Here is a 72,089-nt window from a genome sequence, read left to right as displayed (position 1 = left end):
CAAAACGTTAAACGTTAATAGTTTACATCCTAAATTATTGCGGTATGAGATTTGACCTTTTGAGCAAGTTTGGTTGTTCCAAAAAAAAAGTGCACCATGATTGTTTCGCTTTTACCGTGCATGGATTGCTTGTATTCGGAGCTCAGTCAATTTTGTTTGGTGAAATAATGAAGGGTCCCCAAATTGAACGAAAATAAACGGATCATTAAGAATTATTTATGTTAAAAATATAATTATTAATGTTTTTTTATAAGTTTAAACTTTTAGAACGTGTGATTTTATGATTTGGTATTAGATTTGTATGTCTGAAAAATTAATTTATGGTAAACTCTAAAAATAAAAAATAGCATAAGATAAATAAATAAAAAAAGAATATCAATGCAAAAATTAAATAAACCTAAAATAGACTCATATTTAAAGAAAAGTATTAGAGATATAATTATTAATGTTACTTTTTTTTATTAATTTAAATTTTTAAAATAAATAATTTTATGACCATTCATGCTAAATAACCACCATTATATATTTGTATGCTGGTTAAGATGTTTTTATTTTTATAATGCTTGGCTAACTTAGCTTCTTCTATGTTCATTATTGGTTTAAGAGTACATTAGTTTTCATCAACTTTTATTTGTGGCTCTTGAGTATAATTTATTTTAGGTGAATATATATTTAGATGCAGTTAATTTTATGTAAAGTTAATAATGGAAAGTTATTAAATAATAATTTAATTAAATTTGTTAAATTATTTAATATTTTTTAACTATTAACTTCACATAAAGTTAACTGTACATAAATTTTTACTTTAATTCTCAACGTTTTAAAATAAGTAGTAGTTTATTATTCAAAAGTTGTATTTGACTTATTTTTTTATATTGGAATAAATTGTGTGATGTGTCCTAATATTTTAGTGCATGTGAATTTTACTCTTGTATGGAATAAATTTTTATATTTTAAAAGATACAAAATATCACCGACATTTTGTATATAAAATAATTTTTAAATTTGTTAAATACAAAACGACAATTTTCATTTAAAAAATAAAAATATATATTTTTCACAAAATGGCAAAACTGCTTTGCTTGGGGTAACTTTTTTAAAATTGAAAATAGAAAAACGTCATTAATGTTTTGATGTTTTTTATTTTTTTAATTAAAAAAAGTTAAAAATGGCAGTAACATCTTGTATATTCTCATAATAAGGTTAAATACAATTTTTTAAACATTTTAATGAATTATGTTACTTGACATATGAGATGAGAGAATTAGTTAGCTAGTGAAAATATTTATCACAAAGTAGTTAGAGTAGAGCACTATCAGCTGCTATACGTGTGTACGATAATGTATCTATGCTTGTATATAAGACTTGTCATGCCTCACAGTTAGTTGAGTTTTGCCATTTTCTAATTCAAGTCACATTTCCATCTTTCTCTTCTCTGTTTTTCTTTGAATCTGTACATTCTCTTGCTACTCTCACTACACCTTCAACATGGTGCGGTGAGCGTGGACCCAAGGAGGATAGCATGTGCAAGAAGCAAAGAATTGAGGAAGAAAAAACTTGATCTCTGTGCCTCAATCATCAATTCAAAGAGCACAGAACTCCAATTTCACAAATAAGTGAAATTAGGAAAGAAATGGCAGAACTATTCACTGCAAATTCGGGTTCATCACATTCTGTGGTAGAGTTACAAAGAATTACTGAAGTTCTGAATCAACTCGCGTCAATTCAAGCTCAACTGATTCGGAACAGCGCCAATTCGAGTCAAGATCCAACAAACCCTTACTTTCTTCATCCTTCTGAGAGCGCTGGTACTTCTCTTATCCCTGTTATTTTGGATGGCAAAAATTATGGCTCTTGGAGTAGATCGATGTTATTAGCGTTGAGATCTAAGAATAAATTAAAATTCATAGATGATAGTTTACCAAAGCCTGATGAAAATGATAGTGTGTTCGAATCTTGGCAAGTCGACAGTAGAACAATATGTTAAAATCTGTTCTATTAGAGAGTGGGTATAGCCAATCGAAGCCTGATCACATCTTGTTTACTAAACACCAAAGAAGTGGCTTCACTGTACTACTGGTCTACGTAGATGATGTGGTGTTGGCAGGGAATGACATGAGTGAAATCAATTCCATTAAAACATTGTTGCATGAGAAGTTTCGTATCAAGGACATGGGTGATTTAAAGTTCTTCCTAGGGATGGAAGTTGCTCGAAGCAGGAAAAGCATTGCCTTATACCAACGGAAATATGTCTTGGATTTATTACGAGACTCTTGAATGGAGGAGTGCAAACCAGCTTCGATCCCAATGGATTATGGCACTAAGTTGACAAAAGATGAGGGAGAATTTCTACCTGACAACATCGCATATAGGAAGTTAATTGGCAAACTCCTTTATCTGGCTAACACAAGGCCAGAAATCAGTTTCGCAATTGACAAGCTCAACCAATTTCTTGAAAAACCAACCACTTCGCACCTTAAGGTAGCATATAGAATTTTGAGATACATCAAGATGGCACCTGCAACCGGGTTGTTCTTCCCGTCCAAGTCTGACCTGCTAGTGTCAGGATTTAATGATTTTGATTGAGCGGCATGCCCTGATTCACGAAGATCCATATCTGCCTACTGTTTTTACATTGAAAATTCGATTGTTTCACGGAAAAGCAAGAAACAAACGACTGTGGCATCATCCTCTGCTGAAGCAGAATATCGAGCGTTGGCCTCAGCCACTAGAGAAGCAATTTGGCTAAAGAAAGTCCTAAGTGACTTAGGTTTTGAGCTGAAGAAACCAATAAGTCTATACTGTGATAGCCAAGCAGCTATCCACATTGCTCACAATCCAGTTTTTCACGAACGAACGAAGCATATTGAGGTTGATTGCCATGTGTTAAGGGACAAGGTGATGGAAAAACTCATCCACCTACTTCCTATCTCGACTCATGAACAAATAGCAGACCTATTGACAAAGCCACTTGCACCGAAAACCTTCTCCACTCTCTACGGCAAGTTAGGACTACTAGACATTTGTACTCCTAACTTGAGGGAAGGTGTTACCTGACATATGAGATGAGAGACTAACAAACTAACCGTTTAGTTACTAAATAGCTGAATTAGTTAGTTAGTGAAGATATTTATCAGAAAGTAGTTAGAGTAGAGCACTATCAGCTGCTATGCGTGTGTATGATAATGTATCTATACTTGTATATAAGGTTTGTCATGCTTTACAGATAGTTAAATTTTACCATTTTCTGATTCAAGTCATATTTTCATCTTTCTCTTCTCTATTTTTTTCTGAACCTACATATTTTCTTGCTACTCTCACTACACCTTCAACAGATTACACTAATACAGATCCAATATTAAAAAAAAGTTCGTACTATTCTCTTGTTATTTTAGTTTTTTACCTTTAATTTATAAATATATTAGTGTCTCGTGTTAAGTGATAATTGAAAGTGTTATGTTATGGGTGTTAAAAATAATGCATGCATGATTATCATGACGTGTTATTAATTATTGTGATATATTAATTATAATGATAAAATCAAAATAAATTTTTATTCCGTTTGAGCAACTCTCCTTTATGAATTTATTTCTGAATTGATATTTATAGTTATTTTAAGGATAACTATATATTATAAAGTAGTCAAAGAAGAAAAGTACCTATGCAAAAGTTTAAAAGTTCAGTTAATTTGTATTTGTATTTTTTTTATAAAATTTTAAAAATAAAATAAAAACACAAATTAATTTTTATTATCTTAAAATTACGTAAAAAAATTATTTTTATTTGATAAATATTTACATACAACTGTTTTTATATAAAATTAATAATTAAAAATTATTAAATAATTTAATATATTTGATTAAATTAGCATCTAATAATATTCAACTATTAATTTCATAATATGACAATTATTGCATTACGCCTTCACCTCCTTATGTATTCCCTCCCACTCATGCATAGTTTTCATCCATCAGACCATCACTTAGATTTTACAGTTTGCAGCAAGCATGACTATCTCTCGTTGTAGGCCATGTTGATCATGGAAAATGAAAAGGAAATTGTATAGGGATTTTGGCCTCTTTCTTCTTGCTTACTTTTTAATTATTGTTCTTGATGTGCGTAAATGTTGGCTTTATTTCCTTGCTCTACACTTTTTTTTATGACGCTGAAGTTGATTGATTTACATACAATTATACTAATTTTTCATGGATATGTACTATATCAGTAAAAGTTTTACATAGACTTGTAACAAAATGTTATTATATAGTTATTTCAGTAAAAATATTTGATTGAATTATTGATTGTTTCATTCTATTATCCGAAATAATTCATTTATAATTGTCGGATTAATATTTAATCTACCGACGGCTAACATTTTATGAAAATTAAAATTCAACGATAATATTATTTTTACTATGAAAATTTTTGGGGGTAAATTTGACAAAAAATTTGGTCATTTTTCACAGTCTTACTATAGAAAATAATAAAAAAAATGTAACATAATTACTTTAAAAAAATCTCTTGCGGTGTAAAATATAAGGATTATGCTATGTGTATACTAAAATCAGCTACTAGTATAAAATACATGTTAGAATATAAATAGATATTGAAAATAAATTAAACCACACATATATTTATACATAAATACATTAATAGCTAATTTTAGTGGCTGATTTTTTATGTACAGTACAGATAACATTTCTCAAAATATAAATGTCCCTAAAAGCCGATATTTTCCTAGCTAAATTAGGTATATTGTCTGTTAATAAAAAGGCCTTATTATTTAGATTATATACTATATATAGAGAACTATTTTACATATATGATCATCATAAATAATAATTAAACTCTAATTACAATTAATGAAAAAACAACCTTAAAGGAGAAAATACGTAATAATAATATACATACATTTCAAATTTGTTGCATGCATGTGAACTTCAAAGTCACAATCAAAGCCATCATCTTTTTTATTTCTGATTTATCTGAACTGTTGAAGATTCTATTAATTAGTATAGGTCTTTCGGTTAATAATTATGAGATAGTTTTGTATGCATTTGATGAGAACCATGGTCAAAATCACTTTAAAGAATTCTTTTCCGCCACAAAACTATTTTTTTCAAAAAAAATTAAATTAATAAAAAATGCACATAAATATTTATATTTTATCTGATCAATAAAATTTATTTTTGGATAATATTTAATACATAATTTTAAATAGTAAATTTTTAATTCTAAATTTTAAAAATATAAAGGTGAAAATCCAGGTGAAGTCGACTTCACATAAAGTTGATATTTGAGAACCGTTAGATAAAAATTTAGTTAAATCAGTCAAATCATCTAACGGCTCTCAGGTATTAACTTCACGTGAAGTCGACTGCACCCTAATTTCCACCAAATATAAAATAAAATATTAATTCAAAATGTTAACTAATATTGATAGAAGTATTTGTCCTCAAACGTTCTAATATTTCTCTTTAATTTATCCACTGTGGCACTGTCACCCTTAATTAAAATTTGATGGCAACTTTAATATTCTCTTATGTGAGTAAAGATTTGTGTTAAATAGATGTCATTCTAAGAAATTATAATAATTTTTATACGATTTTACTAAGGAATCAATTAGAAGTGTAGTCAATTAAAATCAACTAGTTAAAAAATAATAAATTTGATATTAAAAAAATTTACTATCTTAATTTTTGGAATTTTAAAATTTGAAATACAAAAATTAGCTATTTATTGTTGGTTCTCTAAACTTTTTCATTTTTATAATAGTACAATTATGATTTTTGGCTTAGCAATAAACCCCTGATTCAACCGTGCTAAAATGAAAGACAAAGATATATTATTGTTTGTTGTTATTTCTATTTGAAGGGAAAAGAGGCTCTACTTTATGTATGTGTGTCGGTGGAATAGAGAGAATAGTTTTATCACAAATAAAATATTTAAAAAAAAAATTACTTGGCGTAAAATAACAAAAGTTCTATGAAGAAACAAATTGTTCTTTTCCAGTTTGTCAAAATGCAATCAGACCCACCAAAAGTTGTAAAGGAGCAAATTATTATGTGTAGTCACTGGTCATCAGTTTATTGTCTCTTGTTTATTTGCATGTGTTTTGTGTTGAGTTGGGAATTATTGAAGAAATAATTATAGAAAATTAATTAATATTAATTAGTTTTCTATTATAATTTTTTATTTTCTTCTTTAGAGAATTTAGGTTTTAAGATTAAAATCATGATTTATAATTTAAAATTTAAAATAAAAAATAATTTTAAAACATTTGTCGATATTAACTAAAAATTTGATTCTATAACTAATCCTTTCTTAAAGATATGAAGACATACATGTACACGAATGAGACTATAAGATTCAGAGATTAAGATTCTCTAAAATAAAAAATATTAGTAAAATAATAAAATAAGAGATTAATTATTTTCTTGAATTAGGATAATAAAATTCATATATAATAAGAATTACAAATTTAATAATGATTAATTTTTACTTTAATAATTTACTAATAATTTTCATATTTTAGAGATCTAAACTCGAGGTTAAGATAGAGAAACCTTCCTCGCTATTTGTTCAAATCAAGGGAATCCCAACTAATTGTGCATGCATGCAAATATATATAGGTTTACAAGTATGAATAATTATGTTACGTTGTATGTATATTAGCAAAAATATTTTGTATATTCATTATAGTTACAATTGATACATTTAATATCTTCTTATTTTAAACAAATGTAACACTCCTTTCATGTAAATTCATATTTTATATAATAGTAGAAACATGTGTATTAACTATAATAAAAATAGGTGAATTCTACCCGATCCTTTCTAAAATAACATGTAAGTTATTTTTCATGATTTGTCACACTTTAATTGATTATTATCTTAATTATAGTTAGGTTATTTTGTAATTTATTATTTTAGATGGGTAATTGTATAATTTCTTAAAATATTAAAAATTTATCCCGTAAGCAGCGCTGACTTAGTTGATCTACTGCCTCTCACGCAATCTTTTTTTACAGTGCATCATTTCTTAACGTGTCGTTGAATTCCATGGCTTGTAACTTTCCCGTTCTTCCCAGCATAGCCAGCGCCGACTTCATTGCTATCTCCTATCCTCTCACTCAATCCCTTTTTTTTTTTTGCCGTGGATCACTCCTTACCAATATAATTAATGGTTAGTTCGGTTATTAAATTTTTTTCGTCAAAAATAATATATAGAATATATATTCATATGTAAAATATAATATAATAAAATAAATCTATTCAGAGTACTTATAAGTATAATTAAAATCAGGAATATACAAATATAATAATAAAATGTGTACTCTAAACAAGTAAATATATCTTTTATCATACATAAATTATTTAAAAAAATATAAATTGTTAGAATTAATAACACAAATTTAAAATAATAAAATTCAACTTTCTTACAAGTATTTTTTATAGTATTTTTATTCTTTTAATTTTTAATTTACTAATATTTTATTATTTAATTAATGATTAAACAAATCATTTTCATAAAAAATCATTTTTTGTATAATCTTAAAGAAGAGACCAATATAACAGTTTAAAAATTAATGTAAAAATGATATTTTAAATAAAAATAGTTAATATTAAAATTTTTAAATACAAAAACAATTGTATAGATATTCAAGATATAAATATGAAATATATGTTTAAAATAAATAAAGAAGACAAAATAATTATTTATTTCTCATGAGTACTCCCATTTTATCTGTTTTATTTATTTTATGCATATATTTATATTTATCTTTTAAATATTTATACAAATTATTTTTGTATTTAAAAATTTTAATATTAAATATTTTTATTTAAAATTTTATTTTTACATTATTTTTTAAACTATTATATTGGTCTCTTCTCTAAGATAATACAAAAAATAATTTTTTTATAAAAATAATTTATTTAATTATTAATTAAATAATAAAGTACTAATAAATTATAAATTAAAAAATAAAAATATTATAAAAACTATAGTAAGAAAATTGAATTTTATTATTTTAAATTTGTATTATTAATTTTAATAATATATTTATTTTTTAAATAATTTATGTATGATAAAAAATATGTTTACTTGGTTAGAATACAAATTTTATTATTATGTTTATATGTTCATGATTTTAAATATACTTTTCAGTATTTTGAATAGATTTATTTTATTATATTATATTTTACATATGAATATATATTCCATCATGTAATTAAATAAAGATATATTTTTTAATGAAAAAAATTTAATAACTGAACTAACCATTAATGATGTTGATGTTGGTAATGAATGATTCATGGGTCATGGCCAAAAAAAGGAGATTGAGTGAGAGGACAAGAGATAGAAAAGTCGGCGGTAGCTATACTGGGAAGAACGGAAAAGTTACGAGCCATGGAAATTTAATGATCCATTAAAGAATGATGCACTGTAGAAAGAGATTGCGTGAGAACGTGCTTCAATTAACGGAGTAGAATTTTAATATTTTAAAAAATTATATAATTATCCATCTAAAATAATAAATTACAAAATAACCCAACTATAGTTAAGATAATGACCAATTAAAGTGTGACACATCATTAAAAATAATTTACATATTACTTCAGAGGAAATTGAGTAGAATTCACCATAAAAATAACAATAAATGTTAAAATTCTCGTATTAGATTACCAGAGGTTGTGTACCATTTATAACGATAATCATAAAGTGGAGAGAGAGAAAACAAATTATGATTTTTTTTTGTCTTACACTCCACACACTCACCACGCTCACACACTAGATAGAGTTTTATATTCCATTCTTGGAAGACCTACAAATCTTTCATATGTGCCAAGACCTAAATTGTTAAAAAAATTCTAAATTTGTAATATATTTTTTGTGGGCTAGTGATCTGTACTATTTGGGCCAAACAAAAAGTATGACATATTGTTCGGTTTTATTGATATAACGTGTTCGGACATTTGGGCCTAGACCCAATCCAAGGACACTATGTCCCCCATGAGCCACTCAATACACGAAAGTAATTAGGTCTTCTAAATAACTAAGTTTCTAGTAGTTAGTTTATTAATTCGGTTAAATAAGTGTTGGGAATTAAAATTCCGCTTTATACATGCAACAACTTATTGGCCGACGAAAAACTCTTAAATGAAATTCCGATCTACGACGAATTAGTCATTAACCTGCCGAGCTGATGAGGAATATCGTAAAAAATCAATAATAATAATTGTTCTTGGGTGAATAACCTAGATATAAGTGGGTCCCTGAGAGTCGATGCTGAGTTGTTGCCCTCAACGCCGAGCTGCAAGTTTCGAACGTCCGAACTCTTTGTCCAGGGATGTATCACGTTGTGGAGAGTGTGAACAAAAGGGGAGTATACCTGCAAAAAGTACTCCAATATTTAAGTTAGTATCGTGAAATTTAAGTGTGTCTAAAAGTTGAAATATCATATCTTTATAAGTGAATGGCATAGATCGGCTATATCTCTAGCCGTTGTTGATATTGAAAAATCATTATATTTAAATCGGGGGTTACGATGTATAGTTGAACGTTTTTTTTCGGATTAATACCGTTATACCGAATTATAGCTCATAAAATCGAATTGCAACGGATGATGCTGAGTTATATCGTTTAGATTGTAACAGCCATATCAATAATAATAAGTAGGTCTTCTAAATATGATGCAATATTTCTGCACTTTAAATACCTACATCCTTGCTTTGTAGTTAATATATTTTGGATTTGAAGGGAGCAAAATGACTTATTTGAACAAAAGCATGTTGTTATCTATCTAATCGCCATTTTATCACATTAATTATTTGTATTAACAAAATTTAAAAATTTGTACTGTGCCTTGCTTAGTGCTTAAGTCAGTGAGATATCCGACACCTTGTCAACTTAACAAAGATAAGGCATATAAAAAAGCAGTGAATTGAAGGAGCTATTTCTTCTAGAAATTAAATAAGAGCAAGAACACTAGAACAATTAGGTCCTTTTAATTTGACTTCGTTGTCATAGAAACGTTCTCCCTTGTTAGCATGCACTGTGATTGTGATGATTGAACTTACTTTGGCGGTTTCAACAAATAGTAATGTGAATGGATGAGATGCTTCTTTGAAACTTTGGCCAGCAGATGATGATTAGGTAACAGAAAAGAAAATGATATTTATGATCCTTGATCTTCTATATTAACAATTTAGTATGTTAGATAATCAATATCAAGTATTCAATATATATATATATATAATAATATTAATGTCAAGCATTTTAATTGATCACTCAACGAGAAGGCTACAATAATTTGGCCAGGCAGGCTTGTTATTGTGTTATTCACTATTTATCACTTCTTCTCTATCAATTTTTTTTTAATAAATTAAATATATAAAAAAATTGTTTGTATCTTTAGATCTTAATAGACCTATTTAAATGTTCAGTCGAATTTAAATTTTTTTATTTATTAACAGACTTGTTAATAAATTTTAGGTCAGGTAAACTTTTAAATAGGCCAAACTCATGTATCTAAACAAACTTTTAACATGTCATAGAAGAGGTATAAAATGAATAACTAAATACAAGTCTAACCTTTTAACCATAAGTCCTAATCTGACCTCTAAAAGACAGAAATGACAATGTATGCTAAAAAAATTAAACTGAGCTGATTTTTAGACAAATTTTACTCAGAGAATCCATGGGTTTAAAACTTAAATTAAACTTTATGTAGAATTGAGATAAAGGTTTAGGATAAGTAAATAAAAAGATATCTGACTAGGTATATATCTTATATTTTTTTAATCAAAAGTATATTTTCGTCTTAATTTTTCATAAGTTTTTTTTGAGGTGTTATATTGATTTTTTTTAATAACAGAAATTGAGGTTACTTTAAGTCATGAAAATTTTGATATTATATCATAAAATTACTTATCCATAAATTTAAACTATATTTGATAGAAGCATATCTATAGTTATATATCTTACATTCACTATGTCAAACTTTCTTTAAGTATGTCATATTTACATATCATTATTGAGGTTTATAGGCAGTTAAAAAAAATACTGAAAAAATAAACTCACACAATATTTTGGTATAGCGATGGTTATTTCAATGATTGGAGATTATCGTGAATTCATTTCTCTACACTTTAAAAGAAGACAATTATTTAGAAGCTGATAATTCGTTTAGCGACAATTTTAAACAGTAGAAACTACTACAAATCGCTAAAAAAAAAAACTGCTGCCATTTTTCATGCTCTTTAAAAAAAAACTGCTGCAATTTAACTAGAGATTTTGAATTCAAATGAAATTGATACAAAAAAATAAACAAAATTCTAATTGAATATGCACAAACAGTGAAGAGATTACGAGAGGATAATGTTGTGTGGAAATTTGATCATAAAGGTATTTTTTCTATTATTTTTTGTGTGCAGGTGTTGCATTCGGAGACCCTTTCAGAAGAGATCACGAGCTATAGTTTCACAAGTTCAATTTGGAGGGGGTTGGTACCTCCGAAAATTGAACTTTTTGGTTGGTTTGTCCTAGTTGGCAAGGTGAATACTAAGGAGAGATTGAGTAGACTAGGAATTATTCATCAGAGTGACAATATGTGTGTCCTATGTAAGAAGAAAATGGAGTTTGTTCATCATTTGTTTCTTTTATGTGAGTTTACGTGGCAGGTGTGGTGTGCCTGGTTGAGGTGTCTTGGTAGAGAATGGGCCGTTCCAGGAACCATGAAAGCTTTGTTTGAGAGTTGGACCGGCATTCATTTTAGAAAGGAGGAGCAGAAGATGCTACTAATTGGGTTCTTTGCAATAATCTGGAATATATGGTTGGAACGCAATGACAAAATTTTCAACAATAAAGAAGCAAGTGTTCATTCAAGGAAGGACGTTTTTAAGCTACAAGGAGTAGACTGGTCGGTATTAATCCTTTTGGTTGTTGATAGCAATACTGGAATTGACAGACGTTTAATAACCTTTGCGTTTGATTTGATTTTTCTCTTTGTTTTTATTTGTTGCTCCACCTTAATGTGTTGAGCTTTTTGTGTTTAAAAAAAAAAGTGAAGAGGCATTACCGCGTTACAAGTTGAAAAACGAATATATTCTCTTAAATAAGGATCCGAAAGACTCTCTTAATTTTTAAATAAGAATTTTTTTTTAATGATCAAGAGAAAATTACATTATCTTTTTATTTTTTTCTGTTTAAATAAAAAAGATAATTTGAATTAACTATGATAAATACGGTATATCATTGTGTACTCGAATGAATGAGTATATATATATATATATATATATATATATATATATATATATATATATATATATATATATATATATATATATATATATATATATATATATATATATATATATATATATATATATATATATATATATATATATATATATATATATATGAACCACATTGGGGCTAGCAGGGTTGATTTGATTATATTAATCTTCAATTAACTAAAAGCAGCATGGGGCTATGAGAGATTCGTTACAGACTTAATCAAACTTAAAGTATTCAACAATGAGGAAAGTTTCAACGTGGTTCACTTTCTAATGGTCAAAAAGCAAGAAAGCAAACCAGCCAATAGGGGGAGAAAAATCTTGTAATAAAAATTCCAAACCTTAAACTTTCTAATTTTCCAAAGGACACTCGATGGAGAGCATGCTAATTTGTTTAATTAGGAAGATGTTTTAACAATGGAAGCTATGGAGCAGAATCTCAAGACCCAACAAATTCATTTGACTAATTAGCCATGCATGTTTGTCAAATCTTATAAAAAGATACTCACTCATAGTCTCACTTAAAAGTCACACAACATGTTTTAGGGTATGTTTGGGGCATTTTTTATTTTTAAGATAATAAAAATATATTTTAAACTCTTCTTTTCTGTATAATACCTTTCTTCTTTTGACTTTCTTAACAAGATCAAAATTAATTTTTGGTATTTACATTTTAATTTATTCTTACATCGAGGAAATTTTCTTATATATATTTGGTAAGGTGTCTTCTTTTTTAAGAGATGCTCATAGTTATATATTTGGTACAACCGTACAAGCAGTATAGCATGCAAATTAAATAATAAAAATAAATACTCATTGTTTTTATGAGTATAATTATTTTATAAATAAGAACACACATTCCAATTCTTTATTAGCAGGTTAAATATTTCACCTAATACAACCCTTTTGGAACACAAAATACGACTTTGTTTAGATGGAGCCTACGTTTTCCGTTAAGCTTTCTTTATAGCCTACACCTTGAGCAATAAATATTAAAGATTAATTAAGCTGAGGACTTTCTCTATTAATCTCAATATATTTTCAGAACCATACTTTGCCAGCTAATCATGAGTATTCCTAATATAAGTCTAATATATCTTTGATTTCTCATGCTTTTTTTCTAATCCAACCAATTAAAGATTAATTCATCACAAATTTAAATTTTATTTAAAATTTTATTATTAATCAATAAATTATTATATATATAAAATAAAATTTAAATTTTTTAACATATTTTAAAATAAACGAATAAATTAACTCTTTAACTAACTCAAATTAGTTAGTCTATATACATTCCCGTCGTTTTCTTTTTTCGGTGGATTTTACTATCGTTATCTAGCTATATTCTTTTTCATGCGCGTATCATCCATGAAATATGGAGGGTACGTATAATAAATTTGTCATGAATTAAAACACATACATTTAATATACTGAATTACTGATGATAAGTTTAACTATAATTTTGTGCATATATTAGAAAAGTACGTGGAATATTCTATAAATTTTTTTATAATTAAAGATATAATTATTTATGTATTTTTTATTAATTTAGATTTTTATAATAAATAATTTTACGATACAATATTAAAATTTTTATAACTCTTAATAAAAAAAACATTTTAATATACCACAATAAAAGAAGAAATAAAGGAGATTGTTCATGCATAGACTCAAATTAGCCTAGTCCAAACCCACTTGGCAGCATTTTTATCAGATTGGACCCCTTTCATGCGACCTGTTCCAACGAAGGAGCCTTCACTTCCAGACCAAATAGGTCAAACAACACTAATTTTAGTCTCACAGCAAGTGACTCAATCCAACTTGGGGAGTAAGTGTGTATTTAGATTACAGTTTGTAAATGATACATAAAATTAATTTTGTAAATTTAATTTTGATCAAAAGTAAGTTTGTGTTAAAGTGATTTATACTTGGTAATTTTTGTATCAAAATAGATTATAATAAAATAAATGTTATTTGACTTATATCATTTAAAATCACTTTTAGATAAAAAATTACTAAAATAGACATCAATTTAAATTTTTTTTATATTATCTTATTATTTTAGTTTAGATATTCGAATACATCTTATTAATTAATTTTATAATAAAATTAATATTTATTTACTAAAATAAAAATAAGTTAAAGATTTTTTTATTTCTTCGGTTTTCACCACAAAAGTGATAATTATAACTCAATCTCACATAACTTTTTTCACAATTGAAGAAATAATTGTCTATTACCATCAGAAGAGATTTATCCTATGATGACTAACACTTGAAATATTTTGAGAAAATATCATTTTCCTCTCCTATCAATGTTAAAATGACACTTTTTTTCTCTCTATTTATAAAATGTATATTCTATTCTTTTATAACTTTTAAAAAACATCATCTTTAATAATTCATTTTAAATTTTGTGTTAATTAATATTAACTTTATTCATTTTAAAAAAAAAATAAATTATTTTTATAAAAATATCCTTTAGCAAAAATTTTAATTTTTATTATTAAATTTTATTTACCAAAATACTCTTTAATAAATTATTTTTTATTAATTAAATTATATTTTACCAAAATATTTAAAAAAAACTTTAATAATTAAATTTATTTTTTCTAATATACCTTTCAATAATTTTTTAATTATTAAATTATGATTTTTCCAAAATTTTCGTTAACATTTTTTTTTATTTTTTACTATTAGTTTTTCGATATCAATATATATATATTATTTTAACATTAAATATAAAAATAATTGTTAATAAAAATTTTGGTACAATTATAATTTAATAATTAAAAAATTATTAAAGAATATCTTAAAAAAATAATTTAATTATTAATTTTTTAAAGAATATTTTGGTAAAAATATAATTTAATTAATAAAAAATAATTTATTATTAAAGACTATTTTGCTAAACAAAATTTAATGACAAAAAATAAAGTTTTTATTAAAGAGTATTTTTGTAAAAAATAATTTTTTTTAAAATAGATAAAGTTAAAATTAGTTAACACAAAAAAATTAAAAATAAATTAAAGATGAGATTTTTTAAAAATTATAAAAGAGGGAATATATATTTTATAAATAGAAAGAAGAGGAATGTCATTTTAATATTTCGTAGAAGAAAAAAGTGATACTTTCTCAAATATTTTTTGTGCAACTTAAACAGACTCTACTTAAAATTTTGGTTAATTTACACATCAAAATTTTTTACAGATATTTTTCATCATCGTCCAAGAAATGGACAGAAACATGTTCAAAGGTATTTGGACTACAACATCTAGACTCATTTTCACCATCTTTATTTTGGGTAACTCACAAAACAAAAGTTGATACAAAATTGTCACAAATTCAAAGGAGATTTTTTTTACGAAAATGTGTTAAAAATATAACCAAAATAAAGCCCATCATTTATAATTGAATAAGATGATGTTTATTTGAATCTTTTGATGAGTATAAGGTAGCATTTGTTTTGAGATATGAGACAGAGATTGAGACTCAATATTATATTTATTGGTTCAGAGATTGGTATTAAAATTTCTGTCTCTGTTTCTAAAATTTCAATATTTTAGTGCTTCCAAAAAGTAAAGATACAGGGGACTAAAATTTTTAGAGATGAAGACTGAAACTTTAATAACATTTTATACCTAACATATCCTCATTTCAATTAATTAATTCTAATTTTACTTTTTGTACAAATTAAATTAGAGTTTCATTCTTATTTCAATTTCTATCTCTCACTTTGCACCAAACAAAATACTGAAATTTATTTCAATTTTTGTCTCTTAATTTCTATCTCTTGGTCTCAGTCTTTTCGTCTCTATCTCTCCACCAAATGCTACCTAAGAGTCAAACTTTGGGCTTGTGCTCCCTCGTCTTGTTGTACTGATGTTATTAGATTTTAATATAATTCATCATACATCATACATCATACATACAATATAATATACAATCGTTATAGGATGGGACAGTGAGGAAAAATAGTTTACCAACTACTCGCATACCCATTGACAAAATATGGCTACAAGGAACGGAAATGTATTGTTTTATTTCTATATCTATAATTAAGTGGGGATAATTATTGAACTTAATTTACCGGGAAAAAAAGGCAAAAAATTAAATTATACATTAAAATGAGAGTTGTTCTAAAATCTAAAGAATATTATAATAAATGTCAATCGGTACAAGTGAGACTTTAGGTGTATATAAATATTAAGTGTTTAATTATATATAAACTTGATCACTTTACAACCTCATGCATTCTTTTGTAAAGAAATATATTATAAATTACTTACGATAGTGTGCTGTTTGATGATAATATTTTATCCTAAAAATAACATAAGTGGGTTTTCTTTTTCAAACATCTATATCTTATAATAATCGAGCGGTGAAATTAAATATTAACCCATGCAATGATGACTAATAATTTAGTCTACGTGCGTTAGGTTTGGCTACCTGAAGAGATAGTGCCTTGAGATTTATGTTGAGTTTAACCCAAAAAAAAGTTTTAATTTTAATGTATTGATATATTTTTGTAATTAAAATTGATCATATATGAATTTTGAATTACTAGTAATTAAATAATATTATTTTTGACATTGTATACAAAATTTAACTTTTTTAAATCATATATACTATTCATATATATCTTAAAAAAATAAGTTCTAAATGAATCGAAAATAAATGTATTTTAAGTTTATAAATAATTTGGACTGATTCAAAACATAGGAGCATGCCAATAAAGAGCCTAATCACATCTATATATAGGGCACCTTCAGAGTTTTAGAAACCACAGAAACACACTTAGGCAAAAAAATTAAGGAATTTAAAACACGCAGCTATACCTAATTAACTAGAGCCTCGTATATCCTAAGGTTTTAGACTTATATAGTTATTATGGGTTCATTTAGTTCTAATAAGCTAGTTATGATTGGTTTGTTCCTCCTTATCCTTGTGTTGGGTAGTGCCAATGCATCACTTTCCACAGAATTCTATTCAAGTTCATGTCCAAAACTCCTTGACATTGTGAAATGCACAGTGGAAGCTGCCATCAAAAAAGAGACTCGCATGGGTGCTTCTCTCCTACGTTTGTTCTTCCATGATTGCTTTGTTAATGTAAGTCCTACACATAGTTCTTAATTAATTACTCTACAATTTAATGTCTTCACACTACTAATAATTAATTAGTTCTATATATATATAAAAAGCAAAAATTCATCTGCATTTGACTTTACGTAAAATTGTTAATTGAGAATTATTAAATAATTTAATATATTTGACTAAATTACTATTTAACGACTTTTAGCTATCAACTTTACATGAATATAATTATCTATAAGTCTTCACCATATACTAATAAAAGATAAAAAAATAAATTGTTAATTACAATTTTCTAGCTCATATCTTATATATTAATTAATTAATGTAATATTACTTATTAAGTCAAGAGTGTCATATTTCTTATTATATGAATAGATTTTGACCATATATTTATTACGTTTTATATGCATAATTTAGATATATACAATAATTTAATTTTAATACCTTATTAATATAAATTATGTATATTCAATTATGTAATCTCACGTCACTATATTTTTTACATGACCATATAAATAGTGATTAAAAAATAGATGCAATTAAATAATTATATAAAATATTATATTATCAATACATTAAAATTAAACTCTATATAAAAATAATAAAAATTTAAATAATTTCACATCATGAAATTTGAAAATTTAATTTAACATATAAATATCTATCCGTGAAGCCTTCTCCACCAAAAGTCTATGTCTTTTGTTATGTTTTGAAGTGTCATCTATGTTTGTAGAAAATTTAGAAGAAACGAAACATTACAATGTGTTAATTAAAACAGGGATGTGACGGTTCAATTCTTCTGGATGATACATCAAGCTTCAAAGGAGAGAAGAATGCGGGTCCCAACAAGAACTCTGCCCGCGGATTCGAAGTGATCGACGCCGTCAAGTCCGCCGTTGAGAAAGTCTGCCCTGGTGTTGTCTCCTGCGCTGACATCCTCGCCATCGCTGCCAGAGACTCCGTCAAGATCGTAATTAACCACACAATTAATTCCTTAATTAATTAATTTGAGTGATAATTGATGATTAATGATGGATGTGCAGCTTGGAGGGCCCGAGTGGGATGTAAAACTTGGAAGAAGAGATGCAAGAACAGCCAGCCAATCTGCTGCCAACAACGGGATACCAGCACCAACTTCAACCCTAAATCAATTAATCTCAAAATTCGGGGCACTTGGACTTTCTACCAAGGACTTGGTCGCATTGTCTGGTAAGTGGTAACTTCTAATTTAAAATTGGTGGAAACTATACGGTAAATTTTACTTGAAATTAATATCTGATAATCGTGAGATGATTTCACGGTTCTTAGTTATAAACTTTATCTGAATTTTTACCTTTAACATTTTACATACTCTTATGATTGCCCATAACATAATAATTAAGAGTATTTTTCCTTATTTATTAAATCACAATCATAATCATTAAATTGGGTTTACATCAAAATGTTTACTAGTGGTATAATCTTCAATTCATGTTTTTGGAATAAAATATCTCATATCATAATATTAAAAATTTATTAAAAAATTTAGAATTTTAATTTTTATTGACCTACAACAAAAAAGAATTTTAGTATAAATTAAATAATAAAAAAACCATATAAAATTTTACTTAAATCCAATAAATAAATTTTATATTAAAAATATAACTACTCATCATGCGATTCTTTCTAATGGATTAAAACTTTTGGATAAATGATTTTATATAAATTCTGTTAATTCGATCATTTTATATAGATAATTTATAACTAATTAAATTCCAATTTTTTCATTAATGAATATGTTAAAAATCCTAAAAAATTAAATATATGCTAGTTTCTTAATTAGTTAGATTAAAATAAAAGGAGAAAAATGACCCAATAAAACTAAGATATTGAACACTAAGAAGATTTGTTTTTTTGTTTGTTGATATTTACTAATTTGGTGGCATGTTGATTTTAATTAAAGGTGGTCACACAATTGGACAAGCAAGGTGTACAACCTTCAGATCCCACATCTACAATGAGACCAACGAGTTAGTAACATCCTTTGCTCAAACAAGGCAATCAAACTGCCCTAGGGCATCCGGTGTGGGGGACAACAACCTCGCCCCCCTCGATCTTCAGACACCGGCGTCATTCGACAACCACTACTTCAACAACCTCGTCGACCGAAAAGGCCTCCTCCATTCCGACCAGCAACTCTTCAACGGAGGATCCACTGACTCCATTGTTCGCGGCTACAGCTCAAACCCTAGCTCTTTTTTCGCAGATTTTGCCAGTGCCATGATCAAGATGGGAGACATAAGTCCCCTCACTGGATCCAAGGGAGAGATTAGAAAGAATTGCAGGAGTGTGAACTAATTAAGTCAAGAATCCAACTATGAAACGTGTTATTACTTGCCTATATTTTGTGAGGTGAAAATTTAAATGCAGATAATTTTAGGTGAAGTTGATAGTTGAGAATTTTTAAATAATTTGATATTTTTTACTAAATTGTCATTTAATGACTCTCAGCCATCAACTTCACGTAAAGTTAACTGCATATTTTCACTTTTTTTTTGTGAGCTGTTGACTAAATTATAACTAGCTAGTGGGAAAAAAAAAATCCTAGCTAGAATTGGTTTGCTTGTGTTTTGAATTTTGTTATTCCAAGTGTAACTGTGTGCCTTATTGTGTATTTGTTTTATTATCACTTTACTTCCAAGTGCAAATGTTTAAGTTGATAGCTATACAATTTTAATTGTGACTTTTGGGATTTGATGGTTTTAATTTTCGGATCAGATTCGATTTTTTGTAAACTTTTTTATTTTTTGCTTTTTAAATATGTTTTGTTTTCTTAAGAGATTAATTTTGTTATAAAAAATCTAGGAAATCAATATTAATTCAATCAATTAATTTAAAAATCAGTTAACAATTAGAAAAGAAATGTAAAAAAGAATATTTGAAACTAAAAATAATTAAAAAATTCAAAATTTAAGTAAAAGAACATCAAAAAGTGAAACAAACTAAAATTAATTTTAAAATTTAAAATTTAACATTTAAAATTTCTAGAATTTAAAATTTAGAATTTATTATTTAAAATTTAAAATTTAATATTTAGAATTTAGAATTTAATGTGCTGATCAACAACAACAGATAATTGATCGACAGTGGTTGACTGTAATGATAGATAGTTAGTGTGACAAAGTAAAATTACGATGTTTAGAAGAAAAATGAGACCAATAAAAAATAAGAGTGATTTCTAAAAAAACAATTAATGAGTGAAGAAACTTATTTTATTTTGATTTAATAATTGATTATAAGTTGAAATCAAACCATTTTTTTTTTGGTATTCGTAATAGGCTTGTTTTGGTGTACACTAAACACTAATAATCAATGGAATCCATCATCCTAATGGTTGAAAACTTGAAATTTAAGAAAAATGCTTATTCTAGTTTATGTATACGAGACACATTACATAGACTATTCGTTATACATCACTATATGCAATCGTATGCAAATAGTTGATATGATTGATGATGTATTATTTATCTTATACAATATCTCATTATTAATCATAATCATTGATTATTGAGTTAAAGTGCATGTGTGTTCCATGCTTCTTTCTTCTTCTTCTTGTCCTCTTTTTCTCTGCTCCTCTTTCTTATGGTGATGAGGTCATAGTAATCAATTATACTGACTACATGACTTACGCGACATAGTTAGTTGTGGACTATGAAAACTAATACGTATGGATAAGGATTATTGACCTCGTCATTTCCATGGATATAATATGCACTTCTTTAATTTTAGGACTTCTGTTTAAAGATGAAATCGGATATCATCAAAATTTTGATTTAATTTATACTAAAATTATTATATTAAATTTAATATTTATATTTTTTAAATTTAAATTCGATTATATTCAATTTGTATATTTGTATATCGAATCAAATATATTTGTAAAAAAATATAAAAATATTTTTAAAATTTTATTTCTATTAAGAAAATCAATAATATTTTTTTATTTTTTTAAATATATTTAATCTTAAAATATTATTAAATATATTTTTAAAATAATAAAAATAACATAATATAACATATATAATAATTATTAGTTGAAATAAAATATAAAAAAATATTTATTTACTTTTTTATTTTTTGCAGATTCGTGGATATGCAAATTGAATATATTCGGATACCTATCCAAACTTCACATATCCGATTTTATTAGTGTGTAGATCAGATTGAATCTGATAGTTTTGTAGATCAAATCTATATCTATAATTTTTTAATCAAATTCAGATAAATACCGTAAATATATATATATCGGATCTAATCCATATAAACACCCCTACTTTTATTAAAAAAAAATTATATTGTTGACAAGAAATTTTAATTATTTTTATCTTATTAAATAAAAAACAAGAAAACACTATTTTTAACTCACTTGATATTTTTTATTTTTATATATATAATAATATTTTAATAATTTTTAATCTGTTTACCAAAATTTTTTTAACCTTTAACATTTTGACTCTTGAGTCCTTGATATACATTCTTAGAAGATTAATTAGCTAGCTAAAACTGTTTTAATTGCTTGTCTCGTGTATAAATCTATCGACATAAAATATATACTCTTTATTTCAGGTATAAAAGCACATTATCTATCTCATTCTACCATAAAACTAAACGAGATGAGGTAGTCTGCCAAGATAAAATGGACTTAGATTCTTGATCCATCATGTTTTGTGACAGGTAGGTTAACAGGTCGAAAAATTAGCTCGCCCAGTTTAAAAAAATAAAATCAATTATATAATCAAAATTAATTCAATAAAAGATGAGATAATACAAATATAAATAAAAAATTAGTCAAATTACAAACTAATTTAAAATTCATAATAAACATAAAAACTTAAATATACAAGAAAAGAAATTTTTATCTTTTATTTGGATAGAAAAATTTTTAGTAATTATTTCACAGAAAAATTTAGCCGATTAGAGTAGATCAGTTCTAGAAAGACAAAAAAACACTAATTCAAAATCTCAAAAAAGCAAAATAGAGACACAAAACAGAATTAGAAATTTTAAAAAAATATCATTACAGTTCATAATATAATAAAAGAAGTAGAGAGTCCGCTATTGCTGCAGAAAAAAAAAAACAGAGATGCATAATAGTGGTTGGAGATGGATAGATCACCAACAAACTTGAGATCGCCGGAGATGCAGAGAGCTAGAGATCGATAGTCGAAGATGAAAAGATCCTGACCACCTGCGACTGTGAGTTTATGGGAGGTTGAGATTGGTTTAAAATCTCATCCCCATTCATTTTTTATGGATTCGGTAGACCGATTCGGTGGTTTCGACCCATTTTAACATTCTTACTTGCCATATAAAGATGATTGAAAATAGATCAATCTGATCTTGAACTACCTTAATCTAAGAAGAAAAAATATATGTAATAATTATGCTAAAAGTGCCACTATAGCTAACCTAAACCCTATACGTAGACTTCACCAAAATATGAATTCGGAATTAGAAGCAAGGTTATTCTTGCTATTTTGTCTCAATAAATGTTCTTGATTATGATTAGGAGTGGCAATGGGTAGTATATAATAGGGTTTGAATCTAACATTAACTCTAGTTGCAGGTATTCGACTCTACATGCCAATTTTTATAAATATGCAATATTATTATATAACATAATGAGTATGCAAATTAAAAAATCAATACAAACAATACAATCATCTGACAAACAATAAAATCGTCACATAAACAACATAACTATCAAATATTCAATTTTACATGAAAGTCTTTACTTAAATTAATAACACAAACATAAATAAAATATTATATTTATAAAATAAAATTAGTTTTTATATAAATAAAAGTATTAAATTATCAATTGATCGATCATCTTAACTCAATGATAAAGTTGTTTTATACGAAAGAGAGATTCTTGATTCAACACTTACCTATAACATGTTTTTATAACATATACATATATAGAGTACGAGTTAATCAAAAAGGATTGAGACTCAACCCACATTCTACTTGATCTATATTTAAACTCTCTCCGTATTTATTAATTCTCAATGAATCGGATTGACAATTCTACCTGACTAAATTGGATAAAATTAAATATTCACGGATAAAATAGATATGTTGTCACTCCTATTTATAATGACATTTCTATTATTTCATTTGAATTTTAATCATGTTTAATTTAATCTGTCTTTCTCATTTATTTTTAGCGTTGCTATATGTCCCCATTTTATAATGGCAAAAAGTGTGCTAGAAACACTTTACATATACATACAAGATATGACATCATAAGTAGTTGGAGAAAGGTTGAAAGTCCATTTATGTGTAAAAAATATACTTTGTCTTTTGAAAATTTGACTAAATACATTGTAAAAAGAAAAATTTATGTTTTTTTGTTTCTTCTTGTCATGAAAAAAATTCTAATTATATATAATTTTATGAAAAAATATAAATATTAAATGGAGGCTAAACAGGATACCGCATTTGAGTTTTTTATTTTTTTTTAGCAACTCCATTTGAGCTTATAAGCAAGAAAGGAATAGAAATTGAATTTTCTTTAGCCCAAATTTCTGCTCGTTTGTTTTCTGGCTGTCGTAGCCTAATTTTAACTTCCAATAACATCATGAATTTATGATCTAGTATTTGATTTGTCGGATTAAAATTACCGTGACTAACAAATTTTTTTTAATAAAATATATTTTAATTTTTTTTATTTTAATAGTGAACTTATGCTGAATTTTGTTTCCGAAGTCACCAAAGATCGAAGTGACTTTTAGGTAATAGAAATTTTAATATTATTTTATAATTTTTTTTAAAACATTTCAGTTGATAAGGGAAAGTATTTGAATAATTATATAAAAAAACAACGAAAGTCCGTTGAGGAAATAAATGTAATATTAGTGGTGGTGATAATATGTTGGCAATTGCAACTTGCAAGGAGAGTTGAGTGAGATTCAACTAGACAACTATGCATGCTCGCATGGACGTGATTACAACTTCGAGAATTTGGGAACAAAATATAATTAATAGATAAGAATATTTTTTTATAAAATATTTAAATATATTTTTTAATTTTTTTATAAATTAAAAAAAATATAACTCAAAAAACAGATATTTTTTAAAAATTTATCTAAACAAATTCTAAGGGTCTGTTTAGAAAATTTTAAAAGTAATTTTTTAAGTTTTTAACTTATAAAAAATAGTAGTATTAATGTCTAATGTAATTTTTAAAATCAAATTGCAATTTTTTAAGAAACTTATAGAAAAGTAAAAAAAAAAAATTACTTCTCTCAAAATATTACTACTTTTTATCATATTTCTATAAAATAATTACTTTTAGAATCAAAAATTTAAATATAAAATAATTTATTTATAAGTTATTTTTAATATAATTATTTATTATTTAAACTAAAAAAATTAGTTTTTATTTACCTAAACTGAACCTGAGTGTATTTGAAATTTTGAATAATAGATAAAATTTTTAAGGTGAATTATAGTGTAGAGATTTAAGATTACAAATTTTCCTATAACATAACTCTTCTTGCAACACTTGTACTATTTTGTTTTTATATTGGGGAAGCAATTTGGCCAGCTGCGGTGACCTAGAAATTTGATGGCTTGGCTTGGTTAGGCACAATAAAAGATAAGACATTTATATGTTGCATTAGACCTTTTTTTTGTATATAAGTTGGTCCCTGACTCTTAATTTTTTTTTCGCCTTAATGGTCCTGCAAGAAAAATAAAAAAAATTAAACTTTTAATACCAATAATAAGATTAATTAGCTCAGATAAAAAATATTAATTAGCTAAAATATGAATTTAATTTTAATTGATATAATTATTTTTTACAAAAATTATGGCATATGTACTTTTTAATTGATGGAGAAAATTGAATAACTAATTCTATATAATATTATATCAAAAAAAAAAATTTCTTGTATAATTCAAAAATGGAAAAAGAGTTACATGACTTTCTTTAATTTATTTATAAACTAATATTTTATGAAAATTTTTTAAAACTAGCAACTTTTAGTAGTTTTGGTCATTATTTAGCCAGCACAAATATTAAATTATTTTTAATAAATAAATTTTATTAATTTATGTATGTAAATTTTAAAAAATATAGGTACAAATTGTATTGATTTATGTGTATAAAACTATAGTGATGGTTTTCAGTGGTTAAGAGAAGGGAGGATTGAATCTTAGCCCTATTTTTTTTCACTTTAGAACACTTGCTAGTCTTTGAAACAACTTCTGGAGACTTTTTTATTTTTGTCTCATCCCTAGCCACGAGACTTTTCTTTTTGTCTTGTCACTTGGCACGAAATATTTTTCGGTTTTATCTCTTGTGCAGCAGAAACAGAAATGGAGTAGAAGAGAGAGAAAATTACACCCAGATATATCCTGGTTCAGCTGCTAAGTGCAGTGCAGCCTACATCCAGTCTCCATCACAATGATGATGAAATTTCACTATAATCATCCTTGATTACAAACACCAATTCTCCCTAGGAACTACCCTTCCTATATGGGACAAGTCCATAATTTAATCCCAAACTGAACTTGACTTGGTTACTGCCAAGCTTTCCAACTGCTAAGTGCTAACCCAACTTGTAAGGGGATTCCCACAGAATCATAAAACACAACACAGATGTACAAAAGAACTCTAATGACATCTATGGTTTTTTCTTTTAATTTTACACTCTCTACCTTTTTTCGCTCTATGGCTTTTTCTTACAAACCTCACTGTTTGCTTTTTTTCATGAGACTCAAGACATGACAAAATTAAACAGAAAAATATAAAATAGAATACATTAAAGGAGAAGAAACTTTGCTAGCTTAGGTAGCTATGAGAACTTTGTGCCTTGCACTCTCACACATTGCTCCTTGAATCAAACTCTGATTGTTCACCCTTACTTATAGGGAGAAGCCTTCAAGGTTGAAACCAAACAAACCAAGCTAAACTTCTTCTTCTTCAAAACAAAACCGGTTTGGCCAGAGAGAGAGAAAAGATAACACATGCAGAAACCAACATGCAATTACCTCTAGTCCTTCCTTGGTCACCAATCTTCATCAATCCGAGCCCTTCATCTTTTCTTGCTCTCCAAGATGAACTTTTGGCCCTTGATGCTTCATGATGATGATAGCTTCATCTGCTCATATCTCTGCCTCTTCCATCACGTAGCCACTGTAGCTACCTCCTGTGGTGGTTGAGCAAGATCAGAGACAAGCCATTCCTCCAAAGATCTTCTCCTTGCTGGCCGAAATCTTCTTCAACCATTTTTGGTATGGAGAAGCCAAGATCTCATCACAAAATCTTACCAAAAGTGAATGAGAATCTTAGCCACAGCATACTTTTTGTTTGTTTTTTCTTGCTATTATTTTGATGGTCTTGTAGCGTATATCTTTCTCTCTTCGGTGACTAGGCTTAGCTTCCATGGTTTGTTGTGTAATGACCGAAAGAGAAGAAAGAAAGAATGAGAGAGAAGAAACAATTGGAAGAAAAACAATTAAATGAATTAAACAAATTAATTGAAAAGAAGTTGCTTTTCCTTCCCTGAGTAGCGTGTAGCCTTAATGCCATCAATCATATCAATGACAATCTCTCTCATGTTTCCAATGTTAGCAAATTAAATTTTGAAATCCATCCCAAAAGAAGAAATGGGATCCGTTGGAGGCAAGAAACAATTTTGCTTCCTTTCACAATAAGTTTTGGACCTAGCATTGGATCTTTCCATCAAAGTTGATTTGGGCTAATTAAGATCAATTCTGGCCCAATAACAAGAATAATAATTCAGCCATAGAATCAAATTAATTTTGTATCAATGCTGAATGTGTTTTCAATATAATTGGGCTTGCAACATTTTTCTTTTATTTTCGGCTCAAACAAAACCTGCATAGCAAAAATTAATTTAATTAACATATTAATATTTTTGTAATTAATCAAATTAATAATGTTTAGTCATCACAAATGTTAATTTAGAGTTTTTCAAACTCATCAATCTCCCCTTTGATGACAAACATTATTAAAATTGAAATGGAAAGAAATTAAGGATTAAAGTATAGAATACTCCCTTTGCATATTAGTATTTCTTCCCTTTCCAAATGTTACAAGGCTCCCCTTAATGTATGCTATTTTACCAAGGGAAGCTTTATACCTGTAACTTTAGAAATCAAGCTTAGGCAACTGTATTATTCAACATATTAATTTTAGAAATGTTGAATGCTTGATTTATGAGTAGAATTGGATGACAAGCAAAACTCTTTTGTTATCATAAAATGATTTTTCTGCTCAAACTCACAAAATAATCAAAGTAAATTGTTGTTTTGATCTGTTAAAAAAAAATTTTCCAAACAACAAATCAGAACACAGTAATTATGGTAAGGAAAAATTTTTTAATCTAAGACATGATCATTTCAAACACAACAACTTTTAAGATTTATTTTCATATTAATGCTTTAAAGGAACTGCCAAAAAAAAAAACAGCAAGCATGTTTACCAACATGATCAAAAATATTCCTAATCCAATATCAGCAAACATATTTATCAAAATGAATCAATTGCTTCCACAAATGTATATATGTTAAAAACCAGCAGGCCACAATATTAAGACAGTTGCATCATAAACATTATATCAACAAAATACAATTATAACAAGGATAATCATAAATCCACACGGATTTCATCCCTTATTTTCATGATTTCAATTTTCAGCCCATTTTTTCCCCTTTTGGCATCAAGGGACACCTGCAAAAAATGTCATGGAAAATAAAATATCCAAAATATGTCCAAAATAATAAGAGTGTAGCACAGAGTCATAGGTTCAACAGTATCTAAACAGACAAATACAGTATCAAATTGAGCCTAAACATGTCAATATCAAATACTAAAAAAAACTTGATTAATCATCAGATAGATGAAACTCAGATTCCTCAGCCTCTTTGTCACTAGCAGCACCCAACTCCTCCTCAAAGCTTTGTAGCATCAGACTCACTCTATCCTTGCATCTCATCTAAGCCCTTTCATTTTTATAGGCTAGCTTGCGAGCCGCCTTATGGGATTGTACCATTAGCACCGACATGTTTGAGAATTTAGTGAGAATTTCTTTGAGTGATTCGGTTGCCTTGGAGGATTCAGGCCGACTCTCAAAGTCACTGTCCGAAGGTACAGACTTCCTTCCTTTGGTTCCCTTCATGGCTCCTCCTCTTTTGATCATTGATACCTTATTTTCTACACTCTCATTTGTTAAATCTACCTTAAAGTACTCAAAAATACACGTAAGAAATATTCCATAAGGTAAATTAGTCTTTTTGGTACTCTTTACAGACTCCCACATGTGTCTAATAATAAGGTAACCAAATGAAATAGGAGATGAAGTAACAAGAGCAAAGATTATAAGAGAATCAGATACAGTTACCCTGTTATGTGAACTACTTTGAAGGGGCAGAATGTGAGTTATGATGCGGTACAGCAGTGAGTTGGTTGGTCTAAGAGCTTTGTGGGTAGGAATAGTGTCGTCTAAGCCAGACAGATTTTCACAAATATGTTGAAGAGCTTGCTTGTATGTGACCCTAACTTGTGCATCCCATTTGTCAGTCATGTATACCCTCAGTCCTTCATCGGTGTATCCAAGGGCAGAGCTGATGGTCTCAGTATTCAGAGTGATATGCACACGCTTCACATAGGAGTGAAAACTACCATCAATCAATCTCAGATTAGCATAAAATTGTCTCACCAACCCTGGGTATACCATTTTTTGAATATGTAGCAGTGGAGACCATTTGAGATTGTCAAACAGAGGGTGTAAATTGATCCCTTTGGCAGCCAGAGAGTCAAGATTCACCAAGTCTGAGGGACACAGATGTCGCTTTTCCAACACCTCCTGGTGGAATTCATAAAATGCACATGTAGAGAACCTTGATGGATCATAGTGAGAGTGTGGTTTGTGAAATCTGTTCTTGAAGTCTAATGATTCAAGGTTCGCGGTTCCCTGGTCTCGTGCAACACGAAACCTTTGGTCTTCTGAGAGCTTCTTCCGGATGCATGTGGTGTTGCCTTTTTTGGTGATGAGGGAGGAGGTGATGTGTGCGACTCCTCTTCTTCTTCAATCTGTGTATATCAAGTATAATATTCTTATTCATTGTCTGAGATTTCTCTGATTATGATAGAAGATAATGATTCTAATCATATTATGAAAAATTATATAATTTTAACAAAATTAATATATGATGTGTAATTACTGTATATAATAAAAAATTACCTTAATAATAAATAATTTACATATTTATTTTTGTTTTACTATATATTATAGTGTTTTTCTGTGGTACATGAATCTAAATTTGAGAGTCAACTCATAATTTTATATTTATTATTTTTCTTATACTACTTCATAGAATAAGAATGTATTTTTTGTTTTTCATCGAAGTTAATCCTTTTAAGGTACAATTTATAATTTTGATACACTATTAGTGTAAAGTAGTTTTACACAAATATTCAATGATGTAATATCATATCATAAAAAATAACTATCTTTTATATTGATTGCATTTACCTAAATGATAATCCAAAAAAAAAAGCAAAATTAAACAATTATATAAAATATTTTATACTATCAATAATTAAAATTAGACTCTAATTTGTATCTAAAAATATAAGATAAAATTATATATTAAATTAACTTAATAAAAACAAAATATTATTGTAACATTATTTAATTAATAAATTTATTTAGTTAAAGGTTATATATCTGTTTTTTTTTTCAATTCCACTTTAATATTTACCAGTAAATTGAAGAATTTTGTATTGGACATCTATTTTGATAATTAGTTCTCAAACATAAATTAAAATAAAAATTAATTAAAATATTAACGCATTTTGTACTTTTATCTATCTAAGTAACTAATTCTATTATTATTATTATTATTATTATTATTATTATTATTATTATTATTATTATTTAAAATTAATTTTTTGTCTTTTTTATTAAATAATTAAATAATAATTAAATAATCTATAAAATATATAATGAGGATATGAGAAATTTAGTATAGATTTTTTTTTAAAATATCATTTATTGTATATAATTCATAAAAAAATATATTTCACTTTTATTATTGATTAGAAGAGAACCTATTTATATTTTGATTAATTTTATTTATTATTATTATATTTAATTTACAGAAAGATAAATTAATAACTATATTATTATTTATCAATATATTAATATTGATAATGATTACATAAAAATTATTTAATATTTAATATTTTTATATTATTTATTTTTTTATATATTTTGATATATTTATAAATATTTTTTATTATTTTTATATGCTATATATTTACCCCCACTATTTAAAATTTTTGGATCTATCACTACTTTTGAGCGTGTTTCTTAATTTATTTTTTAAAATTTATTGAATACAATTTATTATAGTAAATTAATTATATCAACTAATTTATTTTTAGATATTTAAATATCACACGATTTATTATAATTCATATCAATTAAATAATTATAATTTATTATATCAATTATTTTAATTCATTAATTTATAAGGTACATAATAGCATAGATGATTTATTACTTATAATGATTAAATATAGTAAATACAGATTAATTTAGTTAAAAAAATCATTATCTCATATGTTTTTCTATTTATTTTTTTAATTTATTAAATCCAATCAATTATAATAAATTAATTATATCAACTAATTAATTCAATCAATTATTTTTTAATTTATTTTTTTGAATTCAATAAATCAAATAAAATTAATTATACTAATTATTTGTATCAACTAACTGAGTTGATTAATTCTTAAAAATATTTTTATTTTATTTATTTTATTTATTTAAATACATGAATTATAACTGATTAGTTATTTAATTTTATTACGATAAATATAAAATTTTATTCCGAATATAAAAATATAAAATTTTATTCCTTCTATTTTTAATTTACCACTATAAAAGACCATATATGCTAGAAGAAAATATCATTCATTTACCAATTACTCTTTCATTAGGTAGCTTTTATAGCAATTCTTTTTCTTCCTATGAGGCGTCGTCACAAGAAGGCAACTATCGTCGACACAAACCACCACACACTCTTCAACTCCCGTGCTCATCATTGAGAGCAATATATGATATGTTATCCATGAAACATTTATAGACCCTAGTGTTATCATGTATGCATAAATAAAAAAATTATGTGATTAAGTTTAAGTCATTTATCTATTTGTGTGGTATATTATAGTGTGAAATTATTTTCAATTTGTGTTGTGCAATGATATTATGGTTTAATTTAAGCTTTTGTTTTAGAACTGTGTTATGATTTTATCTCATCATTTTCTCTTAGATATCAAGTTGATATATTTTTATTTATTATTATTGAAACGGATGTGATATAAAATTTGTAAAAAAAAAAAAACTCTCACACTCAATTTATTTTATTGTAGTCTTTTATCTCTTCTATTTCTTTTTATTTTCTTCTTATTCATTTTATTTTCTTTTTAAATATCATATAATTTATTATAATTTATATCAATTAATTAATTATAATTCATTATATCAGTTAGTTTAATTCATTAATTTATAATATGCATGATAAAATAGATTATTTGTTACTTATACGTTTATTCTTCTAAAATCTAAATCTGAATAATTATATTTTTAATTTTAGTTATGAATAAAATATTATTAATAATAAATAATAATTAACCACTCATACTTTTAATCAAAGTGTTTGGATGATTTTTATATTTATTAATATTAATTGTTGATTACTTTTCTTCAATAAAATTTATTATAATTTTATGTTAGTTCATAATTAATTAATGATTAATATTCATGAAACTATGTTATTTTAAATTTTATATTTTACAAATATTTTTATTTAAATATATTTTAAATATAAAAATATATTATTTTTAATAATATCATACTTTTACTTTTTTTAATTATTTTAAATGAATATTTTATCAAATACTAATTAAAGCCATCCTTCCATTTGCTTTTAATAATTTATTATCTAACTATTATATAAAATTAAAGTCGTATTAATGAATTTAATATTAAAGTTAATTTGGCTTTTTATTTAAAGTGTTTTTCAATTTTTTTTAGTCTAATCAACCAAAACTATTCAATTATAAATAGTCACTTCTATCTTATTTTATATTATTAACTAATTAAAATTACTAAAATTTAATAATACAATTCTGTTTTATATTTTTATATTTAGCTCGATCCATCTAAGCTATATAATAATTATTTTAATTTTATATTTTATAATATAATACTACATACATTAATAGTAAAATAACATAATAAATTTTCACGTTTTAATATTAAATATAAAATTAATACGTATAAAAGTTTTTAAGCTTTTAAATCAATACGTATCATTGTAAATATTACTTATTTATGGTATAAACAAAGAAATACAGAATCTTAAGTTTTACATATAAAAATTTAGGAACATGTTATATGTACAAATGTAATTGCATAGTATTATTTTAACTTATATTATTCTATTAATTTATTTCATATATTAAATTATTTTTATTTATATTAAGATTAATTTTAAATATTTTAAAATAAAAAGTATAATTAATTATAATTTGCATCTTAAATTATGTTAAGTACATGATATTCTATTGTGCTGCTAAAAGTAAAAATGAAATAACAAATATAATTTTATCTCTTAATTCAGTATATTTATTTATATTTTATACTTTTTTTATGATTAATTTTGTACGATATTGGTATATTAAATAAAAATACCTGTTATAATAACAAAAAATAAAATAAAATTTCAATCAATAATTTTATATTCTTTACTTTTTTTTAGTTTTATTTTGGAATTTAATTTATTACTAAAAGGTAGTGAAATTCTATTGATACTGAAATAAAGTTGCAAAAAGGTCCATAGGGTAAAATAAGTAAAATAATATGATATCCATATTACAACATCCAAATGAAACAACCTAGGATTTAAAATGTATATCTTTCTCTTTCTCGCTGTCTATTATATTATCGATTCTATTATATAAACATCGATTTTTTACATTTAATGATAGAGTCAACGTAGCATATTTTTGAGAGTGTTTCTTAATTTATTTTGTTTAACTCATTAAATACAATTCATTATGATGTATTAATTATATCAATTAATTGATTTAATTAGATATTTAAGTATCACATAATTTAAAATTATGTATATTGATTTAATTTTTATGATATATAAATTTAAGGAATAAATTAAAATAATATAATTTATTACTTATTTAATTTGAATACAACAAATATAAAATTAATTTAGTCAAAAATTTATTATTTTCTAATCTTCTATACATAAAAATGACAAAACAAAATTGTAAAAATAATCTTTTTATCGTTTTTGCTATTTTAATTTTATTTTCTTTGCTTTTTTTTATGTGTAATTTTATTTTACATTAACTTTGTGTATTTAATAACAAAATATACTCATATTAATTCTATCATATAATAATATATTTTTCTCCTATGTTAATCAAAGAATTTCAATAGTTATCAGCTACATCTAATAAAATGACTGAGAAGTGAGAATTACGATAAGTTAAACCCAGGTTTAAAATGCTGAAACGAAGGAAAGAAAATAGTGGATATATGATTAGAGAAAAATATATAATAACGAGAAATATACTAAAATTGGATTTTTCCTCGAACTAATAAAAGTGAAGTGTTAATTCCTCATGAATTCATTTTTCCTCTAAAATAAAATCACTATTCTCTCTTCTAAATTTATTTTAGAAAAATATCTTTATTATAATTATATTACAATTAACATTTAACGAATAATGCATGATTATACTAATTTAGAAAAATATCTTTATTATAATTATATAAAATCAATATTTAATACATTATCAACTAATAAAAGTGAAATGTCAATTCCTCATGAATTTATTTTCCTTCCGAAATGAAAGCACTATTATCTCTTCTAAATTTATTTTAGAAAAATATCTTTATTATAATTATATTACAATATTACAATTATATTACAAGTAGCATTTAATGAATAATGCATAATTATAGTAATTTAGAAAAATAAAATAAAGTCCAGTAATTTATCTTTCGACTGTACACGTATGTAAAATAATTTTTAAGAATGAGTCACGTATAGTAAATACGGTCGATGATTGTAAAATTGTATACTAACATTGATATAATATTATTTCAAGTATATGTTTTGCAAGTATCAAAGTAAAGTTAGTGGGTTTAAATTATTTATTGTTTATTAGATAATTTTGTGTATTAGAATTATCTAATAATTTATTATTTATTTTGAGTTGATTTTAATATGTTTTTACTTGACAGTAAAACAACATATAAAAATTTGTTGGTGAATTTAAGTATTACTAGGTTATTTATGGTCACATTGAATATATATGTTTGATTTATTGAAAAAAAATAAAAAATATATAGACTATATATCGTTCCTTTTCTTCTTTTTGGTTTCTTTGTTTGATTCTTCTTCTCAGTCACGCTGTCGATTAATGATTTCTTTGTCTATTTCCTTGATTCTCTTAATTCTTAAAGGTTGTTATAGTGCTTTTCAGATTAACATCAGATTCTTAGCTTTTGTGTTTACATAAACCCTCGAAGAATTGGAGTTCGAAGGTGGCATGGAACCATCACCATCAACGCGATACAATCTGCGATCTCGTGGTCGTATAATCGGCAACCGCCTTTTGAGGTTACGCCGAGGAGTTCCAGTCTATAATCATCACCACTCATGGTTGTTACTTGTTACAAGCTTCATGCTTTCTCTTCTAATTATTATTTGTTTACTTAATTATCATTCCTGCCAAATTAGTGATATATTGGTTTTTTTTTCTCTATGTTTTTCCTTTACAAATCAATTTTGCTTGCAATCAAAGTCAAAAGCCTTGTAGGCCCTCCGTTAAAAAAGTGTGAGTAAACTTGAATCCCTTTTTTTCCTCCAATTATGATAATATTAATAATTTTTCTTGCAAAAAAATCTTGTTTATTCACCAAAGACAAAAGCCTTGTGGACCCTCAATACTTAGAGGAACTGATGAGGAACTAGGGTGAGTCAAACTTAAATTCTTTTTTTTTTGTAATAATAATTTATATCAGTTTATATGTATTTCTCTCTCTCACAAATCCATTTATATATTTGTCCCTGGCAAATCTATTTTGTTTGAAGAAATCAAAGGCCACATGATTGTAAGATTAGAAAAGAGTAAGTGCACTTGAACTCTCTTTTTATTTATTTTTGTTTCACAAATGATATGTTTTGCAGTATAACAATTTGTTATTTACCCCTCATTTTTTTCCTAAAAATTCGGAACTCCTACAGACAACGGAGACAAAGTAGATTACGTTTTATGGAGAAGTATCGGCCTTATCCATTTGTGGCAATGCAACACTACAACAGAATGCTAAAAGAGGTTAATTAACTTCTCTGTCATTGTCTGTTGGTTTTCTTTAGTTATGTTACTTTTATGTCAGAAGAAATTCGTTGCTGTTATTTGTTATGGTGGATACTACCATGAAGATTTTACTATTGTCTTCATATGAAGATACTTCTTTTTTACCATTAGATGATAAAATGTATGGTTTGATTTTGATGTGTTGCAAAAGTGTTATTTTTTTTAAAGTGTGGCTAAACAAACAAAGTACACTTTTAACACAAAAATCTTCATAAAAAGATGTTTTTAGCATCTTCATTTGAGTAGTTGCCATTTGTTATTTAGGGAGAACAATACTAAGTTGGTTAATGTTACGTTGGTCCAAGGATGTTTTGGACTTCCAATGGTCCATAAAAACTATTCAAAATGATTAAAATATCTATATATCTTTATTCAATGTATATTAAATTTCTCAATTGCCAACCTTTTTCACCTCTTCTTTCACAGACCCAATTCTCCCCGATCCCTTCAGCCCTCTCCCAACAGACCATACCATCACTTACCCGAAAACCCCGCCTTACACCACTCCATGTTCACCACTTCTGATTTATCTTTTTAAGTTCTCACTATTATTTGTGTTGGATCTGTTGTCGTTTTTACTCTGCCAACTGAGAAAGTGTATCTGCATGAACTTTCGTTGTTGAACCTGCGTGAAAATCCACAACGTAGTTGCTCTAGTAAGGGTTTTATGAGTTAAATTCATGTGTGGTTTTGTGAAGAAAATTAGGGATTTGGGTAGGAGTGAGGGTTTTGGCCTGCAGGTGATGTTGATGGTGGTGAATTGGAATTTGATTTTGATTGGTGTGAGAAGGTTGTTGGGGTTTTGAAAGGTGAGGTTTTGTAAAATGAGGTTAATAGCAACGGGGAGTGTGAGGTTTATGATTTTGAGGAGGTACATGAAAGGGAGAGTGCTGTGGAGATAGAGCTAGAGGGCATTGTTGATCTTGAGGACAATGCTGGGAAGGTGCCTTTGAGGAAGAAGGCGGTGATTGCAGTAGAGGCAACGAAGAGTAATGGAAATGGAAAACTGAATGAACAAATAGTAATGGTGACTGAAGTTGTTATTAGGGCTAATTTAGAGAGTAGGTATATAATCATCATTGTAATATTGATAGTTTTAAAGTGTTTCTATGGCATTGCAAGTTTTCAACTATGGGTTTATTGCTATTGCTAAAAATTGCAGAATGCAAAATCCAATATGAAACCATCAAAATGTGCTTTACATAATCCTAGGATTTTACTCTTCTTGAACTGATGGTTCGCAAAGAAGTAAGCAAATAATCGCAATGAATGTTTGATACTGTAATTCATTCACTGGTTTGGGATTGAGAGCAGGGAGAGACAGGGCACGTAGGCAAATTTATAAGAAACAAGGGATAAAATGGAGTTTTCCAATGCTGTGTATTACAAGATTTCCTTTAGTTTTGGTTGTTACTTTGATTTTTAAAAACTTCTGTTGCTACTATTTGTTTTTCAGGAAGAACAGTACAAAGTTTATGATTATGGGGATGGGATTATGACGGCTTTCAAAAAAGTTGGTGATTTTCATCAACTGCACATTTTGGGTGTGCCAAAATCTTTTGAATACATGCAGAACTCATCGGATGATGATGTTCCTGTTAAGCACTTTTATGCCCGGATCCATCAAGCACCCAAAAAGAATACTCATGTAGATTACTGTGAGCCTTTTGAAGGAGAAGGACCTCCATTGAGCGGTATCTTTTCTGATTTTTTTTTTACTTTACCTCCAGAATTTATCAAACCCTCTGACTTTCACTTTTTGGAGTATGTGTAGGTTTGGATATTAGCCGAATCGTTCCCTTGTGATGTAAATCTTGTGGTCTTGCAAATGGGCGTGCTATCAAGTCAAGATCATTAGAATTGAGGTCTTATTTTATTACTATCTTTTAAATCGTGTGTGTGTGACATTATAATGACTGCTCTCTTTTTATTTTGACATTGAAGCAAGCAAGCTGAAGCTGATGGAGAAGATTCGGATTCAGACTACTGGGAGTGAGAATCATTTTATGGTTTCCTTTTTTTATCATATCTATCCCATGCATATAATATGTGGTGGATGGTGTTTGATTTACTATGTTGCTTGTCTTTGTATGTTTTATGTAGTGGTTACTCGGACCCTGATGCCCCCTAAAAACGAAATCAGAGGAGCATTAGCAGAATTTAGGAGAAGGCGTTGAACCTATCTTAGAAGACTTTAAGGACCAACGTCCGATCTTGACAGCACTTCAGGGTTATAATGCCAAAATCTCAAGTCGGCACACTCATCTTTATCTGGCTGAGTCTTTACAGGCTTTAGACTTCTTGAATATTCTACTATATTTTTTCTTTTATGTAGAATTCGACTTTTTTTAGTGCGGTCTTCTTTATTTTTAGTATTGAGAATTTTCTTTTAAGACTTCATGAACAATTAATGAAAACCTTTTTTATTCATACCGGAACCACAATGATTAAAAAAAAAAACTTGATGTCCAAAAATTTTCTTCATAAGAATTGCTAAATTATCACTTATTCAAGAATGAAAAAAGAAATCAAGACAGTTTTTTCTTTGATAAAAAAAGAGGCAAATAGTGGTAATTTTTTCTGAAAGAATCAAAATTTTAATTATTCTAACTTACGTATCTTCTAAAATAAAAATTTATTAATATTTGGTTGCGATGTCAAAATATTAATTATGATAATAGTTTTAATACTTGTCGGTGTAGAAGATAATATCTGTAGAAATGTAGTGTATGCAGTAACATTCCGAAATTTAGTTGGGATTTAGATGGTTTAGTTAAGGTAAGATGGTAGCAAGTGAGTATGGTAGAAAATATTAGCAACATTTTGAGGTTTAGGGGAATGGTAGTGGGACTTTGCGTCTTTGCGACAATATGGTATTGCATGAAGTCTAATTAATTTACTCAACTGAAACAAATTTATATAATAGGAGTCATATTCAACCAGAGACGACGAGACCTTCAATTGATATGCTTGTATTAAGAAAATAATTAAAATATATTGGAGTTATAAAAATTAAAAAATATATCTAGAAAGTAATCCAAGACTAGCATACCATACTATATATATATATATATATATATATATATATATATATATATATATATATATATATATATATATATATGGTAAATGCTATTCTATTATCTCTAAAATAACATATAAGTTATTCTTTCTGATGTGTTATATTTTAATTTGATATTTATTTTAATACATTTGTTATATATTTATTAAAATATTAATTTAAATTTTTTTTATATTAACTTAATTCTAAACTAAAATATTGATGTAACAAATTAAAAATAAAAAACACAAATTTGTGTCACCGTAAAAATTTTTAATTTAAAAAGTTTATCATGTCAAGTTGATCTTTAAATTTGAAAATTTATTATATACAATTTGGTTTCGAATTATATAAAAAAAGGAAAAAATTGAAACACTTTATACTTTGTTTTTTAAAAATTAATGTAGTTAGTTTGCAATTATTTTTTATGAAGGTCTGAATTTTTATTTAATTTTTGTTAAAAATCAAAGATTTTGTGTGAAAAATAAAAGAGTAATATATAACATTATTTTTTAAATATTTTGTTAAATTTTCAACGAATTTTAATGATCTGAAATCAATTTTTTTTAAATTATATTAGATAAATTAGTCATCCAATAAATTCTACTAAAAAATTAAAATAAATAAACATCCATTAGAATATGACACATAAAAAAAATAATTTATATGTTATTTTAAAAAAGATAAAGTAGCATTTATATATATATATAGTAAAAAAAGTAATCTATCTCATTAATTTACTTACAAAACTTATTTGTGAAAAAATAAAATGTGCTAGAAACGCTTTACATATACGTACAAGATCTGACATCATAAGTAGTTGGAGAAAGATTGAAAGTCCATTTATGTGTAACAAATATACTTTTTGTTTTTTGAAAATTAGATTAAATACATTGTAAAAAGGAATTTTTTTTTTTGTCATGAAGAAAATTCTAATTATATAATTTTACAAAAAAATATAAATATTAAATAAAAGCTAAACAGAGTACTCCATTTGACTTTTTTAATTTTGCTCGTTTGTTTTTTAGCTGACATAGTCCAATTTTAACTTTTAATATCGTCATGACCAAATTTTTATTGGATTAGAAGATACTGTGAATTAACAAAAAAAAACAAAAGAAACTTTCAATAAAATGTTTCTTAATTTAGCTTTTATTAATTGGATTTTTTTTTTGCATAATTTTTTTTATTTTAATGGACCTATGCTAATTTTTTTTTCTCTGAAGACACCAAAGATCGAAGTAACTTTTAGGTAATAAAAATTTTAATATCATTTTATACAATTAGTTTTTAAAACATTTCGGTTGATAAGGGTTGGGATGACAATATATCCAACTCAATAGATAGAGTTGCCAACTCGATTCATAGCAGGTAGGATATGGTGCGGGTTGGATGCAGTGTGGGTTGGGTATGAGTACGGGTTGAGTCTCAACCCTATCTGACTAACCCGCATCCTATATATGTATATGTTGTATACTTATATAAAAATATATTTCAAGTAGATGTTAAAACAAAGACTTCTCACTAAATACAAAGATCTTTAGTTACTAAGAGAAGATCATTAATTGATAATTTAATACGTATTTTTTTTTATATAAAATTTAATTATATTTTAAATTATCATCAAGTTATATAACAATGTTACATCTTTTTGATAATATGTAGGTAAAGTCGGGTACATGTGGATTAATAACGAATAGGATTAAGATTAAAATATTCTCAATTCACAAATAAAATAGAGTTGAATTTATATAAAAATCTCGACTTATATATAGAATTATAATTAGATTCAAATCCTATATTATCTTACTCATTGTTATTCTTAGATAAGGGAAAGTATTTGAATAATTATATATATAAAAAAAACAATGAAAGTCTGTTGAAGAAATAAATGTAATATTAGTGGTGGTGATAATATGTTGGCAATTGCAAGAAGAGTTAAGTGAGATCCAAGTATGCATGCTCCTTCTTGGAATATCTTGAATCTTGCATTGGAATCCTCTCTCTCACATGGACGTGATTACTACTTCAAGAACTTGGAAATAAATCATGCATTATTAAAATCTTTTGTTCATTCATCGTCATCATTACCATATACTTCTTCATTTTTAAAATATGTACGGCTTTTACTTTAATTTTTCGATGAATATTTTAATTTTTTAATAAATCTAAAAGTTAAAATTAAAGCAACACTTATTTTAAAATAGAAAAAATATATTCAATGATCAACTCAGAAATAAGAATTTTTTTTAATCAATCTCTTCGTTTATCAAAATACGTATAGAAAATTTGATCAATCATAAGTAGTCTTTTTATAAGTTAGAATAATCCTTCGTATATATGTAATTATTTAATTGTAGTCATAATAAGTCTCTAAACTAATTCATTAATATATGTATTTAAAATTCTAATCCCAAATTATATGCGACCCATATATAATTAATTTTATCATACAATTGATCATATTTTTTATTTTGTCTAAATTTTGTATGTTTTTTTTATTTGTCTTATGTTGCAATATTTTTTTTGGAGTCAATAAAAATCAAAGTCTCAAATTTTAAATTATAGAAAATATGATACTATGTTATAAATTTTTTTTAAATAATTTAAGCTCATGAAAAAGGCATATAATAAGGTAAAACTATCTTAAATTGTTTAGAAAACAAGAATAAAAGGATGAGATGATTCCAGATTTGTTAAAATAGAAATGGTTCACGAAGAAGATGGCACAAGTTTTAAGCAATCATGACATGGGTTTTAGCTATATAATGTAGTATTAGTGGGGCAGGATTTTCGCTATATTTAGTTTCTATTTTTAGATTATGTAATTTACAATTTTCTATTTAATTTTAAAATTTAAACTAAGAGAAAGAAATATATAAATAATTATATTTTTAACTGTTTGCTACTAATATTTTATGAGACTAATAAATATTTTATCTATTTATATAGATGTCAATTAGGATTAATATTTGTGAATTAAAGACGGTTTATATTAATTTATAATTTATTTGTAGTTATTAGTGATGGTTTTTGGTGATTTTAGACCGTCACTATCTGTTGTCATTAATAAAAAAAAAGCCAACTTATCAAAACATCGTGATTAGAGTGTGTTGAGAGTGAACTTCTCCACTGTGATGCTTTAGAGCTTCCATCAATGCGATTGATGTTGTGTGAGCTTTTTCTGTATCCTGTTTCATTGAGTATTCGTTTTGAGATTTTTTTTTTTAATGTATTTTCTCTATTTGCATTTCGCGTTTTTACTTCTAAATTTGTATATAAAATTCTCATTCTCTTCTTCTTAAACAATAAAAATTGTTTTTTAATCCAGTAAAAATGACAATTTCAATTACTATTTTAAATGATATAAAAATATTATTTTAATGAGATAAAATAACTAGTTTTAACTGCTATTTTAAATAATAAAAAATCCGTCATTTAGACTAAATAAAAACGACGGTTTCTATTTTACACCACTAAAAAATTGATATTTTAATTAGGTAAAATTATTTGCAACCACAATTTAAAATAACTAAAAAGCATTATTTTAATTGGTTTTAAACATTAAAAAGCCAACATTTTATCTAATTTTAAATATGATAAAATAATGCCGTCTTAAACATGACAATTATAACTGTTTTAAAAAAATCTGTCGTAGTATTTAAAATGACGTTCAAGATTATAGCGTTCTCAACGTCTCTTGAAAATGACATTTCTTAAAAATGTTATTTTTTAGTATAATAACTGTTAAAATTATCGTCACTAAAAAAAATCGATGTTTTGAGGAAAAAAATTGTAATGGCAAAAATACAATATATTAAGACAATAGAAGAAGAAAAAAATACAAAGAAAGAAGTTTTATTATCTCATTATATTTTAAATAGATAAAAAAATAGAAGAAATATTATATTATCTTAAAACAAAACTATTTTTTCTATACATATTTTTCTGATATAATTTTATATCCAGAGAAAATAAAATACCGAGTAAATCACACGATTAATAATAAGTTTTTTTTCTAATATGTATGGTAGAAGAAAACAAAACTTGCATTTAACACAACAATATAAACTATTATATACGGTGAAAGTTCAGATACAGTCGACTTCACGTAAAGTTGATAGCTGAGAGTTGTTAGATAAAAATTTAGTCAAATCAGTTAAATTATTTAACAGTTCTCAGTTATCAACTTCATGTGATGTCGATTGCACCTGAGTTTCTACCATTATATATAGAGGGAAACTTTTGACCTCACAGGCCACATCCAATCATAATTAACAAAATTAATTAGGAGCATGTGGCAACAATATTCTCCTTTTCTAATTCCTCCTGATTAATAATGCATCTTTGAGAGAACTATGTATAAATAATATCTAACACCTAATCATCTATCTTGATTATCAAATTCAACCAAAATAGGAAATATTATCACTTGAAATTGTCCCATAATTGGAAGGATCATCAGTCTGTTGGGGGTAAACCATGGAAGAAGAAGTTGAAGAATTAGGAGGAAGTATGTCATCATTAGGTGGCGGCGGAGGTGGCGGAACGGCGATCGATACGACCTCCGATGATGATGAAGAAGGAAGCATTACATGATGAGAAGATGAGGGTATGATGGCATTATTAACTTCCCTAAGTTTGTATTTGATTATTTCATCCCTCACAGCATTGAGTTCAGATATTAGATATTGGACTTGTTGTTGCAAAGAAGAGATTGCACCCATGCATCCATAAACTGGATCTTTTAGCCTCACATTTGCTTCATAAACTAGACTATTTGCAGCATCAGCCCTTTGATTCTCAGGCACTTCCTATCAACATATTATAAGAAATTATTAATAGTAATTCAATAATTGAAAAATAGCAACTGGGAGTATGATACTTGAAATTGAGATAGGACAAAAAAAAAAAAACAAATTTTTTTGCCTTTAATGTTTATTTTCAGATTTTGAATTAAAAATATTTAGTTTTGATTAACCGACAACAACAACAATAACAACAAAGTCTTGTCCCACTAAGTAGGGTCAGCTACATGAATCAAATGACACCATTATATCCTGTCATGTATCATGTCTATAGAAAAATCGTTTACATAAAAAAAAATTTTGATTAACCAATACTATAAAAAAATTTATACATTTTTTAATCAGATTTATGCGTTTAGATGACCTTTTAAATAATGAATTTTATTTAAAATTAATTTTGTTGATATAACAATACACGATTAGTTGTGTGTCTTTTATATTGTATAAAAATTAAATTAAAAAAATATAACCAATTAATATTTTGCTTATTTTTAAAATATATGTTTTTCTTTTCAAAATATTTTTATCCCTGAATATATTTATTATCTTGTTTTGAAATAGTTATTATTGAACAGGACATTTTTGGTCACTCACTGTTCAGATACATGATTCATTACTACTAAAATGTGAGAAACAATATACATAAGGAAACAAATTAAATAGAGTAGTATTTATTCTTGTTATTTACCATTAACAACTTTGAGACATTGCTGGCACCAAAGACTTTGTGAACAGAAGCAAACTTTTGGGGCTCATGAGGAGAGAAATAAGGAGAAAAGGAACATTCTTGAGCACATCTTCTTCTCAAGAGCTTACATGCAGCACAAGGGGTGATTGTATTTAGGGTTCCTCCAGAAGCACCTTCTTGTTGACTATCTAACATGTGTTGTCTCCTTCCTTTTTGACCTTCTCCTTCCCTCTTGATCTTCTTCCCTATCTCATCATCTGATCTCTCCCTATCAGATCGTATCAAACAGAAACTGTCATGAAACTACTTATCCAAAAATTACGAAATTATTGGAATGACACCAAAAAAAAAAATTATCATAATTAATTATCAAATAAATTATTTTCAGATATTGAGAGAATTAGGAATTTATTTTGAACTTGGTTTCTTACAAGTACTAGATTAATAAAAATTTTGTCATAGTACTAGGTTAACCGACAAAAGTTTTTTTGAAAAAAAAATTGTTATAGATCTGAGCATTGTTTGAAAATTTGTATTGAAATTGAAGCAGGTTTTTGTACTTACCTTTCTCTGGACATTCAGGCATGCTCCCACTTATGATGAGTTATAAAGAGAATAGGTAGGTACTAAGAAAAATTAAAGTTCCAAGGGGTAGAAGAAGAAAGAAAAATATGGGTAGAAAATTATGAGTGTACTTAAAAGGCAAGGTATTCAAGGACTAACCAGTCACTATACCACCAGCTCAATTTATTTATTTTAAAATAAAATAAATAATATATATATATAGTGCTAATTTATTGAACTAGATATACAAGGTTTATCATTAGGAATTATATATGGTTATAACTCTCAGTATCAGGAAGAAATTCATTGCAAGAGAGAATATATATTGTTTTATCTATGACTGATTGCTCACGTGCGAGTTCTTAAATGTGTTTGACTTTTCTTAATTAATCGACTCTTGTGATTCCATTACCGTCATGCATGTGGTTCTTGCTTCTTAAATGGGCACTCTTTTATTTTGTTTACACTCTTCTATATATATATATATTATTTGATATAACCTTATTAATTAAATAAACAAGTGTTTAAATAATAAAATCAACAAGATTAATAATATATTGCATGATTTTGGAAAGGCTAGGTATATGTGAGGCTCTAGCTTCCACGGAAATGGAATTGGTATGCAGCTATCCACCGCGTTGAATGAGGTACCAAACTAACCCTAAATACCACCAAATGCATACACAACCCTAATTAATTAAAATCATCAGCCTTGTTTCATTATTTGCATGTATAGATTAATAAAGATGTCACTTGAATTTTTATTTATTTTTTATTTTTTTAGGTAAGGTCAGATTTCTTCTCGTAATCCTAAAACATAAATTTATAGGAATGGAACACAAAACTGCAATTTTGACACTCAAGTCAATAATAACTAAAGATATACAAATTAAAGACAGAGATAACATACCTTAAACATGTTTTAAACTATTTATAATATTTGAAAGGAGAATTTAGAGACGATTTAAATAAATTTGTGCAGAATATATCTAAGATTATAAGTGAATATAATTTAGATTACATCCTTTATAAGTCAGCATGTTCGGGAAGAGAGTTTTTAGAATATCAACAACTTTAACCCAATTTTTTAAATACATTTAAATTTTAAATATAGAAATCACTATTGAGTATATATCCTTTTCATTAAAAAATTATTAAAAAACTATTTCAATATGATTTTAATTAAACATCTAAAAAAACTTGATGATATACTTAGCCGTACCAAAGTATAAAAATATATATATAATGTTATTTGAACATATCTTTTGATTTGTAACTATCTTTATATGTATTTTATTTGTTTATTGTTTAAAAATTACTAATGCTACAGCTCAGTTCAATTTATTATTTTTTTATCAATAATTAACTAATAATATTTAAAAGTATTAACTAAAAATATAATTTGACTGTTGACAAAGATATTAAGTTGTTCGCTAAAAATGTTGGTTAATATAAATTAAAATTATTGGTCCTTAAATTTTTCTTTTAAAAAATATTATCTATTTCAAAGAGAAAAATATACGAACTCTTAAAAATAGAAAAATAAAATAAAAATTTCGAAACATCCTAATTAATATAGTAATAATTGTCAGGTACAATAATTCATCTTGCTATTCCTGATTATGAAATGAGTAATTGCTCTTAGGAACTTTTAAGCCAGATGAAAAGATTGGAAACCTTCCAAGATAAGTTGCAAATCTTTAGCAGACAATGAATCTTGTTGCGTAGTTGATTGATATAGGACATTCCACCCAAATTTTCATTAGAGAAAATCATTTGATGAGGACATTAATTATTTAAGAATCCACACACCACACACAGTTACTTATTATTAGTTTAAAAAACTCTAATTTTCATTTTAGTTTGCTTAAACTAAAATAAGAACTTTTTTTAAAGCTACATTTATTCTTTTGACAAACAGCGTTATTTTAATTTCCAAAATGCACATCTTAATGCCTTCTCGTACATGACGAAATCTATAGAAGCATTATAGGTCAATAATTCAATATATAAAATTATGATCATATATGGGGGAAAATACTCCGATCCGATCCGTATTTAGGTATTAGTATATTAATTTAAAATTGTGTTTGTCATAAATGATATTTTTATTACTTTAATTTGTTACCAATAATACTTCTTTACTTCAAATATTTGACATTTTTTATGAACAAGACTCAACACCATAGAGGTGGAGTAAGGTTTGGATTCAACAGAAATCACATCCTAATAAATATATAATTTGACACTTGTTCTCCTTTATTACTTTTTCACTGTAATAATTAAGGGTTACTTTATATATAGTGAATATATATTGCCCTAGTATAAGTCAAATAAACTGAAATTCAATTAAAAAAAATGAAATATGACAAATAAAAAAAAAGAGTAAAGTTTCTATGTGAGTATATAAATGAGATAAATTTCTATGTACAAATTAAATTGCAATAATGGATAATTGAAATTCATTCATTTTTTTCTTACAATATTTTCTAAAAAAATATTTATTCTATGACACATCCCCTTTTTCCCGTCTCAAAAAAAAAAAAATAAGAAGTCAATATTTTTTAGCTAATACTAATTAATTTTTTGAATTATTTTTTTATTTTAAATTATAGATGCTAATTAAATTTTAATCTTAAATTCTAAATTTTCAAAATAAAATAAGAGTTGAAAAATAATTTTACAATAAAAATTAATTAATATTAACTTTTTAAAAATTAATTATCTATATTTATTAAAAAAAATTCAGCAATTAGGCTCTCCAAAAATTTATTATAAATAGAACATATGCCGACACTCCAACACTCCAATATAGTAGTATTATTGTAGATATGAACAATAATGTTTATTTTTCTTGAAATTAATTTTTCTCTTTGTTTTATTTCAGTTAGGATTTTGAGGAGTGTTGGTGTCAAAGTGGGTGGTGAAAGAGAGGAAAAAGGGACAAAGAAGGAGTGTAATTGGAGGTGTGGCATTAAACTTCGTAAAAGGGGATGCTTAGATTCTAAGAAATTAAAATGCTACCATCTCTATTATTGCTTGACCCGTATTTTTAGCCTTATAAATCGCACCCTTGTCTTCTTTCAATTCTTCTCCTCAAAACCTAACTCTTAAGACTCTCTTCTCTCTAATACTACCTAGCTACTCCCTCCTCCTCCTTCTTTATGAGTGCACTAAACCCTAGAACCCACCACCAGCATATATATATATAAAAAAATATTCAAAATTTGTTTTATTTAATATTTATTAATTATTATAATAATTAATAAATATTAAATAAGATAAGTTAATTTTAATTATGTTTTATTAATTTTTTGTTATCAAATATTTTCGATTTTAAAACTGCTTCAATTTACAGGGTGGCCAATTTGCCAATTTGGATTCTTAGTTATTATTAATTTTCTCTTAATTAATATCAACAGTTGATTGCAATATAATAATTATTTTCATATTCTAAAAATATCAAACAAACATTTGTTTTAAGTTATAAAGTACGGACATTTTGTTGAGTTGTCATGTCTGTATATCGGATATATTTTGGATACGACACTCACCGACATTCGTCTGACATGCGTGTTTGCTGTGTCTAAATCGTGTCTCAATAAAAAGTAAAAAATTCTTTTCCGGACACATTTGGACACACCTAAATACCATCACGTATCAGCGTGTCCGGTCTTATTCTTAATATATATTCTTAAAATAAATTTAGATATAGTATATATTATTATTTATTAAAACAAAAAATATTTTAAATACTTGATATAATTAAAATAAGACATTAAAAATAATTTAAAAAATTAATTTATATTTTAATATCAATAAAATATTAAAATATCATTATGATTTATCTAAAAAATATTTTATATTTTATATGTATGCGTGTCCTGTATTATGTAAGATTTTAAAATTCGCATGTTGGCATGTCCCATATCGTATCGTATCCCGCATCCGTGTCAGTGTTATCCGTGCATCATAAGTTTCAAGATACAAATATATATTGAAAGGGTCAATTTGATGGACAAAATATTGCCTAAATATTAATGTGTTTGTTTTAACAATTTTGTTTGGGGTCTAGGACTATTCAGTATTCATCATTTATATATGACCAAACAATAATTTTTCATTTTTCATTTTTTTAAAATTTGATTCAATTTCTAAAATATTTGTTCACTACTAGACAAATATAAATGTAGCCTTAACTTGAATCTGCTAGAAATTTAACGTATGTTATTTTTCATAAATTGCAACGGATCATTTTTCCAGCAAAAATAGAACAGCCAATGGTGAAAAAGTGTAGAATTTATATTTAGTCATTAAAATTAGTTTAGCTATGGAGTATTTAAGAAGAACTACTATTCAAAATTAAATACATAAGAGTTCTACTTAATAATTTGATAGATAAGAATCAGGTCTTTTTTAAATAAAAAAAATTATCATTTTTCAGTTCGTTTTAAATGTAAAGTTTTTTCGTTTTCTTTTTTTGTTTATTAAGATATTTTGTTTGTTGTACCATGAAGTTACACATATTGATACGAGAAATATTAAGGACTAATACTCTTATCAATATTAGTTAATATTTTAAATTAATATTTTATTTTTATATTATTAAAATTTAAAATTTAGTATTTAACATTTAAAATTTAGAACTTGGTCAATACCGTATTCTTTAAATATTATGTATAAAAATATTTTTATTAATTAAATAATAACCAAAAAATAATAAATTTTATTACTCATATAATATTACTCGTTAATTAGATATTTCGCTAGCTAGTATACATACGATCAACAAATTATGTGTATTTTAGCATGATAAACTCCTTCAATAAGCAATGAAACTAGTGAAACTTACATCCAAATTATAAGGTATTGCAACTAGCAACTTGAAAATTATTTTAGCAATCAGCAAATTAAAGTCCCACACCATATGTACGGTTATTTTGAGCGTATTCAATAAACGCACAATGACATATTCTTAAATTTTTTTTTTTAAGATTCAGCAACATAATCTTAAATAATTTAAATTAGACATTTTATCGAACCAAAAATTTATAGAATCTTTTTCTAATTTTTTTGTATGGTATCCTATTTTATATATAATATGTAGATAGAATAACTTCTCCTCTCACATAAAATAAGCTAAGATAATTTTAAACTAATAAATAATATATTCATTATTTTTTTAATTTTATTTTTTCTTTCAACTATGTCATTATATTCAGGAGAATATAATGAGCTACCTCATACACTATATTATATTTAATTTTTTACAAAATTCATTAAAATGACTAGATTTATATTCACCATTTCTATTGGTTTTAGACTTTAATCTTTTTACCAAATTAATTTTTTACTTTAATTTTATACTTAATAAACATATCGTATATTTCATCCATAGTTCGTAACAGATACAACTTTGTATGTCTAGAACAATCATAAAAACATATAAAACCTTTTTTTTTTACTTCAAATAAGAATATGTTATCAAATCACCTAAATTGAGATAAGCCTTAATATAGTCCCTGAAATTACACTCGAGCCTCATAGTAGTCTCTGAACTTAAAAGTTCTTTAGAATCATCCCCAAACTTGTACTCCGGGACTCAAAGTGGTCCTTCCGGCAATTTCAGCACACGTGGCGCAACCGAAAAGCTTAGCTGGCAGTTTTGGTGACACATGGGTCTCACAACAGCTAGCTGATGTGGCAAAGTAAACTCTTCTGACTCAATTTGGTCCTTCAGGTGAAGTTAAAACCCTAATCCCCTTTTTTGAAGGTCACATTGTTCACTCTGCTGTCTCCTCATCGGTGCTGTATTCTTTTGTTCTCCCTCTCTGAAGCCCGAAGGTTATAGCTAGCACGAGCAATGCAGCTGGGAGCTCAAACAACCCACGATCGTTTGGAAGCATCATGAGGAGAATGAACAGAAACAGAGAAGCTCGTTTGCCAGAATGGTGTGCCTGCGGGTCGAGACTGGTGCTGCGGTGGTCAGGGACGGATTCTAATCCAGGGAGACCGTTCCTGAGTTGCCCGAACTACAATGTAAGCATTATTGTTGTTGATTACTGTATTTATGGATATAAATTTTGCTGATTGAATTTTTTTTGATGTGCAGACTGTGGGTAAGAAATAGTGTGGATTGTTTATGTGGGTTGATAAAGTTTTGGAAGATGCCATACCATGTGATGATAGAACAAGACATTCAGTTGATGATGAAGAATAGAAGATGAAGATGGCTTGAAAATTTGGTAAATTAGAAGCTGAAATTAGGATTCTAAAAATGGGAGAAATTTTGATGTTTGTGTTCATGCTGCTGATTGTAATTGGTGTTATTGTATTAAAGCTAGATAGACAGCAGGGTCAACTGTATCTAGCAAAAAACAAATGACATGCATATTATATGCATTCCTTGTTCATGTACTTGTTCCTATCATTTTGTTTGAAAGAAATGGAAATTAAAATGTTTGATTATATGCATACTTTTGTTCCTGGACTTCTTTTTCAATGAAATAGAAATGGATAGGATTTGAACTACTCTTAAGTCTGTAACAGAGGATAAGATATAAATAAAAGGCTGAAAAAACTCAATTCAATAAAGTCATAATTCATAATTCATATTAGTAATGTTTGATTCAAAAAAGACATTATAGAGGCAAAACACCAAGTATATCAAAGTTGTTGACATATTGACCTGATAAAATTCAAATACTAAAATCCCCAACACTGGGACAATGATTTAGGCATTGTAAACAACATCAACAAAATAGATAAAAAAAAAAAACAGCGTGCTTTTCCTAAACATAATCATCCTAATCTTTATTTTTTGTGTCTGGGTGCCTTGAATCCAGGGTTGGGCACAAACTTCGTGAAATTTGCAAGCCCTGTGTTGCACCTTGCATAGGACCACTTGTTTAAATATTCGCAGACTTTCTTATTAACCCTTTCAATCTTTTTAATGATATCAAGGAAGCCATCTTGGCTAGTACACCTTGCACAATCCTAAAGTAGCCATCTTGGCTAGAAATAGAGCTTTTTTGGACAAAAATTTCAAACGAAATTTATTCTGTCTGAATGACTTTTTCATTTCGAACAAATTTGAGACAAATGTTGAACAATTTTTAGTGAAGACATTGGAATGATATATTTTATCCTAAATTTGTCTAAATTTTGTCCCAAATTTTGGCGCCAAATTTTTTTTGGATGGCGCCAAAATCTTCATACAGATTAGCAACACATTTTGGACAGAAACTATAATTCATCTGTATTCCATCTGAATATGCGTAATAACTTCAGACGAATTTGGGACGCATTTTGAAAAATGTTAATTCTATCCCAAATTTATCTATAATTTGTCTTAAATACTTTTACTATAGCTTATCCTTCTAAGTTGCTAAAATTTTTTCACGCAAATTTGGGATGAAAATAACATCATTTGTAAATTATGTTTGAAAGTGCATCAGTTTTCAATCGTCACTGTCTATCCCTCAATCGACGCTCAACCCTCACCATGAATAATAAAAGGTAACTATTTCTTTCCTCTATCTCTGTTTTTATGATAAGGGCTATTATTTTGGTTTCCTGGCCTGTTATGTAGTCAATTGGCCTGAACTTGTCCTGTAGTCTGCTATAGATTTTTTTTAAAGTACTAAACCTAACTTGTTATTCAGTCTGGCCTGGCCTGAAGCCTGTTAAAAGGTCTGATAATTTTTTTTATAAAAATAAAAATATTATTTAAAAAATATTATTTTTTAATAAATATATTTATATGTAATATGTGATATTTAATATTTATAAAAAATTTAAATTTTAAAGTATGTAAAATATACAAAATTATTTATAATTAAATATAATAATTTAAAATATCTCATAATTTTTTTAATAATAAAAAAATTATTTATATATGTAATTATGTATTAACAGGTCCAGGTAGACCTGATAGGTCTATAAGGCTAATTAGTGAGTCTGGGCCTGCCCTATTAACATAATAAGACTTTTATAAAAGTTTGAGCCTGTGCCTATTTTATAACAGGTCAGGCCAGGCCAAACACAGGCCAAGCTACAGGCCTCTGGCAGGCCGCCTAGCCTTTTTCTACCCTACACATCCCTAGGGGTAGAAACAGGCCAGGCCAAGCCAGGCTTTGTTCTTAACAGGCTTGGCCTATTATGTAGTCAATTGGCCTGAACATGGCCTGCAGCCTGCTATGGTTTTTTTTAAAGTACTAAGTCTGGCCTGGCCTGAAGCCTGTTAAAAGGCCTGATAATTTTTTTTACAAAAATAAAAATATTATTTAAAAAAAATATTTTTAATAAACATATTTATATTTAATATGTGATATTTAATATTTATAAAAAAATTAAATTTTAAAGTATGTAAAATATACAAAATTATTTATAATTAAATATAGTAAATTTAAAATATCTCATAATTTTTTTAATAATAAAAAATTATTTATATATGTAATTATGTATTAACAGGTCCAGGCAGACCTGACAGGTCTATAAGGCTAATTAGTTAATCTGACTTATTAACATAATAAGGCTTTTATAAGAGTCTGAGCCTGTACCTATTTTATAATAGGCCCCTGGCAGGCCGTCTGGCCTTTTTTCATCCCTAAACATCTCGCATTTTTAAAAATTTAAAAATGAATAAATTGTGATTTTATCTTATTAAATTTAAACTTTATAATTTTAGAAATTATTTTATTAGAAATAATTAAATAAATTCGGAGATAATTTCATTTTAAACCAATCAATATTCTTAAGTAATTTTATATAATGGAATATCTTGTATAATTTTAGTAATTAAAAAATAAAAAAGAATTGTACAATCTAATTTAAGTCATTTTTATTATGAAAAAATTATGACTTATTTTATTAATAAGAACTCTTTATTTTTAAAAATTGATCAATTAAGAATAATTTGATTAGTTTTATTAAATATTTTGAGTTAAGTTAATTACAATTCTTATGCAATTTTTATAATTGGTTATTTCATATAATTTAAAACTAAAATTCAGCAATAGAAATATTATATAATTTAATTTAAAAAAATTGTATTGTGATTAAATTACAGTTTATTTTATTAAATTGAGCTCTTAGAGATTAACTTATTAGAAATGATTAAATGGATTTTTATAAATACTTTAAGTTTAAGTTAGTTAATATTTTTGTATAATTTTTATTATAATTAGTTATTTCATATAAATTGAAATTAAAGTCACGGTGACGAAAAAATAATAAAAAATTATATGATTTAATTTAGATAATTAATATTAGGATTTAAACCATATTTTATAAAATGTGATTATTAGTATATTTACTTTATAATTTAAATTAAAAATAATTATTTAAACTCATTGATATATTAATAAATAAAATTTTATACATTTTAAAAATAATTTTTATAATATTATATTTAATTTTTGAATTATTATTTTATCTCAAATATTTTATAAAATTATTATATTACTCGTGTATATTTTAACTTAGTCCTAAAAATTTCTAATAAAAACAATAATATCCCAAATTTTCTAATTTACTACCCTAAATCTCTAAACACACGCACACAACACTCAGAGGAGGAAAACAGAGAAGGGAAAAGGGGGAGCTCGAGGGAGAAGAGGGGAAGAGAGGAGGGGACGACGCGGCTGGATCCTTACTGCCGTCACCGTTGTCGTTGAGGCGCCGGAGGAGAGAGAGATTTGCTTTGCAGAGGCGTTGAGGGAGACAGACGCGACGCGAGGAAGAGGAGCTCGTCTTCGTTGCCACCGTCGCCGCGCCTTGCCGCCGCTGTCGTTGATGGAAGCCGCCACCGTCGTTGGGAGGAACCAAACAAGGAGAGGAGGTCGCCGTTGATGCTACCGCAGAAAGGAAGGAAGCAACGCGTGTGAGGAAGTGACGCAACAGAGGAGGAGCCCTTCCTCTGCCGCCGCTGGAATTCCTGGTCGCCGTCGGAATTCATGGTGAGTTAATCGTGCCTAGCTATCATAATCACCACATCTGAACCTTGTTTGCTCTGTAACAACCCTGCACTTGCTTCTGATGTTCTTGACTCTGTTGAGTTTGCTGGAATTATCACAGTTGAAGCTTGTCACCAGAGAAGACAAGTTGTTGCGCCATCCTTTTCATTCTGACATTGATTCTCCCGGTCAAAACCCTGTAACGCTTTCACTCTTGTTTTGTTTAGCATTGTTTCTCTGTTATATTCTTTTTCTAATTACGGTAGCCAATATCTTTGTTTTAGTATTGCTGTGTTCTGTCGAAAATGTTGAAATTGTTGCTGTGATCGTAGTTGGTGCCGCTGCCTCGGTCCCAGTTACGTTGGAATTGTCGCTGCTACTGCCACGATTGGGGATAAAGGAGATTTTTGAGTTAAATAATACGATTGCGACATCGAGGTAGGGGGTTTAAATTTTAAACAGTTTTAATTTAACAATGTCTATAAAGTTTATTGAATAAATGCAAATAGGTTGAATTATTGTGAGTAATTGATTTGAAAATAGAAAAGGAAACACCAATGAGACGATGCTTGGAGGCGCAACGACGATGAAATAGTGAAGAAGATAACTCAGATTAGAATAAACACCCAATTAGAATATGACACATCAGAGGATAACTTACATGTTATTTTATAGAGGGTAGGATAACATTCACCATAAAATAAAGGCCATGAGACTCATCAACTGAATTTATATTATATTTTTAACATTCCAACAAGACTCATCAACTGAATTTATATTATATTTTTAACATTCCAACAAATATTATTTTATCGGTTAAAATCTTGTGCAATTTTTTTATAAATTATTTAGGATTTGTATCCTTCGTTGGAAAGCCAACTTTGCCTACCACTACTTATGCAACTGGGTCCTTTCCATGCTTAAAATAAAATATGTTGAATAAATTATTTATTATTTTTATCAGACCTGAAGTCCTAATTTTTCCTTTTTTTTACTAAATCAATTTTTAATAACAATCGATGTGAATGTTGCATATGAAAAAATTAATTTTAATGTGATTGTTTATTTGACGACAGCTCAAGGCAGCAGTATGAGCAATCTTGCTCAAAAACTTAAGAACAAAGAAGAACCACAAAAACATAAAAGAAGAGAGAATATACAAAATAAAAAAAGATAACTAATATTTAAGAATAGAGAGTGTTAAGAGTAATAGATTTTGTAATTTGTAACTATTAATTAATTATCATTGATATTTTTAATGGTATAAAATTATATCTAATGATGTAAAATTATTTATTTTTTTTTAATAATTAAATGTTGATCAAATTTTAATAAAAATATTGACTTCCTAATTTTTTTTTTAAAAATATGTAAAATTCAAGTTACAATACAAAAACGAGAGATATGTATGGGCTCAAATATAAGGGTTATGAATTATCCAACTAAACAGGAAAAGCACCAACAATTAGAGTGCAATCTTAACAAACATAGTTAACTAAATAATAATCATAATGACTAACATACTCTTGATATTCCGTTTATGGGAAGATATACTCTAAGTTTTGATATTATGTTATGATACTATTTTTTTAAAAATTTATATTGATAGAAAGATACACATAAATAGTTATATTTCTAACACATTTTTTTACCTTTTTTTTGTTTTCGTAAATTCTTGCATAGAATTTCTTCCTTTTTTTTTGATTTGTCTCCCCCCAAAAAAGGATTCTAAAGCATTACATATATAATTATAAGATTGATCATCATGAGATATGAAATCAATAATGAATGACACATTCCAAGGCCACACACAATCTATTACATGTGAATCTTTGTGGACAATATGATTATATAATCTCTGAAACGAAGTTTATAATTACCTTCACATATAACATTACATTTGGCACATGACTTAAAATTGCATTATCATCATTACTCTTCAATTAATGCTCCTCCGAAAAAGATAGCAGCCTCTAATAAATCCCTTTGAACCCTTATGTTTGGAGAAAGAACCATCATCTTCATCATTGTTAGATCTTGAGTACTCCGAGAAAGAGAGGCTTCCTTGATCTTTGATGGAACATGAGGAATTAGAAGTAGAAGGATACACTAATGACCATGATGATGATGAAGATGATGATGATGATGATGATGGGGATGATGATGGTGATGACAAAGATGATGATGATGATGTTAATATATGTGTCTTCTTCTTGGACTTTTCCACAAACCTTATTGGGAAAATACATGAGAACATGTTATGTGATTTTGATAAACTACTATTTCTTCTTATTATTCTTCTTCTATTGTGATTGGACTTGGAATAATAAGAAGGTGGTGGTGTAAGAGGTGGCAACAATGATGTTTCAGACAAAGAGTGTTTTGGAGTACCAGGTTGTTCTTCCCATACAAAAGGAACAGCAGCAACCGAAGATTCACCATAATAGAAGACTCTTGAAGAAGAATTAGCCATGGAAGTTTCCTTTGACATTAACCTTGAAAAGAACTTGTCATCTTGTTTTATTCTAAATGACTTTTCAACACTATTACCATCACTCACCATTTTGTGTAATAGTGTATATTGTTGAATATGGAAAGTGATGAAGCTAAGATTTTTTGTATGTTTTATGCCTAAGATCTGAAAATGGAGGCTTTGGAGAAAAAGAAGGCTTATGGGGGTTATGCTCTCATGTGTTTGAATTGATGTCTTGTCTACAAGACCTTGGGCAATGTCTTATGGCTTCATGTACTTGATTGATTCTCTTAATAAAAACAGAGAAATTTAAATATAATAATGGCATGTTCTCTATATTAATTAAATTAACTATGCTATGCTATGTGAATAAAAAAAATCAATCATCATATAATATATATATATATTTAAACATAAATATATAGTAGACTTAACATTTTTATAATTAATTAGTTCTTATTAAAGAATTGGTTTCTTCACATGGCAATTGGTTTATGCCTAGATTTAATAATGGAAGGGTCTGTTTGATCAATTTAATAATAATGGGAATTATATTGGAGAGTATTAATTTAGTGTAAAAAATAATATCTTTTATTTTCTTGATCCTTCAAACAAGGGATGTAAAATAGTTTTTTTTTTAATTTTAATATAACAATATTATAATTAATTGGGTTTAGTTAACCTGTGGCTTAAGAACACAAATTAAGGTTGCTAGTAATAGAAAGTCTTAAATATTTTACTTTAATAAACGCATTGAAAATTTAGATATTTTATCCTTTTTTATAAAGATTTTTTTAATTTATAACTTTATCGTGTGCTCTAAAGACATATGTTAGCTAAACTCTAATTAATTATCATTTCTAATATATATGTCACACTTTTGATATAAAATAAATGTTCAATTTAATAAATGCGTTCAGTAATATATTTAATATTTAGATTTTATTAAAAATACCTCTTAATTCAATATCTCTAAGATATTGATTAGTTAATTCTTAATTACTCATTACTCATTAGTACTGCTAAGAAATTATTTTCTTCATATGCGCATTAATTCAAGCTGATGAAGGTTTAATAATTAATAATCAAGAAGTTAAGAAGATGTTTGATTAATTTAATAAGAGTTTAGTTAATATATATGTGTTTTTAGAGTATATGACAAAGTTATAAATTAAAAATTTTTTATAAAAAATATATAAAAATTAAATTCTCAATGTATTTATTAAAATAAAATATTTAAATTTTTTTATTATGAACAACCTTAACTTGTGCTCTTAAAACACAGATAAACTAAACCCATTTAATAATCGGAATTGTTTTGAATGGATCCCATTAATTAAGGAGAAATTTAATGCCTGAAATATAGTAGTTGATAAACAATTAAGTATGAAATGGGATGGATAGAAGGGTTAGCTGCTCAATTTAATTTTGGAAGTGTATGGAGTGGGGACATTGATTCAGAAATTGACATGTGGTTTAGTGTGGTGGCTCGTCTATAAATAAATCATTGATGAATTAATTAATGATGGCCAAAACAGTTGAGGGGAAAAAAGGAATTTGGTTACGCGTGTAACACTGTAATAAATGAAGACAATGTCATGGTCCATGCATGATTCCATTTCCACAAATGAAAACGTAGAAATTTGTTAGTATGGGCAGTGGGGGTCAATGTACACATATTGGAGTTGAGTTAGCTTCAATTTAGACTTTTGAAATTAGAGCACACTAATGAATAAATTCTTAGTAATTCATGCTTCGAATAAATTAATTTTCAAAGAAAATATAAGTAAAATTTTTTAGAATAAGATATAGACATATTATCTTTATATAATTAGAATAGAATATCCTAATTTAAATTAATTTATCTATATTTGATATTTTAAAAAATTTTTTTAATATATTTTTAAGAATTAATTTATCTAAAATATAAATCTTTAAAAATTTATTTGTCATTTTATTCTTAAATTATATTCAAACTTTAAAATAATTTTTAAACTTTTTTCACGGTAAGTGCAAGTAGAGCCTCAGATCGATAATATAATCTTTTGGTTGTTCAATGTTCATCTAGTGATCCAGATTGAATCCAGACAGAATTATTGCATATAGCTTTTTCTCTACTGCAATCTTTGGAAACACCTCTTTCTCAGTTCAATTCGGTTCAATAGATAGATTCCAACATTGATTTTGTTACCAACAAAGAGCTTTGGCTTCTCCACACCGTATTTTGATGGCTCATCAACCCACACAAGCACATGAAAAATAATACTACATGCTACACCAGGAATGTATAGTCTCATATGGAAAAGTATACGAAACCAAAAGGTTACGAGCAAAAAACTAAACAAAATTATATTAATTTATATTAATAATTAATTAATTTTAAATTTTTTAATTTAAAATTTAAAAAATTTTGAATTTAAAAAATTTAAAATTAATTAAGTAAACCTAATTAAAATCTATAAAAATTTTCTTCTTCTTTCTCACATTAACCTACCCACTTCCAACAATCACACACACATACTCCCTCTCTCTCATCGTCAGGCCCTCTCCGCCTCCCCACCACAACCCACTTCTCTTCTATCACCGACATCTGGCTCGTCGGATTCGCTACTGTCGACAAAAACTGCTTTCCTTTTGTGAACCAGATGTGTTACCGGAACCGCCGTTGTAGTTGGAGTTGAACTTGAGCTCGATCCCTAAAACGGCGGCGATTTCGAGGGCGGGGGACAGCCTGAGAAGCCATGAAGGCGATGGCGGGCATGGAGGAAGGAGGCGACGGAGGAACTGTTGTGTGCGTTGGAGTCGCACACGTTGCAGAGGACGAGATTGTCGGTGGCGCATCGCACGGCGACAGGTTCGTTGCGGCAATTATCGCAAATATGAGAGCGCACGTGCTTGAGTGAGAGCGCATTGACGGAGTGCACGTGCTGGTCACATGAGATGCAGAGCTTGGCAGAGTCGACGTGGCAAAAGATAACTGCCGTTTTGGAGTCGCAGTAGTCGCACGGTAGCAGCATCATCACGATGTTGCTCTCTGCATTTTGGGAGATTAGGTGCCATTTTGATGATTAAAGAGACTGCAAACTACACACTTGATCTTAATCAAAATGAGTCCTTGAACAATTATAGAAATATAAAAAAAACATTCATTTAATACAAAAAAAGCATCCTAATGCTTAATAAAAAAAATATCCTCACTACAACAGTTTTTAACTATTGCAACATGTACCGCAAATAACAGTTAAAAAATGTTGTCTAAACTAATTAAAAACAACACTTAATATTTGTTACATAAAAATAAAGCTGTTGCAACACTTTTTTAACAACACACCATAAATGTTCCCTTTTGATTAATTAAAGTACAATTAAAAAGTGTTGCTTTTATAAATTAAACAAACAACATTTGTGATACTTATATATTACACTTTATAAGTGTTGTTCTTACATTTTTAATAAGCTTCTAATTATAAATGTTGCCAAAATCCAATTAAAATTTTTTCTCTAAAATTTTGACCTTCCTTTCAAATATTTTAACAATTTTTTTTTTCTTCTTTTAACTTAGCACAAAATACATCTTTATAATTTATATATTATTTATTGATTCAAATCCTACTGAGTTCAAAACAAAGTTCCAAGCCTTATTTTCAATTAGAAACCCTAACCCCAACCATTTCAAACCCTTCTGCGCGATTTACCCTTGTTTGTTTGATTTTCTCATCGTTGCTTGTGAAGTTGTGTTCCTCTCTGCTCACGTCGCCGTCATGCTCATCGCTGCTCGCACGCCGTTGTGCTCATCACTGCTCGCATTGCCGTCGTGTTCGTCGCTGCCCTGCGTTTCCTCATCGTTGCTTCTGAAGTTGTGTTCCTCTCTGCTCGCGTCGCCGTCGTGTTCCTCTCTGCTCGCGTCGCCGTCGTGTTCCTCTCTGCTCGCGTCACCGTCGTGCTCGTCTCTGCTCGCGCGCCGTCGTGCTTGTTGCTGCTCGCGCTCCTTTGTGCTCGTCACTGCTCGCATCACCGTCGTGTTCATCGCCCTGTATTTTGAGCTTTTGAATTTTGCTCTGCTCGATTCCAATTTGCTCGCCTTATTCTACTTGTGACGTTTTGCTTGGCCCCTAGCTGGGTGCTGATATACTCTGCTCCCCCGTGGTGCTCGTGCTCTTTCCATCACAGATAGGCTCCTTGCTTTACTCAGCTTTGTTATGGCTGAAGTTGATGAAAAATTTTGGTAATGAAAATTTTTCTTCTTTGATGAGAAATTACTGTTTAATTAATTATGATCCTATTAAATCACTGCAATGTTTTATTGTTATTGTGTATTCGCCGGCCTGTGCTTTAATCACTAAATGATGTCAATTTTAGAACTTGAAATTTAATTATTGTTGGTGGAATATCAATTTAGGGAACTTAACATTAGATTCATAGTTATTGTAGGTGTTGGAGTTGGCTGAGAAGGCTTCCAGTTCAATCAATTTACTGCTAGGTTTTTCACCATGCTTCAAATTACCTTCACTTTTTCTTTTTCTCTGCTTAATTGAACTTACTTCTTCAGGGAGGAGGAAGAGGTTGATAGATTCAGCAAAGTTCAAGAGAGTTTTTTGATAAGTTCTTCAACTCTCAGTATACTTGAATTCATGTTAGTAGTCAAAACTGTTGTATTATTATTATTATTCTTTGATGCTGAAATGTGAGCTTAATGTGTAATTAAACTAGGTTTTCTTATTGATTTTGATAATAGGCTGTGGTTAATAACCTGGAAGATGCTCATGAGATCCTTGACACTGCAATCTCAACCGCACTGAAAGAAAGCAAACGTGTTTATATCAGCAGTAGCTATAACTTGGCTGCAATTCCTCACCCTCACCCCACTTTCAATAGGGAGTCAGTTCCATTTTCGTTGTCTCCAAAGTATGATTCTCATCTTCTTTACTTAATTTTATTTTATTTTATTTTTCTTTACCACTGAATTGCATCTTCTTTATGTTTAAGAAGATTGTAATGATCACTAATATATTTTCTTTTGATGAATTTCACAGATTGAGTAATCAAATGGGGTTGGAGGCAACAGTAGAGGCTGCAGCTGACTTCCATGGCAACATGAGTGTCTAAAAATACAAGTACTATGTGAGCAAATTTTCTTACGGCCAAGTAAGTTTAACTGTTCACAAGGTTACCAACAACTAAGTTGTATAAATGAAGCAATACACACAAATGATTAAAATAAAATGATTACTGAAAATAACAATGCTAAGGAACACATTAAATCACAATCACAAAAAATTATAAAAGATTGAGATGGCAGTAAAGTCTCCCAAAACAACCACATTGTCCTGAAATTGTTGTATGACTGTATGCAAATCAGCAAACTGTCGCTGTCCCATCTGGTCATTTGTACTCAAGTACACTCCAATTAGTCCCCAACTATAGTTCTGGCCAGTATCTATTATTTTAGCAGCTCACATAATTCACAGTATTAAGTGCATGAAATAGAAGCATAAGAAAAAAGCGAAGAACCATGCTTTGAAAGTGTCTTATTTTTAATGCTATAGGACTCATTTAATTTGAGATGAACCTTTTGGTTATGTTGGCTGTGTGATGTCCTCAGATGGCTGTGCTTATTGAACAATTTGAATGAATGTTTATGTGTGTGTTTGTTCTTTGTCTGTGTTCAAAAGGAAGAGGATAAATCATGAATTAAGAAAGCGCTTGTGACGATATGTGAACTTCACAGAAGAAAAGATTGGTTTGACGAGAGAACAACTAATACAATGTTCACTGTTTGTTTCCATCCAGCACCAAGGTTTTTACTTTCCCCTTTATATTTTGTGATTGTGCGACTGTTTTGAAATTCTGATCTTAGGCATAAAGATAGTTTTTGGTGTTATTAGGATCATGAAAACATCTTTATCATCTCAATATGAACAAGACTAAGCTGCAAAGGTAGAATTTGATTCACAGAGAGGCGATGGGTGTGATTCTCAAGTGTCAGATCATTAGTGATTTGATTTTTTAATGTAACAGTATAGCTTTAAGATAATTTTGTTATGGTGAAGAGATTTTATGCATCTCAATATTAAAAACTAAGCTTCATTGATATATGTGCAGGTTACTTGTGGTTGTAGCTGAGGTAATAAGTGGATACGTTGTCTTTTGCCTTCCCTTCTTATATGTTTGTATTATTCGACCATATGCTTTGGAACCAAAGCTTTCTACTTATGATCCTTGATATAGTAATATATTAACTAAATTCTTTTTAATCTTGAATTTGCAGATGTTATGCTAGATATTTGCACTGACTTACTAGCATGGCCAGGGAGACAGAAGGGAGAAAAAGAAAGAAGAAACAAGAAATCACAATGCTCAGCTGCATGCTACCATCTCAGTGGCTGCAGTGGCTTCTGCCGTGGCAGCCATTGCAGCTGCAATGGCTGCTTCATCTGCACCAAGCAAGGATGAGAGAATGGCCAAGATTGACATGGCTATGGCCTCTGCAGCCACATTGGTGGCCACGCAGTTTGTTGAGGCTGCTGAGGCAATGGGGGCTTAGAGAGATCACTTAGCTTTTGTGGTTAGCTCAGCTGTCAATGTCCGCTCTCATGATGATATCACTACTCTTACCACTGCAACTGTAACAGGTAGCACTCCTTGATGACACTGTCAAGAATCAACAAGTGTATAGTTGCATTGTCAATTAGCTCCTCATAGGACAAAGTAGTGTGAACTAAGAACCTGATCTTAATTATTAATGTTTGCAGCTCTAAGAGGAACAGCTACTTGATAAATATGTATTTGAGATACTAATTGAACCTTTTAATATCTATTTTAATATCTATTTTAATTAGAATGTTATTATTAGTTATTTTGTCTTTTTTATAAATTTTTTCTGTTGTGTCCAAACTTATTTATTAATTAAAATAATTACACATGTATGAACGAAAAATTTTATTACTTTTTGTATTTTTATTACAAAAGTAACTTTTATTTTTGTCAAAAAGGCAACCCTTCTATTAGTTGCATATTCTGAATATTAGACAATATTTGTATGGTTACATATCTAAAAGAAAAGGCAACACTTGTATAGGTTGCATATCCAAAAGAAAAGGCAATGCTTTTAAAGGTTGCATATTCAAAACTAATAGGCAACACTTTAAAGGATTGCAAATTTAAACTTATAAGCAACACGTAAAACGGTTGCATTTTATGATAAATAGGCAACACTTTTTAGTAGTGGTCAAAATATGAGAGAAAAGACAATACTGCAAAAGTGTTGTCTCAAACACACATCTGAAGTGTTGTTGTTTTCAACCAAAGGCAACACTTACCAGGTGTTGCCATCAAAAGCGTTGCTTTTGAAGCAAAAAAGTGTTGCCTTGATCTAAGGCAACGGCTGCATATACGTTTCCCAAAAACATTGCCTTAGGTCCAAAAGTGTTGCCATAGATCAAAAGCAACTTTTTATCAGCTTTTAAGCAACACTTTTTAAATGTTGCCTCAACCTGAAAATGTTGTAGTGCCTGTTATATTTTAGCAAAAATAATTAAATATTTATAAAATTTAAAAAAAATTATGAGATTCTTAAAGAAATAGAGACATTTACGTTGTAATACAAAAAAATTCGAAAAATATATAAAAGAACATCCATTTAGTCTGAAAAAGAAACATTCTGATATTTAGCAGAAGAAACATCCATATATATTAACTCGTAGAGATTTTAGATTCACCCATAGGTATTTGGCTGATTTTTGACTAATACCCTTTTGGTTTCCTATTGTTGGTCTCATATTTAGCTTTTTCTTTTATTGTTATTTTTTTCGGGAGATAAATATTGGTACCTTTGTTACTGTTATGGAAGCCTCTTCAACATGGGATTTGTGTAATACAATCATCTCACCACATCCATTCATCTATCAGCTTATCCCTATCAAGAGCAAAGGGCCTGCACTTCCCAATGGTTTAGTTTCTTGAGAACATGTCATCTTGATGCCAATCTTTTCTTTAAAATTCTTAAAATATTCAACATAACCTGCAATACTAAACAGAGAGGAGAAGAACAGTTGGAAATGGTGCAACTAATTTGAGGATTAGACTTTTTTAAAAAGAATTTAAAGATTAAATTGACAAAAAAATGTGGTAATGTGATAAGTGTGTCCACATTAGTTTTTTTTATCACTTCTCATTGACGAAAAGTGGTCCAAGAACCAAATTGAGTCCCATAAAACAATTTTGGAGACCAAATTGAATAACTTTAAAATTTAAAGACCACTTTAAAATTTGAGTATAATTTCAGAGACCAAATTAAAACTCAATTCATATGTATATGTAGCTAATATAAATATTTAATGCATAATTGCTTGAAGATTTTATTTTTACAAAAATAGAAACTTTGATGGCTGAATTGAAGATTGCACTTCCAGCATCTCCACTGATGTATTGTGATAATTTCAGTACAATTCTCTTGAAAGTTAACCCAATTTTACATTCAAAATCTAAGCTCTTTAAAATATATTTGCATTTTTTAGTACAAGTTGCTGATGTCTTAACTAAAGCTTTGCCAACCAAAAATTTTTGAGAGTTTCGAAGCAAGTTAAATGTAGAAGACCTAAAGAAGTCCAATGGTAAGAACAATGAAAGACTCAGCAGAGAGGGAGTAGAGAAGAAGCTAGAAGGGTCAGAGAGCATTAGAGCAAGGAGCATGAGAGAATGTTGAGTAGGAAGTAGTTTGATTAAGAAAGAAGTTCAGTAAGTAGGGATCATGATAGAGAGAGAACAAATTTAGTTATGCGGTTAGAAAGGAGTTAGTTAGTAGCTAGTTGTTCAGTTAGAGTTAGTTAGAGTTCAGTTGTTCTATTATGCTGTCACTTGTAAAGAGTCTAAATATAGATTACATTGTAACTAATATCGCAATCAGTTATTCATTTCATATATTTTCTGACATTAAGAGTTTAGCTCAAGAATAGAATATCTCTTCTCTATTCTCCCCTTTTTCTTTTGCTTTCTTTCTCAATTCCTCACCTTCTCAATTATTTGTCTGCTTCTAACTGTTTGAGTTTGATACCTTTCAGTAATCTAGAATCAATATTGAATTGTGATGAACAGAGCAAGAGAGATGAAAAATAGAATTGAGAGAATAATGAACCTGAACGTAACATATACAACTAATTTTGTGTCTCAATATTTTTAGGTTTGTTGGGGTGAACTTCTAACAAAATATTTTTTTTGAGTTATTTTTTTTAGGAAGAAGGGACAAAAGTACACCTGAAAGTTTATACGCTGGACATTAATACACTTGAATCGTTTAATGAGTCACGTGTACATAGTAATTATACACTCCGGCGGACAGAATCACCATTCCGGCCATCAGCGTGTGGCGTGGTTAGTGAGAGTGGATAGGTGGCTCTATTTTATCCTTGCTGGCACGTTAAGAGTTAGTGAGCTGGCTATTTAGTGCCAACTCAGATAAAATATTTTATTTTAATGTTTAATTAGGCAAAATTAACCATGAAACGCTTCGTTCTCTTTTATGAACTTCAAGGTTTTGTTGGTGGTAACATAGTTTGCACGTTGAGAGAATTAGAGTGCCCTAGCAGAGAAGCAATGACATTGCTCTGAAGTGGTGAGTCAGTTTATCATTGGAGGAGTACTCGAAGAAGTCAACTCACACGACCACAGCGACGATCACACATTGGAGGCAGGGACGATCTAAAGGTAACATCTTTTGAACTTTTCATTGTACCTATTATGATCGAACATGCTATTTGATGTTTGTTTAGTAACTAGTTTGTGGCTGTCCAAAAAAAGTTAGGGTTTTCTGGGTTTAGTTGTGGTTATGAGGGTTTTGTTTTTCTTCATAGATGTCAACTCACATCACACTTGTGTATCATCATGGGGGGAGGTTGGAGAGAAATTCTAAAAGGGTTACAGTATACAGCGGTGGTTACTGTTGACTTGGAAAATCAGAAGTGCACCTATCGATTTTGGCAGCTTACAGGCTTGCCTTGCAGACACGCTTGTGCAACACTTGCTCTGAGGGGTCGTAGGCTAGAAGACCAGATCCATAACTGGCTGGGAATGGCTGCATATAACTCAGCATACCAACATAACATCAACCCCGTTCCAAGCAAAGAATTTTGGGATAAAGCTTAAGGCTATCCTCCACTGCCCCCTCACTATAAGACACCCATTGGAAGACCAACAAAAAAAGAGAAGAAAGGAGAAAAATGAGACACAACCAAATTCCAACCCACATAAGCTTAAAAGGAGATATGGAACAATCATTTGTAAATACCGTGAAGAGGTATGAATATCATATTTTATGAGTTGGTTCTAGAGATCACTGATATTGTTATATTTACATTTTCTCATGTTTATTTGTTGTAGAGTGGCCACAATAGTAGGGGTTGTGAAAAAAAGCATGCTGATATGAATGATGAGGTTGCAGCTATGGAGGCAGAGGAAGCTGCTGCTGTTACCAATAATCCTGCACAGCCACCACCACCCCAACAAAAGAACCCTAATGATACTGCTATTGCTCCAAGACCCAAGTCTAAACCAATGGTCTCCACTGAAACCATGAATGCTGCAAGCCTAGCAATGAGGCAGAGGTTTGAACAATTTATGCCAACTCCAACTCTGAGGCACCAACCAAATCCGGGCCCAAGACCATCAAAGCTAGTGTCAAGAGGAGTTCCTGGAAGAAGCAATGGCCCAGCTGCAACAACTGATCAACTTGGCCCAAGTGAAGGTGAGACCATGCAAGGGGTGCAACAGAGACGTAGAATCTTTATTAAAGACTGATGTGCATGTTTTGTTTTTCGTGGGGAAGGCTGTTTTGTTTATCAGCATAAACTTTGGGACCTTTTTTTGTAATCTAATAGTATGTGGTATGTTATGTTATATACATATACATTGTGACTTTGCTTATTAATCAGGTATTTCTGGCTTGTATGAAAACTCGATGATTATGGTAACTACTCTGCCTATTTTGTGATTACAATGAAGCAAAGACTTCTGATTTTACAAGATATTGTTGGATATTGTATGAGTTAGCTTGGTTATGAATTGCTTGTTTTCAACCTAATTCTCACAGGTTTATATTTTTCTCTTATGTCAATGGTTGATGTTACACCACTTACAAAATGTGATTCACAAAAAAGGAGACCTTTTTTTTCTTCCATTTATTCAATGCAATTTTGAATGTTTGAAAGTTATTATACAGGATCCTCACTTCTGAGAATATATCATCAAAATCAACAATGCCCAAAAACCCAACCCTAAACAAACACCCATAACCATATTCTTAATACAAGTTATTTCACCCCTAATCATATCAACTGTCTTCTGTAACAGTTGCACATCTTCTTCCAACTTGCTGGAACACTTTATAAATTCATTCATCTTCTTGTATGATTGTGTCAATGGCCTTTCTTCAGATACAACCTCTGTCCACACGTTTCTTGTTTTTCCTTCTACTTCATCCAGCCAAACAAAATACTCACAACGATGTTCAGCACTCTGAAGATTAGACACAACAATACAATGAGGGGTGAAAAACAAAACAAACGGATAACGCCAGTAACAAGAAGAAAGGCAATTTCGAAACCTACCTCCCACAGAGGACATCGCAGAAATAATCTGTCTGGATTCCACTGTGTTTCAGACTTGAGTACCGCAGCTTCAAATCCGTGCAAACACTTACCGTTGTTGTACTCAAACTTCTTCTTCTTCTTCTTGTTCCTCAACAACGAAGACCTGCCACCAACAGCGCTGCCACAATTTAGGGATAAAGAGCTTGATTTTTCCTTCACTGAGGCCATGTTCTTAGTTATTGGTTAAGGTGTTAGGATTTCAACACAGAGCTTCTTTCTTTTGAAGATAAAAGAGAACAAAGGTGCTAGGGTTTCATGGTTAATTTTGCCTAATTAAACATTAAAATAAAATATTTTATCTGATTTGGCACTAAATGGCCAGCTCACTAACTCTTAACGTGCCAGCAAGGATAAAATAGAGCCACATGTCCACTCTCACTAACCACGCCACACGCTGATGGCCGGAATGGTGATTCTGTCTGCCGGAGTATATAATTACTGTGTACGCGTGATTCATTAAACGATTCAAGTGTATTACTGTCCAGCATATGAACTTTCAGGTGTACTTTTGTCCCTTCTTCCTTTTTTTAAAAAGATCTTATAGAAAAATAAAAGTAATTTTATATTTGGGTATCTCATGTAAAAGATCTTTTTATCTATCAATTATGTTTGGATATAATAACATAAAAGCATGTTTTTATTTATTTAATATATGAAAAACATTTTTTTTAAAGAAAAAGATCTTTTAAAAAAGGGTAAAGTATTAAATTGGTCCCCTATGTTTAGACGTAATTCTGTTTTGGTTTTTAAGGTTTAAAGTGTTCTATTTGAATCCAAAAAAAATTTCATTTAGCATCAATTTAGTCCCATAGTGGGGTTAAAGTTAAATAATTAACGGAATGTGCTACATAACAACCGTAGAAGACAAAATCGATAATCTGGAGAACAAGTACCTGCTCCAGAGGCACAAAATCAACCATTGATGCATCAATACATTTATTTATCATTCTCTTTATTTTTATAGAAAATATTTTATTTATATTATAAGAAAAATAATAAATAAATGTATTGATGCATCAACGGTTGATTTTATGCCTCTGAAACTTGTACTTGTTCTCTAGATTATTGATTTTATTCTTGTACTGTTGTTATATATGATATTTCGTTAATTATTTAACTTTGACCTCACTGTGGGACTAAATTGATGCTAAATGAAACTTTTTTGGATTCAAATAGGACACTTTAAACATTAAGGATTAAAACAGAATTATGCCCAAACATAAGGGACAATTTAATATTTCACCCTTTCAAAAAAGATGTAAATTATAACTTCTCAAAAAAGATGTTTTTTTTTTAAATTTTCTAGTGTTTTTATTTTTATTACTAGAAATTTGACAAACACACTAAAAAATAAAAAAATTCTTTTTTATTAAAAAATATCTTTTTTTATTAAGATAATAATGCCCAACAAACAGTTTGTCTTAGTGTTTCGTGCCTATAAAAGATAAATTTTAATTAATATTATATTTATTTGCTTTCCTAAAAGTTACATCGTCATTATTATGTATACAAAAAATTAGTACTACCTAAAAATTATAAATAATATGAATATTTTAGAATCTTAAAGAACCAAATTAAAGACTTATTGTCAAATAGGGAAAGTAGTAGCTTTTGTACCAAATAATAAAGTAGTAATAAATTAAATAAACTATATCTAATCGATTATGTGTTTGGTAGTTGAAATGATTTGCAGCATTATCCATTCATGACCTGCTCCGATCCTCCTATCCAACTTTAGAATGCATTTTGATTTTGATGCTAACAATTCATACACATTAAATTGAAGGAAGAAACAATGAATAAATACATTGGCCTACTCCGAATAGAGACACAGACCGGTATAAATTAATGGTCATATATGAAATGACGAGCTCTATGATGATCAGGATGAAAACGAAAAGTCCCATCTTTTCTTATTATGTGTGTTGATATTGTTAATTAATTTCATTTGATATCCTTTGTACCATACGTACATGCATGCGTAGGTTAAGTTCTTGGATTTGATAATTTGATATAATCAACCCATACCCCATATCACCTTTTATAGCATGAAGTGTAATTTCAGACAATGTAATAATATATATAATAAATGTGATGAAAGTATTTATCTAAAAGATTTAGCAGATAATAAAAGATATATAAATAGTTATAATTTTAATATTTTTATATAATTTTTTATTTATTTTATAATGATTTTTTTAAAAAAAATAAACTACACTATAAAAATTTTAATATATATTAGTTATATCATACAACTATATATTTATTCCTACAAGTCAAATTATTAGACAGAAATATATAAATAATTTTGACAAACCACTTAATATATATGAATCAATAAACCAATAATGCAGTATACTATTGTACTACTTATTGATTAACTAAACTTATCTTTATTAGAATATTTTTTTATTTGTAGGCCATTGTAGACTTATTATTACTATCGTATGCTCTAAGATCATCTTCAGTAGAGAACTCATCTCAGTTTCTACTTACGACGCACCTATTATAAAAAGTAACTCCACCTCAACTTTTGCATCATAAATAGTAAATAAAAACTCAAAATATCTCTCTCTTCTCCATTAGAAGGAATTAACTTTAGTCCCTTGTGGTCCCACTTAATTAATTAATTAAAATATTTAAAATTAATGTAATTAATTTTTTAATAATATAATTTAAATTTATAAATTTAAAAATAATTCACTATTAAAAGATATTAATATTAAATAAATTCATATATAACAATAATACACAATATATAATTCGGGATTATACTAATTTATAAAATTACTTAATACAAAAAAAAAACATAATTAAACTTTATAGTTGATGACAAGCATTGTGAAATTGTCATATGTGTTCAATCAAGTCCTCTTTTAATTGTCTATGCTACTGCCTATTTCGAAGTTGAGCATTTCTTTGGAGAAATTGATGGTATGGTGCAAAATCTTCTTCTTCCAGCTGAGGTTGTGATAAGCCATTTTCAACATCATCATACTCTAAGCCTTGAGCAA

The 72,089-nt window shown here is 27.9% G+C and overlaps 3 protein-coding genes across 3 annotated transcripts; 1 reads left to right on the top strand and 2 right to left on the bottom strand.

Moving 5' to 3' along the window:
* The first annotated feature begins 17,069 nt into the window (after positions 1-17,069).
* LOC112702310 (peroxidase P7) lies at positions 17,070-20,124 on the top strand. Its single transcript, XM_025753290.3, has 4 exons — positions 17,070-17,408; positions 18,172-18,363; positions 18,437-18,602; positions 19,336-20,124. The coding sequence occupies exons 1-4, from the start codon at positions 17,190-17,192 to the stop codon at positions 19,728-19,730; spliced, it is 972 nt and encodes a 323-aa protein (XP_025609075.1). The 5' UTR covers positions 17,070-17,189; the 3' UTR covers positions 19,731-20,124.
* A 22,887-nt stretch (positions 20,125-43,011) lies between these two features.
* On the bottom strand, positions 43,012-45,147 carry LOC112702309 (LOB domain-containing protein 15). The gene is made up of 3 exons (XM_025753289.3): positions 45,005-45,147; positions 44,441-44,708; positions 43,012-43,758 (listed from the first exon to the last, which is right to left on the bottom strand). The coding sequence occupies exons 1-3, from the start codon at positions 45,016-45,018 to the stop codon at positions 43,351-43,353; spliced, it is 690 nt and encodes a 229-aa protein (XP_025609074.1). The 5' UTR covers positions 45,019-45,147; the 3' UTR covers positions 43,012-43,350.
* An 11,584-nt stretch (positions 45,148-56,731) lies between these two features.
* LOC112702308 (uncharacterized) lies at positions 56,732-57,774 on the bottom strand. The gene has a single exon (XM_025753287.3). It carries the CDS (start codon positions 57,521-57,523, stop codon positions 56,900-56,902), a length of 624 nt encoding a protein of 207 aa, XP_025609072.1. The 5' UTR covers positions 57,524-57,774; the 3' UTR covers positions 56,732-56,899.
* Positions 57,775-72,089: the final 14,315 nt, after the last annotated feature.

Source organism: Arachis hypogaea, chromosome 7 (genome assembly GCF_003086295.3).
Source record: "Arachis hypogaea cultivar Tifrunner chromosome 7, arahy.Tifrunner.gnm2.J5K5, whole genome shotgun sequence".
Taxonomy (NCBI): Eukaryota; Viridiplantae; Streptophyta; class Magnoliopsida; order Fabales; family Fabaceae; genus Arachis; species Arachis hypogaea.
The sequence above is the reverse complement of the archived record's forward strand: the minus strand, read 5'-3'. Positions and strand labels throughout refer to the sequence as shown.

Coding starts and splice junctions, on each gene's coding strand:
- LOC112702310 (XM_025753290.3), top strand. CDS start 17,190: ATGGGTTCATTTAGTTCTAATAAGCTAGTTATGATTGGTTTGTTCCTC. Junction 17,409..18,171: donor TCCATGATTGCTTTGTTAAT/GTAAGTCCTACA, acceptor TAATTAAAACAG/GGATGTGACGGTTCAATTCT. Junction 18,603..19,335: donor GGACTTGGTCGCATTGTCTG/GTAAGTGGTAAC, acceptor TTTTAATTAAAG/GTGGTCACACAATTGGACAA.
- LOC112702309 (XM_025753289.3), bottom strand. Junction 43,759..44,440: donor ATGTCTCAAAGTTGTTAATG/GTAAATAACAAG, acceptor ATATGTTGATAG/GAAGTGCCTGAGAATCAAAG.
- LOC112702308 (XM_025753287.3), bottom strand. CDS start 57,523: ATGGTGAGTGATGGTAATAGTGTTGAAAAGTCATTTAGAATAAAACAA.